General features: G+C 39.9%; 5 protein-coding genes across 9 annotated transcripts; 1 reads left to right on the top strand and 4 right to left on the bottom strand.

The window, feature by feature from the left end:
- Window positions 1–17,814: 17,814 nt before the first annotated feature.
- Window positions 17,815–18,192, top strand: LOC133791552 (uncharacterized mitochondrial protein AtMg00310-like). The gene has a single exon (XM_062229474.1). It carries the CDS (start codon window positions 17,815–17,817, stop codon window positions 18,190–18,192), a length of 378 nt encoding a protein of 125 aa, XP_062085458.1.
- Window positions 18,193–37,698: 19,506 nt separating this feature from the next.
- Window positions 37,699–40,559, bottom strand: LOC133791079 (probable GTP-binding protein OBGM, mitochondrial). Of its 2 annotated transcripts, XM_062228968.1 has the most exons (6): window positions 40,379–40,559; window positions 39,744–39,925; window positions 39,542–39,650; window positions 39,287–39,369; window positions 39,132–39,194; window positions 37,699–39,016 (listed from the first exon to the last, which is right to left on the bottom strand). In XM_062228968.1, exons 2-6 carry the CDS (start codon window positions 39,876–39,878, stop codon window positions 37,895–37,897), a joined length of 1,512 nt encoding a protein of 503 aa, XP_062084952.1. In that variant the 5' UTR covers window positions 39,879–39,925; window positions 40,379–40,559; the 3' UTR covers window positions 37,699–37,894. The 2 variants fall into 2 exon arrangements, with proteins under 2 accessions (XP_062084952.1, XP_062084953.1); XM_062228969.1 differs by lacking the exon at window positions 40,379–40,559 and having other exon boundaries at window positions 39,722–40,357.
- A 380-nt stretch (window positions 40,560–40,939) lies between these two features.
- Window positions 40,940–46,699, bottom strand: LOC133791078 (pentatricopeptide repeat-containing protein At1g05670, mitochondrial). Of its 4 annotated transcripts, none has more exons than XR_009874121.1 (3): window positions 46,547–46,699; window positions 43,174–45,645; window positions 40,940–42,623 (listed from the first exon to the last, which is right to left on the bottom strand). XR_009874121.1 is itself a non-coding variant. In XM_062228967.1 (2 exons), the coding sequence occupies exon 2, from the start codon at window positions 45,548–45,550 to the stop codon at window positions 43,286–43,288; it is 2,265 nt and encodes a 754-aa protein (XP_062084951.1). In that variant the 5' UTR covers window positions 45,551–45,645; window positions 46,547–46,699; the 3' UTR covers window positions 43,051–43,285. The 4 variants fall into 4 exon arrangements, 1 of the variants encoding a protein (XP_062084951.1); XR_009874122.1 differs by having other exon boundaries at window positions 43,179–45,645; XR_009874120.1 differs by having other exon boundaries at window positions 40,940–42,628; window positions 46,547–46,698.
- A 7,003-nt stretch (window positions 46,700–53,702) lies between these two features.
- LOC133791551 (uncharacterized) lies at window positions 53,703–56,714 on the bottom strand. Its single transcript, XM_062229473.1, has 3 exons — window positions 56,616–56,714; window positions 54,396–56,027; window positions 53,703–54,308 (listed from the first exon to the last, which is right to left on the bottom strand). Exons 1-3 carry the CDS (start codon window positions 56,712–56,714, stop codon window positions 53,703–53,705), a joined length of 2,337 nt encoding a protein of 778 aa, XP_062085457.1.
- A 1,075-nt stretch (window positions 56,715–57,789) lies between these two features.
- Window positions 57,790–61,682, bottom strand: LOC133791077 (protein TRM32). Its single transcript, XM_062228965.1, has 6 exons — window positions 61,664–61,682; window positions 61,425–61,559; window positions 60,550–60,771; window positions 60,255–60,340; window positions 58,644–60,117; window positions 57,790–58,515 (listed from the first exon to the last, which is right to left on the bottom strand). The coding sequence occupies exons 3-6, from the start codon at window positions 60,701–60,703 to the stop codon at window positions 57,893–57,895; spliced, it is 2,337 nt and encodes a 778-aa protein (XP_062084949.1). The 5' UTR covers window positions 60,704–60,771; window positions 61,425–61,559; window positions 61,664–61,682; the 3' UTR covers window positions 57,790–57,892.
- Window positions 61,683–71,434: the final 9,752 nt, after the last annotated feature.

Raw genomic sequence — 71,434 nt, 5'->3', positions numbered from 1 at the left:
AAATCCACTTTGGTCACTTTTCCTCTTTTGAGCCGCGGCCCCAATCATTAGAGTCGCAGCCCCACTCAAGTCAGGCCCAAAAGCTCTTCTCTGACAGCAATTAGAGCCATAGCTCTACCCAATAGAGCCGCAGCTCAAATAGCCCATCAGCCCCAAACCACCAGCTTCTTCAAGCTTGAGTCGCGGCGCCCAAGAACAGAGCCGCGGCTCAACCTCGAACCCAGCCAAAAAAAACCTCCATTTCTTCATTTTAAAACCTTCCAAAAACCTACCCAAACATCTCCAAACTCAAAATCAAAGTTCCCAAACATCCCCATGATCAAAAACCAACAAAACCCAAGCCTCAATCAAATAAAAAACTCATCAAAACACAAAATCTAATTCAAGCTTAAAAACTTTAAAAACTTAGAATTTAAAACTTGGATTACCTCCGATTGAGTTGTTTCCAACTAAATCCTTCGGATAATAAGCTTCTAATCTTCCCTAGGATTGCTATGCCTCGATCCTCGCTTGAATCTGAGTCCTAGAACTTTTTTCCTTCGAAAATGCGATCGGGAGACGAAAATGGAACTTTGAGGGAGAGAGAATGTACAGAACATTCTTTTTATTTCTTAAAAGGTTACTTCAATCTTAAGTAACCTCAAACAAATCCTAACGCTCGGGGTCCCGAAAACATCCCCGGGGGCTAAATAGTCAAAACCTCCATAATTTCTCCCTGATTTTACTAACTCCCAATTTATCATCAAATTCTTATTCCCATTACCCAATAACCCGGTAATGCTCTAAATACCCCTTAACTCACTCCGAGTTAAGAATAAATCTCGTTGTGACTTTCCCACTAGCTTACCTCCTAGGATCATCTCGTGCTGAGTAACCCTAGCGTAACCAAACAATAATAAAGCACCACACACATATCACATATATGCCAAATATGCCTGAAATGGCCAAAATATGAAAATCACTCAATTAATAAAAAATGGGTTCACATGCATATTTAATACACCTAAACATGCATATTATCATTTAATAACATAATAAAGCAATTATGGCCCTCCCGACCTCCTAATCAAGGTCCTAAATCTTATTAGGAAATTTGGGGCATTACAAAAACTACTATTAAAATATAAAGTTATAGGATAATTAAAATAGCTCAAAATTGAGTTGTAAATTGTCTTTGCCACAAGGGCACAAAAAATATAATTACAAGTGATAATGGGTCGCAACTTAGATGCCTCTTCAACTGCAGTCTTAGAAACTTATGTCGTCTCCTCAACCTCGATTTTGGCCTCTTCCTCCTTAAGATCAGCTTGCCATTTAGCAATGAATTCGGTCTCCAGGCTGGCAAGGAAGCTGGTGTCGAGGTGGGGTTGTTAGCCCAAATTCGATACTTCGCAATCTCTACAGTGCAATCCTTTTTGGTCTTAAACTCTTCAAGAAGACGAGTCTTCTCACCCTCAATAACTTCAAAGGTCATCTTCTTCTCCTCTTCCAGCTTGGCATTAAGTCCTCGAATTTGCTTGATCTCGGAGTCCCTGGCCTTGACCTCCTTCAAGGTCGCTTCCAGCTTCGATTCAAGTTTGAAAATCCTTTGGACCTCTTTCAAGGATGCTTCCAGCCTCGACTCAAGCTCAGGAATCTTCTTGATCACTGCATCCCTTGCTGCAATTTCCATTCGAGCTTCTCTGAGGTCATACTCGAGCTTTAACTGGGCATCTTGAGCCTCCTACGCAAGCGCTTTGCTCACCGCAACCTCGTTATTCAGCAAGAAATTGTGCTGAACAAAGGATATGAATGCCTACACACAAAAATAAACAAAAAGGTCAGCATAGTACAAGTAAAAGTTAGTAAAAAAATAAGGGGGCTAAAGTAAAAATGACTAACCGAGGAAAATAGCTCGCCACTCTTGTCGAAAAGAGTATTGGCGTCTCGACAGGATGTCGGAAATTCCCACTGAGGGGCCCCGAGCTGCTGAAACTTTGACCCATGCTAGTCAAAGCAACAGAACCAATGTTGACTTCGGGGGTTCCAGCAGCGCTGTCGATGGCAAACTTGGGCACATAGGTCGAGATCGACAGGAAAAAGTCTCGTATGGGAGCTTGGATTCGTTCTGCTTCGGCAACAGGGGGAGGCATGACCTCGGAAGGCGTTGTGAGCTCGGTGGCCTGGCTCAGCCCGACCTCAGAAGGTGTTGCGGGCTCAACGGCATGACTTAGGTTTAGGGGCACCTGGGTCGGGGGGACTACCTCGGTCTTCTTGGACAGTTTGGAGGGACGACCTCCCTTCTTGGACATTCTTTGGCATTTGTTCGCCCTTGAGGCCATAAGCTTGTTAAGCACATTATCCAGATCTGAGTCCCTGTCACTTGAAAAACAAAAGGTTGTATGTAAGTAATCAGAAAAAAGTTAATATAAGAAAAAAGTCTCCAAGATAAAAGAAACCTAACTGGTACTTTCGTCCGAGCTTGAGCTCGGAGACCAAGAAATTCCCCTATCTTCTGATGACTCTAAGGGAGTTCCCTCTTTATAAGTGGGGGATAGTCTCGAAAGGACCTATACACATTGGTCCCATACTGTACAGCTACCCCATCCCAGACCTCATTTAAGCTATACATGGTCTGGTATTGTCCTAACTAGCTATCGAACCTACAGACTCTAAGGTCAACTCTTGACCATGCTAAGAAGTTATCCCTAGGGTCCTCGAATAGGATCATCACATCAGGCTCGTGCTTAAGCAATGATGGAGACCGCATGGAGTGGTTCAACACTACTTCACCTCCATCCGGCGAGCTCGTTGAGGCCTCATCATGGGCTTCATTGCCTGAGACTGGTCGTTCATGAAGGCGGGAGGCCGTGGCACAAAATTGCGAGCCTGAGGTCCTCCTCCTAGGGGAAGTTTAGCAGTAGGGAGTGGCACATCTTCCCACCTTCGGTATTTTTGAATCCCCGAATCATCCGTGGACTCACCTTCGCCTAAAAGGCCACAAGCTCGGAGCTTGTCTTCATGAAGGAGATAAGTGAGAGACCTTCGACCATAAGGGAGCTGGAGAATTGCTGCCCTATGCTCCTTCATGGCCTTTGTCGGAGTAGGTCGATGGTAGTTGGCTGCAGGCAAGAATAGAGTGAATATACTGAGCTCAATTGTTCAAATAAAAATAGAAAATATGTGTTGAAATACTTACGGATGCGTTGGAAGGAGTAGAATTGTGAAGGAGCGAGCACATCCATCCAGAAGAACGTCATATTGAAATTTGGAGGATGGTTTGGGATGTCCTCTAATAATCGCCTCTCCTTAGGATAACTCGACAAGTAGTAAAACCCATCTCCTCCGTGAGCTCGAGAAGGGTTGCTCTTAAGGCAAAAGAGATACAATATCTCTCTTGTGCTAAGGGCCCATCCCACTTCATTTTCGTGGTACAACAACCTTAGAACCGACAAGACCCTGAAAGAATTGGTCTGAAGTTGGAAGGGAGCGAGGCCAGCATAATCCAACAAAAATTTGAAGTAGCTCTTCACTGGAAGCAGGGCCCCAGCCCTCATATGTTCTCGGATTCAGGTGGTGAGCTTAACTTTACGATCAAGATTGCCATCTCCCAGGGCATGGCAACTCCTTTCGTTGGAGGTTGCAGGACAGCACATCAGTATACCAGAAAGCTTGAGACCATGGTAGGCTAGTAGCTCGGAGATATGACTTGTGGAATTAACCGAGCTCCGGTAATTCTTAGCCTCAAAAACTCCTCCTTCGAGGTCGGAACTGAGAGAGCTTTGGAGGTGGTTGGACGTGTTGAAGAATATTCCATTAGGGTGAATGAAAGTGCACCAGGTGGAAAGGTGACGGTGACTTTAAGTTTGGGATCTAAAGGAATAGGCCTGATCTCGGGGTCTAGGTCAGGATGAGCTTCCACTCAGAGTCTTTTCCTTTTACCCTCTTCAACCTCATTGATCTGGTGTTTAAAACGGCCTCGTATGTCTTCTTGTTCACACCGATCTTTGTGCTCATGGATCAGTCTCTGGTTTTGGGTGAAAGGAGATTCAGGACTGGGAGTTTATGGGTGGTAAGGGATAGCAAACTCGAGCCCCCCACCGATTCTCAGAGTACTACGACATCTAACAAGGAAGAAAAAGGTGAGGGCCCATCATGAAGATAATAATAAGAGGGGATTAAAATTTTGATAACTCAAGCTTGAAAGCTCGAGATAACAAAATTGCCTCAATCGAGGCTAAAGGCTCGAAAGGGCTAGATTGACTCGAATGTTTGTCCCGAACTATTGTGAAGTTCGGGCATCGAGAGTGCACCCACATGAGAGTGGGATGAATACTATCAATTTAAAACAAAAGAATCCCGAATTTCCAGGGAAAAAGTTGGCGGTTACCCGAAAAGGCTATATTTTCGGGATTCGTGCAATAAAACCCTAATCCAAAACCCTATTTCTAAAGCCACACGAAACCTACAACTGAAAATACCCTATAACCAGAAAAACTTCATTTTTACATGATTCTATCCAAAAAATTTGTGGTCTAAACCGTGATAAAAATCTACACAAATCGAAAATTTTCTTATACAAAGAAAGGCTTTAGAAATCTGGTAAAAACCAGAGAACTATTCTCACAAACAGATGAAACATGTTAAAATATATATATATATATGTCTATGTATATCAGAGGGAGATCATAGAACTTACACAAATCAGATTGTGGATATGAAGAGATTGCTGACTAGAGTAGTGGAAGCAGGAATGATTTCACGGAGCCGAATGTACTGGAATGGTTCTACTTCTTTGGTTTAGAAAACATGCAAATAAAGCTCTGGTTCTTTCTTGATTTTTATCTCTGGTTCGTGTTTGTTTTGAAAGGAAAGGGTGAGAATGGAAAAGACGGAGAAGGGGTATATATATATATATATATCTCAGTTGTCAAACCAAATGTCGAATTAAACTGGACCATTGGTTTGAATTAGAAGAAGATCCAAGGGATCATGTTTGATTCCTGAGATATGGCGGCAAAAAGAATTAGAAGGGACATGCACAGAAAAAGGGTACTTGAGTACTCTGAGTATTCAATCCCCAAGTGACATGTGTCCGTACTCAAGTGTGGGAGGTGACACGATCTCCAAAAGTGAAGTTCAAATGTTTTCTTCTCATAGAATCTCTTTCTTAAAACCAACATTCATCGAAATAACATATCTGATCTTCATATCTCAACAAATCCATATAAAAAATAGTAAAGTCCTTAGCCACTCCTATTAAGACTTTCTATCTATGTTTCACCATTTGTGGATCATTCTTTTACGCTTCTTTAATTCTTTCTAGAAGAGTAGGCTGGAGAGTTATATTCGCCAATTGGTAGATAAGAAATTTTTAGCATCAAATTGAAAAAAGAATAAGGAATAGTAGGTGTAATTTTTTTAATTACGCGTACACTACATGCATAGAAAGCGAAATTCCCTATGCAATTGAGTTACATATAGAAGCCTTAGGCTTATGAGTTATGTCCACTTAATTATATAAATATATATATGATAACTCTAGAAATTAGAGTTATTTTACCACATTTTTTAAGCTAAAAATGATTTAGTTCTTAAGTTTTTAATTAAATTATTAAGTTTTAATTACTTTTTTAATTTATTAGCTTCATTTTAATTTTTATAGATTTTTATATTTTTATAATTATTTTGTTGTAAAATTTTATATATTTTTTTTTATATAAATAAATAAATGGGTATTGTTGAACTTAAATGTTAAATTAAGTCATAATTAATATTTTCAAAGAATTTATATGAATTATTTATAATTGAAAATATTTTATCATGACTTAATTTATATTTATTTTGTAGGGAAGTTATTGCAATTTTGGGCTTTGAAAAGTAAGGAAAAGAATGAAGAAAAGTGGCGTTTTTGAGAAGAAAAAAAAAAGAAATGAAAACTGGCATTTTTGAAGACCATCACACCCAGCCTCAGCCAAGGCCCAACGCCAGCTTCCCTCCAGGCCCGTTCCCTGCCAGCCCGCCACTTCAGGTTCGGCCCAGCCATCAGATGCCCAGCCTTTCGGCCCATCTCCAAATGCCAGCCGAAGCCTTCATCTCCTCCAAGCACCTGGGGTCGCGCCACCTGTCCAAGCCATCACACACCCCTGCACCATCGAAGCTTCTTCCGCCTGCATGCCCATCACGCCTCCAGCAACTTGCCACTAAACAGGCCTGCCTTTCCTTCAAGCCAATTGCTCCAGGCCCAATAGCAATCCAAAGCAGCCCACGGCCAAGCTTCTCTCCCAGGCCCGCCTGGCCCAATCACACTCCAATGCCCAACCGAACCCACCCTGCCACAGCCACAAAAAGACCAAAAAATCATGTTTTTATTCCCAATGTTTTTCACTCAAATATCAATTCACTCTTCCCTATTTTTCTTACCTAAAAAAACATTCCTAATTTATTTTTTTTACCCTAGTTTTTCACTAATCTTCTATCCAACCAAACATTTCATCTTTCCAATATCCTTACACTTACTCTATTTATCCTACCACTTCCCAACACAATTAAATTAATCAATTTATTTATTTTAATTTGATTAATTTAATCTCCATATTTTGCCTATAAATAGAGTCTTGTAAGACAATTTGGGGAGCTCTTCTCCATCTTTTCAACCTCTTCTACACTTCATATTTTTCTCTCTTCTTTTCACTATTTTCTCTACCATTTTCATCTTTTGAAGAGCATGTCAAGTATGTTATTTTGTAATTTTTATTTCAATCTAGTTATGAGCTTCTAATCTTTTTCAAGATTATTAAGATGATGATGAAGCAAAATGTAACTAGATAGTATTTTTTATTGTATGTTGATTTCCCATTTGTGCAACATTGTTTATGGATTTTTCTATCAAAGATATGCATTTTTCATCTATTATTGAGTGTTAAAGCATATTACACTTAGTTCTTCATTATGCAAAAATATGGTATTCTTTGATTAAATATTTTTCATTAAATTGTTCACATCTAATTCTTAGAGCATAAGTATCATATTTTGCCTAAACATAATCTCTTTGATTTTTTGTAGTTTCATTAGGTTGTAACACAACTAATGCTTAGAAATTATATCTTATATAAGTGAAGAAAAATCCTACATTTTTTAAAGTAATTTGTGCTTGAATAAAAAATGTATTTTGAAAAAAAAATATAGTGTGATTTATTTCAACTATATATAAACTTGGGAATCAATATACTTATAAATACTATTGAACTTGCATTTTGTGGATTCTAATATCTTAATAATATTATTTTACATATCTCATTTGAAAACTATTTTTCTATTTAATCTTAAATCTTTTTATTACTTGTCTTTTATTTTTCTAAAACAAAATCTCATCAAATATTTGGAACTATGTTAGAATCTTCTTGCTTTGTTTGAAATAATTTTTTTTTATGTTAATCAATTCACATGGGTTCGACCTCGTACTTACATGAACATTATATTCCGAAACGATTCGTGCACTTGCGAGTATAATTATTAAAACACCATCTTTTAGGCTCAACAATATACTAGTGAAAAATTATTGATGTTACTTTTTTTCCCTTTTTTTTTCAATGATAATAATATTTTTATAACGTAAATTTTACGCCAAGCAAAGAATTCGTTGGCAATTATGTAAGGTTAATTTTTCATTTTTATTATGGGAAAAGAGTGGTGCATATCACTGTCAAATATTTGAATTTGATGCTACCTTGCATAGAAAATTGTCATTTTTTTTTTAAGAAACATGGACAAATATCTCCGTAGAACACTCCTTTTCATTTTCTTTCTTTTTTATAATCATGTTTGTTTGTGACTAATAATATAATAGTGTGTAGATAACTGAAATTTTTAGTTTTAACGGTTATAATATTCATATATTTAGCGGTAGATTGTAAATATGATTTAAACTTAAATATAATTAAATGAATAATTAATTAAACAAATTAAAATAATATGATAATTATTTTTAAAAAATAAAAATTATATATTTTATAACTTAAATAAAATTTAATTAAACTTAATCTTCAAGTATTGGAATAATATCGTATTAAACATATAACATAATATAATGTACTGTCAACTAGAAACAAATTTCTTTTTTTTTTTTAAAATAGCAACAAACTTAAATTTAAAATCCATGTATAATATTAATATTATATTAAACATATAATATATAGTCTTTTGTTGTCACTGTCAAATTCAAAAACTAGAACAAATATAAACTTAAATAAAAATTAATTAATTAATTAAAATATGATATTTTATGATAATTTAAATAATTAAATCATATTTATTTAAAAATAATAATGTCATACATATCAATTTTTTTATCTTATAAATTTGTGTGATAGTTTATTTTTTATCAAGTGATTAGAGTTTTTTTTCTTTATCAAATTCACCAAAAGACATTACGAGATATATTAGAAACTAAAAATAGTTTATACATGTATTGTATACTACTCTACACTATGACTTTTTCTATTCTTATTTTATTCTATTATTAGTTTCTTTTTAAAATTATTGTAATTTATATATATGTCATGTAGACATGTAAATATATATTTATGTCAATATTGTGTTTAGATGTCATATATGTAGAAATTATTGATATAAATATTTATATGTACTATAAAACTGTAATTCATTTTATTATATATCGAAGAAAAAAATGAATCGATACAGACAATATTTTGCCATAATTTTTTAATACATTTATGTCATACATTATATTAAACATATTTTATTTATTTTTATGATATTATTTATTTAAAATTTATATAATAATTAAAAATAATAAAAATGAATACATAGATATAACTTTAAAATTAAATAATTTTGCATTGCACCTTATTTTTACATAGTATAATAAAAAGTGTAATTCTTTTCTTTCTTCCATTGATTTTTTTTAATTATTAATTCATTTTTCTTTGTATGTCTTTATTAACGATAATGAAAGAAATAAGAAAGTAGAAATCAAGTCCTCTCTCTAGTTATTCTTTCCAGAAACAAAAATAGTTTGAATCTGTTCATCCTGCTTTGATGTGTCTTATTCTGATTGATGGGTAGTTTAATTCTTTTTTCTTTTACCGAAATTAATTTAACCGTGTTGCTGCTTGTCCTCGGAATCATTGCTAAAAAAACTAAAAACTAACTCGAACACTCAAAAGAAGAAGATTTGACAATATATTTATGAATTTGATCAAGTACGCATTAGAAATGAAATATTAATTCTTACTTCGTAACAAATGAGTAAACACTAGAACAATATCATATATTTGTTTCGAAAATCTTTCTAAATGTCATTTTATTCTATATAGTTTAGTGACGCAACATTAATACATACATATATAAGCATTTTATACGATGTGATTGGAAGGAAAAAAAGAAAAGAAACTTAGCTATCACACATTATTTCCAATATCAAGATTAGTGTGGGTGTGGTTGCCTACTGTCTCATATGGTGGGGCTTCAATGGTTTGTAACCCCTGGTTGTGGAGTTGGGCTTTTTCAAAAGCCTTTATTCTCCTCCAATTCCTCAACTTCATCCACTCTTTTTCACAAAACTAAGAATTATTATATATAATATTTAGAAAGAGAACAACTTGTATACGCAATAAAATATTTTTCTCTTTGTATTCACTTAGATTCCTTTTATAAACAATTTTCGGAAAGCGACACAATATAAGCTTCTTTTCTTTTCTTTTTTGTTTTCAATAAAGTGCATAAACATGACATAGAGTGATAAATGATAATATTTCAACACTTTTATCTGATGCTTAACGATGCACTAAGTAGCGACCCCGGGATTGACGAGGTACCAAGTCCACTGGCAACCTCCAGTCGTCAATGTGGAGAGTGGCGAGGATCAATTGCCAATGGGTAGTGTTGTTCATGTTTTCACCATGTGAAATGTGACATGCATTAAAGAGTAATTAAATCTTCACAGAAGCTAATTAAGTAGCTCGCTTGGAGCTCCACGAAAGGAAAACCTTGCATTTAATCACCGTTCACCACCACCGGATGAGTATGTTCTCGTGGAAAAGCTACTTCTCGAGGACTACGTTCCAGGATGTTACTCCAAGTCATTAGCAAGACCGCCTCTTCAACTCATGTCCTCCAAGTCTGGGAGATTCCTCCTTCGGCCTTGGAGTAGAGCTGCCACATGTCAAGCATAGTGACCTTGGACCACAAGCATCTGTCTCACATTCAGTGTTGCACAAATCGTGGTGTCAATTCCGTACAAGAGACAAGTAGAATGTCTCACAACTTAGCTTGACATGGGAAAACGTGCCGCTACCCTCCTGACACTATCAAGAATGTGTTAATTTTATAAAGTAGTGGACTAAAACCTTGTAATTCAGCCCACTAATATACGCAGGGGGCCACTAGCATATTAAATGATGGAATTTACCATTTATTACTCATTCAAAACATCACTAAGGGAGAATAATTATAATAAACCCTCATTAGGTAATTAATTGCCCTCAGCCATTTATAAATAGAGTTAGGGCACACTTTGTAAAGGATCCCAAATTTGATCTTGTACTCAAAGCATTGTCAAAACGCTACTTGAGAACCTCCATAAAAGCTTGATATCTCCAAGATTTTATCATCGTAATACAAGTGACTCATGCACTAGGGTTTATTCATAACCTGAACCATGTAAATCTCAGTGTCTTATAACTTTCATTTCTTTAAGTTTTATCATAATTATTGTTAGAGAAAACGCTAGTCAACAAGTAGCATGGTGAGGTTCAGTCGCCAGTCGGTAGTATGAAGAGACTCAGTCGCTGATGGGGAGAGTGGCAAGGTCCACCCACCAACGGAGAATTGCGAGACATGCTCGCCAGTGTGGAATGGCGAGGGTACCTTGCTAATGGAGAGAGTCGCTAATGTAGAACGGCGAGCGTACCTTGCTAATGGGAATGGCGAGCGCACCTCGCTAATATGGAATGGTGATTGTTAGTGCATCATTGGGGCATCGCTAATGCATCATTAAGCATTGTTTTTTGCCTGAAAATCATGTGTTTCAAGGTACCATTATGAGTGCATTGTTAAACATCATTTTTTGCCTAAAAATTATATTTTCAAGGCACTATCGTTAAGCATCATTTTTGGCCTAAAAATCATGTTTTCAAGCCACCTTCGTCAAAGAGCATCATTGGTGCATCATTAGGTATTATTTTGTCCTAAAATCATGTTTTCAAGGCACCACTGTATGGGAATCATTAAACATCATTTTTCTGCAATTTTTAAAGTTTTAGATTTGGAAGAAAGAAAAAAACACCGACATAACCAAAAAATCTTGTACATAAGTATTTAAAATCCATAAATTATTAGGTCAATCTTATTTGGATTGCATTTTGAATCATTAAAATGTAAAAAAAATGAAGATATATGGAGATTCAATGGTGATGGATGGTTGCGGCATAGGACGATGCTAATGGCAGTGGCAGTGTGGGAGGTGGTTGTGGTGGTACCAACTTGGAAGAGAATGAGAGAGGGATTGAGAGATAGTTTTAGAGAGGTGATGGACTAGAGACTAATATTGACAATAAATGGACTTAAAGCAAGCTTCTCGTTCCTGGAACATTACTTATGATAATGAGAAGGCAATTGGGTTCAATAATTACAAAATAAAATTAGAGTATATAAGAATGCATAATATATGATATTTTCCATATATGTGGGCCTAATTGTGACACTGATCATATTTGTTAATTAAATGGTTAAAAGGAAAATATAAATGTAGGTGTTTGATTAATAGATTATAAGACCAAGAAGATAGTTTTATTAGTATCATGCTGCTGATTGATCATATCATAATTTCAAATAGTTAATTAAACAATTTAAATATTAATAGTTCATTTTTAATTTATAATATAATTAAAAATAAATTACATTTAGACTCAATAAACTAAATAGGTTGGATTGGACGACTTTTCAGTGGAGTTGGAAATGGAAAGTGGCACATGGGCTTTGGAAATCAATTTTGCTTTTGATTTCTTTCTGAAGCTGCAGGAGACAACTTGCAAGTGGGTCTAGAAAAACGGTCTGGGCTAGACGGACCGGAGCGGGTCACAAGCCATACGGGCCGTGGGCTTCTACTGAGAGGCTGACAGCTGGACCGGGCCCAAGTTGCTGCCTGGGCCTGTGACAATTTTCTTCCTATTTTTCTCAAAACTACTACTTTCTCTTATTTCCTTTTAAGCTTTGTTTGTTTCATTTTTATATTATTTTATTTTAGCCAAAAATGCATCATATCTTCTGAAAAATCATCATAAATTAAATTAAGTTTAATATTTCCAGAATAAATCACATTAATTTCACGAAAATATTAATCAAAACTTACATTATTTTGTTTGGACCAATAATTGGGCCTTTGCTCGAGCAAAGTGCAATTTAGCAAACTGAGCATACAGATTTTTCAGAAACAATGCTCTTAGGGGGAAGGGTGAGGAGAATTTAAACAAGCATGCGGTTTGAAAGATCAATTTAGGAAGAACCTGAAATTCGAATCAACTTAACTAGCCTACTCTTCTCGGTCTCACAAGCCAGTGGTATCCGTTTTTTTCACTGCCATTCTTTTACAAATTAAAGATTCATGTATATAAATATAGGGCAATTCTTCTATATGGGCTTCACTTTAAGCCTTATCGGTAGGGCTTTCAGTGTTTCTCGACCCGTGAACAGTTTTCGGCACGACTTTTTTTTATGACCGTGTATATTGTAGCTATTTAGAACATCCTGCAAATTTTCAGAAAATTCCAAATAATTTACAGTACCGAAAACTAGGTTTAAACATGTTGTTTTCTATGCGTATAAAAAAAATTAGTCACGCATGCAACAACATGTTTGAACCTAGTTTTCGGTACTGTAAAATATTCGGAATTTTCTGAATGACATGAGGGACCGAAGTTATAGGGAGGTTCAAATATATATGGTGTTACCACATCCTGTATTTGTTGTGGAGTGGAAAGATGATGACACGACTGCAAGACATATCCCCGAAGCAGGTCATAAAAAATTGAATTTTTGTTGTTGCCTCGAGGAAGTGGAATCTAATCTCCCTGTTGATGTTGTTGTCAATCCACCTAGACAAATGAACCAAGATGATTACTTTTACAACTTGTTTGTAAAATGGGGTGATTTGCTTGCTCAAGTGGATGATGAAGAAGTTCATTCTTCTGATGGCAATGAGGAAAGTTTGGGGCAAGATGATGATGAAACTGAGATGTTTGTAATGAATATCCCAGATGACTTTGAGGGCATGGAGTATGATGGGGGAAGACTATATGGATTACTCTGAAGAAAAAATAATTGGAATTAGTGATGATGAGCCAGAAATAGCCAATGAAGGCCTAACAAATGTCCCACAAAGCACAGAATTTGAGGGTTCAATGGTTGAGGTAATTTATCGACCAATTTAGATATTTCTTAACCTACCTAGCTTATTCATTTTGGTTTTAATCTCATGCTATTTTTTATTGCAGGAAGTCTCAGTTGAACCTCAATCTCCCGAGGTAGTTGTAGGTGGAGATGAACCAACAATTGTTGAGGAAACTCTAATGAGTAGAAGAATGAGACTAAGAAGGATGAAGAAGGCATCTGTTGCTGCAGAAGTTCAGCCAGAAACTCCTCCTCAAGGTGAAGAAATTCAGCCAGATCTCGGAGCAGAAACTTAAGCATTTTCTCAACCAGAAAATGCTAGTCAACCACAATCTCAGACTGTGACACAAAATGACACTGAACCTGATCCACAAGGTATCACACAAACTCAAAAGTCCCAAATGTTTAGTTTGACTTGCATGAGGAGTATGATGTGCAACCTGAAGTGGAAAGACATGAATATGTCCCAAAAAAATCCAAGCACTTGGTAGGGGAGTGTTACAGAGCTATGTGTTGAGACTGATGCTGGTCTGGAAAGTGTACATAGTGATGATGATCAAGGTACTCCAAAGACCTCTAAAAAATAATATAATCCAAATAAAGGTATCTGATTTCAAGTTCACTCTGTGGATGGAATTTGGGAATGTGCAATTGCTTAGACTTACTTTAAAGGAACATTTTATACACACAGATAGATAGTACATGTTCACAGCCAATGATGCACAAAAACTAAGAGCTAAATGAAAACTTGCTGATTGTCCTTAGGTGATTTATGCTCATGTGAAGGCAGATGGTATAACTTTCAGAGTTAATACCTTATTGGACACACACAACTGTGGAATAGTATTGAATAATAGGCACATTGATGCACAATGGCTTGCAAAGCACTTTATCGGCCAACTAAGATTGCATCCCAACATGGATTACTCTGCTTTTAGGGAAATGAATCATAACACAAAATACTCCATGGTTTCAGCTTCTCAGTTCTACAGAGCTCGCAGCACTGCTAAAGTACAACTTTAGGGTTCAGTGGTACAACAATTTGCAACACTAGAGGATTACTGCTAACAAATTTTAAATACCAACTCTTGAAGCACAACTAAGATACAAACTGAGTTGAGGGATGTGAAAATGATATTTAAGAGGGTCTACATATGTCTAAATGCCTTTAAGGATGACTTCTTACAAGGTTACAGGCCATTGGTAGGTTTAGGTGCCTTTTTTTTAATGGGTATTGCAAAGGAATATTGTTGGCTGTAATTGGGATAGATGGGACCAATTCAATCTTCTCAATAGCATGTGCAGTAGTTGAGAAGGATACTACTAACAACTGGACTTGGTTTTTGGAGTAGTTGAGAGATGATTTAATCCCCACAGATCAAGCATATTCATTATGATTAGTGACAGACAGAAGGTTCTACAAAATGCAGTGGAGGCTATTTTCCAAGGAGCCACTAGTCGATTCTGTGCCAGACACATGCATGGTAATTTCAAAAAGGACTTCCCTGGTCTTCTCCTTAAACAATTGCTTTTGGCAGTAGCAAGGGCAACCATACCTGCTGAATTTGATCAATTGACACTTAACATAATTCATTTTGTTTTTTTTAGGTGCAGAAGAAAAAATGAGGTTGTCCACCAAGCAAGAACCCTACTCAAGAAACATTGAAGAAGGGGAAAAGCAAGGAGAAACAATAAGCAAAGGAAGTTGCAAATGCACCAAGTGCTGCAGGGGTAAGTGCACCATGTGATGCAGGGGAAACTGCACCAAGTGTTGTAAGGCCTAGTGTTTAGGAATACTACTGACTTTTGCAAGCTTTTATATTTTGATGTAAATGCTTAGACATTTTTTTTTTGGAAAAAAGGGCACCTGTGTATATGTTGGACATATAGGCAAATACTTTTTTTTTGGGAACAAAGGGAAAATAGGTATGTGTTAGAATTGTTCCTTTTTTTTATGTGTTATGAACGAATGAAAATTATCATGTATTTATCATTTCACTGATTCCAGAAATGAAACTTACTCAAATGAAAGATGCTAATTTGATTCACTACTTTATACACACAAATTAATTTAATGTTAAACTATTTCATTCAAAATAATTGCTACTTTTCATTCATAACTGAATTTGATACATAATCCAACAACTACAACCTAAATATCATTTCAATACTTCAACCACAACAACACAAAGAAAAAGACAACACAAAACATAAAAGGCTTTTGCAAGCTTTGTTTGAATTTGTTCTTGGAAACTGTAATTTTTGGGTTGCATTCACCGTAGCTCTTCATATCTGATTGTTTTCTTTCCATAGAATTTGGCTTGCTATACATCAATGATTGTTTTCTGTCCATTAAATATGGGGGTTCATCAACTTCGGATAAGGAAGAAACTTCACTCTCTAGTTCTTGAATCTTTCGAAGCAACTTACAACTGTCGAACGTTGGCACATTCCTGGGTCCAACCACCGCCAATAATTACAACATCACAGCACCTTCATAGATCGACCATCATTAAACATCACAAATATATAGTGCAAAAAAAAATAAATAAATAAACTCGCGCGATGCTTGCAGCAGGTTAGGAACCTTCTTTCTGAGTTTGCATTCATCCAAGACGTCGTCGTAACTACTGGTTTTGGTGGCCGACAACGACATTTCACTTGTCGCGGTGCTTCCATCTTCGTCAAATCAGGGCTTGGACAAGTGAAGCTTCGACAGTTATGATGAGGATAGTTTCCCCCCCCCCCCCCTTTGTACTAATTTAATTTATTTTCTTTTTCATTTCTAGGTTTTATTTCCTTTTCTAATTTAATTATCTACGTGGGCACCTATGGGTGAGTTGATAAGTTTCAACGGGCCATGTAGGAGGGTTTGGGGCGATAACGGGGGGAATCAACGTAAACAATAAATATGGTAACAAAATGTGGGTTTGGGAGGTTTAACCGAAAAAAATATAGAAGTGGGGGTTAAGTGTATAAGAAGGTAAAGATAGGGGGTTTTGCCGCTAATTACTCTTAAGATAATAAAAATCTCCACAAAGAACATAATAATTGAAGAAGACAAAAGATAAAGTATATCTTTTCAAAAAAGAACGAAAGAAAAAAAAGATTGGAGTATTGTTGGGTCCAAAATATTCAGCCCAAGCAACTTTCTAAAAATACAATAAATAAAACACATTGTTTTGTTAATAGAAATGGCAGAGGTGGGTTAAGAAGGCGAAATTCAGAAGGCGGACTTCTAAATGGCTTCTTCCAAGACGTAATGTATGACGAAAAACAAGTGGGAAATTCGGTTGGTTCATGACCAATCACGGGGAGAATTTTCCCACCATTTATCACTCTTCGATTTTGTCTATAAATAAGTATTTCTTTATTCATTATATACACATTGAACTGACTTAGACATCGAAGTGTTCTTCTTGCAAGAAACCCCAAATATCTTAACAGTCATCAGAAATCCAAGAACTTGATCGAAGAAGAATGTTAAGTGGTGGACTTGAGAAGAATAACTTCCATAAATAGAAAAACAAACTTTTTACCTTAACATGTATATAATGAGAAATCTAAATTACATTTTAAAATTTTACTTTAGATGGTATAAATGTTGCATCATATTTTTTTTTAGTTATTATTATTTATTGGATATAACTTTTTTTTCCAAAGAAAATACAATAAATAAATTTACTAATGTAGTAAAAAAAAATGCAACCATAATCATTATACTAAAATAATATAATTAAAAAATTCATAAATAACTATAAGTGTCATATATCCATTGTTTTTACTGAACAAGCTTCAATAAGTCTCAGGTGATTTATTTAATGGGGAATGGGTCTAAAGCCCATGAATGAATAAAGTCAATACAGTAGACACCCCAGCTAGTTGACTAGAGATTCCAAGATCTAGGTTCAAAGGGACAACTAAATCTGTAAAGATTATGTTGGATCACTGTGGGGGTTATCCTCATTGTCCATTCCTATGATGAAACAATGATAACCGTAAGGAAAAGGTTAAGCTATGCTTTTAATGATTTCTTATTCTCATTTTATATGCTTGTCATATAAATTTTAAATAAAAAAACAATATTATGTATTAAAGAATAACATAAACATATTAAAAAAATTAAATCAAAATATTTTTTATGTGGTTATTCTAATTTCTTATGTAGTAACGCAATCATACTATATATACCCATAATACATATATATAATGTATTTATAATGTTTATTGTTATTTAATATGAATATGTATTTATATAAGTTAGGTAAAGTAATAAAAAATAAATACATATTTTTTGTTCATTTTTCAATAAAAATTAATATTACGTATTATATATTATTATAAACATGATATTTTATTATTCAGAACCTTCACAACATGGCTCCAAGGTTTTGGTGGGGTTCTTTAGATAAAAATAAATAAAAAATGCATTGGGGTTCTTGGAAATCTTTACGTAGACCGAAAGAGGAGGGTGGGCTCGGTTTTAAAGATCTCGAGCTTTTCAACAAGGCTCTTCTTGGGAAACAAGTGTGGAGATTATATAGGAATCTAACATCTCTTGTTGGGAAGGTTCTAAAGAGTAGTTACTTTCCTAACTCTAATGTGATGGAAGCTAAAACAGGGTCTAACGCTTCTTTTGTGTGGGGAAAGGAAGTCGTGGAGTTGGGGTCTAAATGGAGGATTGGCTCAGGCAATGCTATTAATGTGCTGGAAGATAGGTGGATTCTGAGACCCTATAAGTTTAAGAGTTTTTATAAGCCTTTCATTCCTAGAGGGTTGAAAGTGATTGATCTTATAGGTTGACAAATGGAGATTGAGATGAGGGGTTCATCCGTGCGGTGTTTGATAAGGAAGATGCAGATTTGATTTTGGGCATTCCTATTGGGTTCTTGGAGCATGAAGATACACTAATTTGGCACTACACTAAGGATGGAGAATACAGTGTTCATAGTGGGTACAAAATAGACTCTTAATGAGAGAATTTTCGCAAAGGCTTCTAACATGGACAACACTAAGTGTTGGTGGAAACACCTCTGGAAATTGAGAGTACCACCCAAGATTAAACAGTTTTTATGGAAAGTGAGCCACACTTGGCTCCCTACTAACAATGCTTTGTTTTGCAGGGGTGTTAATGTTGACAAGAATTGTTGGAGGTGCAGAAAGCATAAAATGGATGAGAATATCACTCATGTGTTATGGGAATGCAAGGCTACTTAGGAGGCTTGGAAAAAAAGTGGGTTGTTTGGTGCTCTAAAGGAAGCGGCTAACCCAGACATCATCATGTTTCTCTCCAATCTTTATAAAAAGCTCTCAATACATGAATTTTGAGTTGTTTGTAACAATAACATGGCAACTTTGCTACTGCCAAAATAGTCAGCTGCATAATAACTTCTCTCCAAAAAGCTCAGAGGTGGTGGAATGGACCCAAAAGTTGCTAAGTGATAACTCTAGGATTTAGAGTTATTTTCACATCTTTAAACTTAATTTTTGAACCAAACAAAAGAGTAATGAGTTTTTATTTCTTGTAATTGTGTTCAATTTAGTGTGTCTGTGTAGCTAGGGACCTTGTGTTTGCATTGTCATATATTTTGAGTGATTTATGTAGTTTAGTGTATGTGTTAAACAGGAAAGGAAGCTGAAATAAGTGATCGGGGACTTTGGAATCAAAAAAAGGAAACAACAAGTCTGGAAAATGCATGTTGCTGCTTCAATGTTGTAGCATCACCGTAGCAATTGGCAGAGCCCAGGAAGGAAACGTGACAAATGCGAGCTGGACTTAATGAGGCATAAGTGGCGCTGAGGTGGCGAGAGTATTGTACAATTAAGTCAGCTGGGTGGTGTGGCAAAGGACAGGGGGCAAGATTGACTTTGACTTGCTAATTAGGGTAAACCAAGTACCCTAAACGGGAGGTACCAGCCGAAATATTGGGGGAGACCCATTATCATTCAAGTTTGCTGCATATTTTACAGAGAGAAGTACAGAGAAAAAAAAAAGAGAAGAAAAAAAGTACCAAACAGAGGAGAAGGAAGCAGACGCTCTAAAGGGGAACTTGAGCTCATCACTCATCTATCTCTCTAATCTTCACCTCTCATTTTGTATTAATTTCCTATCTAGTTTTTCTGCTCATACTCTATGGAACTTCTAAGTTCTAGTTATGTTTTTATAATTTCAGTTATGAACTAAGCTTTTGAGGATTTGGGTGGTTATGAACCCTTTGTATGAATTAATATTTTGAATGCATGGTGAAGTTGTTTATGTCATAGTTCAATTGAATGTGCTGTAATGTTAATTGAATGTTAATTACTGGCCATATTTAGCATTTATTAAGTTAAATCTAACTTGGAAAAGGGAAGTCTAGCTTAACCCATTCAATTGATGCAAGAAACTTACCTAGTTTTAGGTGATTTTTAGTAGTGGAATAGGACTATTTTGCTGCCTTGCATAACCTAAAGATTTGGTGCTTGATGGATTGTTTATCGTCTGTTTTAATACAGGAATGTATTGAGGGAGGTTATAAACAATAGATAGTAAGTTTTGGGAAAAACTCACTGGGTTTTACGAAATCTGTTAACTGTGACATAAATTGCTGACCCATTGCTGAGCCATTGCTGTAGCAACTGGAACGAAACAGAGGGGAATTAACCACCCAGATCTATTTTCTCACATCTGAAATTTACACAGAATTACTTCATTTGGTCTCTGATTTTTAGCTTAATTAAATTTGCTTATTTACATTTAATTCCAGAATTAATCACTCAATCTCTCTCTTGATTTGGTTACTGAATTGTAAATTGTTATTAGTTGATATTGCATTTATTTAGTTTAAAAGTCCCTGTGGAGACGAACTTTGATATTGTATCACTGTATTACTTGTTGTCGACTGTGTATACTTGCGCATATTTTAATCGTTAGAAAATTCACAACACTAAGCAACCACAAGATTCACAATAACTTGGAAGATAACAGGAAAAAAAAAGGAACCAGTACTCGACAACATCAAATGGAAGCCACCAAGGGTGGGCCACACAGTGGTAATTGTGGATGTTGCGGTTGATCATCTTAAGAGTTGTTGTAGCTCAGGTGGAACCATTAGAGACTGACAGGGAGAGGTAAGACGTTCTTTTTGTTCTTTCATGAATAGACCTTTATCACCTCTTGCTGCTGAGTTACATGCTATTTGGGAAGGAATAAAAGCTGCTAAAAGATATATGATCAGTAATGTTTCCATCTTTTAGGACTGCTTGGTGGCTGTGAGATTTCTAAATGGTTCAAAAAAGACAAATGATGGCCTAGGTAATTTAGTTCAGGATATTAAAAAAGATTTGGAAGAAAGCTCTTGCTTGGGTCTGTCACTCACGCCTAGATCAAGTAATATAGTTGCTCTTTGTATTGAAAAACATGCTTTAAGTTTAAAAGTATCTGTTATTTGCTATTTGGGATAGAGGTTTTCTCTTGTTGCTTCTTCAGCGATCGATTTGTGTTGATCAAGTCTTCCTGTGATTGATTCTCTTTGTGTTAAGTAATGAATTTCCCCTCAAAAAATAATATATATAGTTGTGTTAAATATTATTATAATAATTATATTTATGATATTTTAATTTATATTTGTTGACGCGGTTCTTCGCCAACAGGTAATTAAGAAAATAAGAGAAAGAGATCAGTGCTTAATAATGAACCAAAATAGATAAATGATCTTAAAATGGACTGATGACACAACTACGTTTTTAGGTGGTTTAAAGGTTAAAATCCTTCTACTCCACCAGCCAATATTATTGCTATATGTCTGGTATTCTTTACAGGGTATTTCCTTACACAATAGAATCCAACCCTTTGCAACTCCTAGGGTCTCCATATTTATAGGAGATGGCACCTGGGAGTTGGCAAGGGGGGTCATCCCGTGACCCTCTTACCCATCATGTCACTTTTGTGACATTCATGATTAATTCCTAAAACCTGACAAATGAAGTGTGGTCTAATCAACAGGTAAGGGGGATAATGGGCAGCACGACCCAACCCAGTCGTGGGTGCCTGAATACGCACGTTCATGTTGCGTGTCCGAGAATTCAGGGATATATCAGACACGTGATGTCTGATATATGCACGTTTACATTGCGTGGTTGACTTTATAAGGGATCACGGCTTCCACCTCCAGCCCGTGCCCCGAGATGGACGCCTTCTTGACCTGTGGTCTTTATCTTCCTGTTTTGGCCCTTAAATAATCTTGGCGAACCTTTGGCTACCTCGAGCTAAAGAGGTAGGACCTGACGACAGTAGCTTCGGTCATGTGGTATCCACGTGGCTGATATAATTAGGCCATATCTCAGCTGGCTAATAGCCCATGGAAAATCAGGGCGTACATTTGCCCCCCAAGCCCCTGCTCGTGGTACACGACGTCGTTTAGGGTCACAGTAGGGGCTTTTAGGCTTCTCTATGGAATCTCCATATTCCACCTTTTACGCATGCGTAGAATACGTGGAACATCATGGTTGGTGACGGTACGTCTTCCTAGAACCGCATTAAATGGCCTAGTCTATACTCAGCCGTCGTTTCGCCTTTCGAGGGGAGAGCCTCGGATCCCACATCAGGGCGATCCAACGGCCCTCCTCTCATGACCTTTCACGTATATAAAAGGGGTGGCCACCTTACGCATGGGCCACCCGTTTATTTGAACATTTTATGAATTTCCCTTCTTCTTCTCTCTTCTCATCCTCAAAAAACCCTTTTTTTCTCCCGGTTACCGTTCCCAGCATTCCAGAAGATCAGGCGCAAGGGTTCCTTTGAGGTTTTGGAACCAATCACTCCGTGGAGGCCCCAACCTAGACGACCCCTTCATCCCTCCCACAGCAAAATACCTTGTAAGTTTTTTGACTGTGCACGCTTTAAATTTCTTTTCACTGTAGCTTAGGTAAATAGTTCTTGTAGCTGCATGCAAGGTTTTGTTGGTTTTTTGTGAGCGTGAAGGGTGTAGGCTTTTAAGATAGGGTATCGCTTGTAGAAGAAAACCATTTAGGAGCATGGCTCATAGGGTGAATTTTCTGGGGAAACCTTCTGGGTAGATTTTTGGGTATGCTTGTTCAAAATATCCAGCATTTTGGGTGCAAAACCGAGTAGCTTAGGGGACACTCTTCACAGGAGGTTTTGCACCTCTTGCCTACTGAAACTTTCCTTCCAAGGCAAACTTTTATCTTGACCCTCTTGACACACGAATTCCGAGTAATCGGGGATCTGTTGGGAGCACAGGCGCGTGTTCATAGAACCACGTGGTCTCACTCTCCACGGGCTGAGCTTACCTTAGCCCGTGCAAATGAAACACTCCTTCAGATTCTTTCTTATGCTTAGGTCGCCTTTTCTGAAATTTCTTCTTTTGTTCGCTAGGCGACTAGATGGGACCCAAGAAGAACGCTCCCAAGAAGACCGCAGGCAGCTCGTCCTCCCAACAATCCAAAGGAAAGGAGGTGATGACAGACTCCCCAATCCCTGCCTTTGGGCCGGCCGTGGAGCGGGAGCTCGAGGTAGCGCCCAGCGCTTTTTTTGAGGCCGAGAGGATCGTCTCGAAGATCACCGACCAGAGGAGAGTGAATAAAATATTCCTCTCCCACAACATCGAGCTGGGGAGGGGCGTCCTGATCGCCCAACCTCCCCTAGAAGGTGAGCGGAGCTGCGCGCCACTCGACGAGGAATATGCGGCTTGGAGTGACGAGCACTTCAAGGCTGGGACCTTCCTCCCGCTGGACCAATATTTCGCCGACTTCCTCAACTATGTGAAGTTGGCTCCTTTCCAGCTCCCCCCCCAACTCCTACCGTTTGTTGGCGGGGTTGAGATAACTGTTCTTGAAATAGGAGTGTGAGGTCCCTACTCCGACATATATCTTATATTTTTTCTGCCTCAAGGCCAGCTCGGAGCAACGGGGTCGAGCCGACGGGTTCTACTACCTGACCCGTTTCCCAAACACGGTTGCGGTCATCGAGCTGCCCAGCCACCCCAAAGACTTCAAAGACCAGTTCTTTATGTCCAAGGGGTTTCACAACTGCGAACTGCACTACTTCAACCGTCCTCGTAAGTGCCTTTTACTCTTAGCTCGTAAGTTAAGTATTGGTTAGCTCCCCTTTATCAGTTTCTGACTTGGAACAATTCTGCAGCCATTTTCGCGAGGACAGACAAGTCTGTGATCCTTGGGAGTCAATACGAGACACTGGCGGGTTTGCCCCTAGTGAAAAGGACTATCGTCAGCTCGTGACAGATGAGATGATGTTGGCGTGCAAACTGATCTCTCCGGGCCAGACTTTGGCCCTGAGGAGACCCCGGGGGCTTCCCCCAGCTCGCGAGATGAGGCCCATCCCCGAGGAGGAGGCCGCGGGGGAAGGAGAGGATGAGAACGAGGAGGACGAGGTGCCCCTCATAAGGACGAGGAGGAAGCGGGCGCTAGAGGTTGCCCAAAGAACGGACGAGGAGAGGATCCGGTCCGGAGCAGCCGCAGGTCCCTCTGGGCAAGGTAATCCTTACATGTTCAGGGGCATAGATAGAGCCACCGCCGATCCTCAGTTAGCTAGGTTTAATCCCAACCAGCCCGTCCAACGCCATCGAAACAACCCCGACCTCGACGTAACCCTACTCCAGTGTGTCGACCGACTCATGCTGGATTACGAGAGCAGTCGCCCTAGGGGTACTGTAGTCATAGACAACACCTTAGCCTTTAGGTCAGCCCTCTTTGAGGAGTATGGGACTAATCTTCGGTCGTGGCCCTCTCTTTAGGAGGGTACTGTAGCTCCAGGTCTTAGGCAGTATGTAGAAGAGTCTAATCCTGAGCCAGTCTCGGACCCAGAACCCTTGCCAGCCCGCGAAGTCATTGTCTTAGATTCCCCCACAGAAGCTCCGGGTCCGGTGGTCGTGACCATAGATTCCTCTTCTAGCTCGGGGGGTAGGATCCCTCATGATATATGTTTTCTAATTTTATTTTCTCTTTATTCTTGTTGTTCTTGCATAAATGCTAACTTGAATACTAATGTTGCCTTTGTTTTGCCAGAAGAGATGTCTCAGCCCGGGAACAAGGATTTGCGAGCTAGGTTCACCGGAGGGAACTCCTACGCCGGGACCTCCGGGCCCGTGGTGAAGAAGCTCCGGGTGGCAAAGAAGGTCGCTGGGACACCAACCAAGTCCCCTGCAAAGGGAAAAGACCAGACCCCAGTTGCCCTGGCCAAGGTACCTCCACCTCCTACAGCAATGGAGAAGATGCCCCCGCCCCCTCCACGAGCTCCCACCTTCGTTCGGGATATGGAGATGGAGCCCGGGACTTTGGCAGCTACCGCCACCGAGGTGCACATTCCAGTGGACCCCCAGGCCCTGGAGAAGATTCCTGACGTCTTTCGAGGGACGGTGTACGAGACAGCAACCTACACCATCAACCACTACTACGGGGCCACCGAAAGGGACCTGCGGGCAATCGAGACAAAGAGCCCGGAGAGCGTGATGGAGTCTGCACTGGGAATGGCTCTAACGGTAAGCTGGCTTTGCTCTTTTATATTTTGGTTACCATGCTCTGTCTTGTCTCTCTTTTTTTTCTAAGGCAGTTGCCTCTTTCTTTTGTAAGGCGCTCTGGCTCTTCACCGGAGCATATCCAGGTCTACAGCTCGAGGACATGAGGGGCGAGCACCAGGCGGTTTTGGCCACCCATCAAACGACCTTGGCCACCCTGCAGGCAGCCCAACAGTAGGAAAAAGAGGCCAAGGGTGCCTTGGCAGCCGCGCGGGCTGAGCTGGACGCAGCCCGTCCTAAGCTTCAAGAGGCCAAGGCTACCAAGGCCGCCCTTGCTGTCGCGGTGGCCGAGTTGGACTCTGCGAAGACTGGAGCCGAGGAGGCCAAGGCCGCCTTGGAAGCGGAGAAGGCAGCTTCCAGCTCCGCCATGGAGGACATGCTCTACCATTGTTGGGTCTTCAACTCAGACGGCGACTTCTCCTTTTTAGGAGCGGACTGGGAGGACTTCCGAGAAGGGTTCAAAGCTCGCCTCCAGCAAGAGGCGCCTTCTGAGACTAGGGAGGCCTCCACAGTGGCCGAGCAGGAGGGCGAGACGGAGACCTCCACGGAGCAGCCCGGTGGAGCCTAGGGCCTTCATTTTTTCTTTTTACATATATATATATATTTTTTTTTGTAACTTTGTATGAGGTTTTTCACCTCGAGACATTTGGTTTTAGTCAATTTTTGATTCTATGCACCTTAGTTTGCTTTTCTTTTTCGTGGTGCCAATCTCGATCCAATTTTTAAGACAAATCCTGGTTGAATCCCGGACCTTGCTTTAAAAACTTAGTTCGCGTTAATTCTTTGACTAATATCTTGTACTTTTTAAGAAAAACACTGATTAATCAATTTGAATCAACTTCTAAGTTTAGGACCTGGTTATGTCCAGGACGTTAATTTGAAAACTTAGTTCGCGTTAATTCTTTGACTAATGTCTTGTGCTTTTTAAGAAAAACATTGATTAATCAATTTGAATCAACTTCTAAGTTTTAGGACCTGGTTATGTCCAGGACGTTATTTTGAAAACTTAGTTCGCGTTAATTCTTTGACTAATGTCTTCTGCTTTTTTAGAAAAACACTAATTAATCAATTTGAATCAACTTCTAAGTTTTAGGACCTGGTTATGTCCAGGACGTTATTTTGAAAACTTAGTTCGCGTTAATTCTTTGACTAATGTCTTGTGCTTTTTAATAAAAACATTGATTAATCAATTTGAATCAACTTCTAAGTTTTAGGACCTGGTTATATCCAGGATAGGACTTAGTTTGTGTTAATCCTTCTTCAATATGTCGTGTTTTTTTAAGAAAAACATCGACCAATCGATTTGAATCAACTTCTAAGTTTTAAGGCGACCTGGTTATATTAGCCAGGTACCATATGCCCCCTAAGTAATTAGGAAAGGGTCTTTCGTGGTTACTTGAGATTACATTTGCAAACATACACAATAATGAAAGAAGATTTAATTCTCATTGCTTAATACATAAGAAATGGCATTTCTGAGTAAGCCTTACAAGGGTGTCATTGATAATACTTCTTCAAGTGGATGGTGTTCCAAGCTCGTGGGACCGCTTCTCCATTAAGCCGGGTGTGGATGCCAAAAATCCACCAAGAAAAAAATCCCCAGTGCATGGTTAAAGTACACGGCTAAAGGACACTTAGTTACATTATCAGGCTCAGGCCTATAAGTCTTGTGAAACAGGGAGATGGTCCCAAGGGAAGCAACACCTTGTGAGCCGTGACGTATGGCCTTTGTGGATGCTCAATATTCCAGGCTTGTAAAAGATCCAAAGCACGCGCTTGGGCCCTGTGAATGCTAAAAATCTGGTACTTGTAGGAGACCCAAAACAAGTGCCAAGAGCCCCTCACGTGCCACCAAGGACCCACACGCAGCGCGACACCCCTGCTCCGCGCGCGTGCACCTCGCGACGCCCCTGTTCCGCGCGCGCGCACCTCGCAACACCCCTGCTCCGCGCATGCGCAACGCGCGACGCCCCTGCTCCGCGCGCGTGCGCACCGCGCGACACCACCTGATCCGCGCGCAGGGTAGCCTCGACCCAAGGGCCACGTGTGCCTAGTGGCCTCGCCCCAAAGGACCTCACCCAAGGACTAAGCACGCCCAGTGGCCTCGCCCCAAAGGACCTCGTCCCAAGGGCCACGCGTGCATGATGCCAGTGTTCAAGGTGGCTCACAAGAGACAAAAAGAGTACGAACAAGGTACCTCTAAAGGGGTACGTACATGCCTGCAAGGATCAAGGGACAGGCCTGGCACCTGTACCCGAAAAATAGAGGCGGTTGGGAATAGTACAAGGAGTGGTTACACCACCACCATGTCTCTGACACCCGTACAAGACAAGTAGTGGAGTCATGACCGGGTACAAAAGCTGAGGTGCCCCCACGAACTCTGACCATGTACCAGAGCCGACACCACTACCCCTGGAACCACTCTCATGTTAGTATACTCGTGTACCATCTGGTCCCCTGGACCACCATGTACCCAAGGCCATTAGAACCTACTATAAAATGGACTCTAACTCCACCTAAAAGGGGGTTGGAAAATTCATTGTAGGCAGAGGCTATTGAGAAATATACCAAAGCTTGCTCCATTGTTGATCTGTGTTTACTTTTCCTTAAATTTTATTCTCAGTTCTTATATAAATATCACCTGACTTACCTTTGAGTTTTTCGATCTAATTTCGTTGACGAGATTTCACCGTCAACACCGGGCTAACTTGTAGGTTCCTTCCTTAATGACCTCGGTGATTTGATATGGCCCTTCCCAGTTCGGTCCCAATACTCCATCTTTGGGATCCTTACCGGCTAAGAAGATTCTCCTGAGGACTAGGTCGCCATTGCTAAAGGCGCATTTTTTTACCTTTGAGTTGAAGTAACGAGTGATTTTTTGCTGGTAATGTGCGAGCTGAAGCTGCGAATCTTCTCGCCTTTCATTAATCAGGTCGAGGGATGAGCAAAGTAGTTCATTATTGCGATCCTGGTCATATGCCTGGACTCTATGAGAATATACCTTTAACTCAACAGGAAGGACCGCCTCGCTCCCAAAAGCCAGGGAGAGAGGAGTATGCCCCGTAGAGGTCCGATGCGAGGTCCGGTATGCCCACAGTACGGAGCTGTTCTGGCCAGACCCCTTTGGCTTCGTCCAACCTCTTCTTAAGGCTCGCCTTTAGCGTCTTATTGACAACCTCGACCTGGCCGTTCGCCTGAGGATAGGCCACGGAGGAGAAACTTTTCATGATGCCGTACCTTTCACAAAATTCGGTGAAGAGGTCGCTATCGAACTGAGTCCCATTGTCGGATACGATTTTCTTGGGCAGCCTGAATCGGCAAATAATGCTCTTGACCACGAAGTCGAGGACTTTCTTGGAAGTTATTGTTGACAAAGGCTCTGCCTCAGCCCACTTTGTGAAGTAGTCGATAGCCACCACGGCGTAGCGGACCCCGCCCTTTCAAGTAGAGAGGGCGCCAACCAAGTCGATTCCCCAGACTGCAAATGGCCATGGCGAGGAGATCATCTTCAGCTCGACTGGGGGAGCTCGGGCAACTGTGGCGAATCGCTGGCACTTGTCGCATTTCTTGACATACGAGATCGAGTCCTTTGATAGAGTGGGCCAGTAATACCCTTGCCTTAAGACTTTTAGGGCCAAGCTTTGCCCCCCACTGTGATCCCCGCAGAAACCCTCGTGCACTTCCTGCAAGATGGCCTTCGCCTCGCTTGGCATAACACATCGTAGGAGAGGTAGGGAATGCTCACGTCGGTACAACACCCCATCTATTATCGTATACCTTGGAGCCTAATACAATACCCGTCGTGCGTCATTATGCCCCTCAGGTAACTTTCCTTTGGTGAGGTACTCGAGGATGGGAGTCATTCAGGTCGGTCTGGCGTCAATCATCTCGACCTCCGCCCCGACCTCTTCTATACTTGGTTTTTCCAGGAATTCCACCGATACTAACCCCAAAGCCTCCGTCTCCCCGGAGGTAGCGAGCTTGGCGAAGGCGTCTGCGTCAGCGTTCTGCTCTCAAGGTATCTGCTCGATTAAGCCTCGTTCAAATGCGGACAGTTTGACTTTTACCTTGGCCAGGTAAGCAGCCATCTTGGCTCCCCGTGCTTGATACTCACCTAGCACCTGGTTTACCACGAGCTGGGAATCGCTGAAGCACTGAACAGAGCTGGCCTTCAGCTCCTAGGCTATCCTTAGCCCAGCCAGCAAAGCTTCGTATTCGGCCTCGTTGTTGGAGGCCTTGAATCCGAATCTCAAAGTCGAGTGGGATCTATGCCCTTCTGAAGATATCAAAATGATTCCAGCCCCGGAGCCGTTCTCATTGGATGAGCCATCCACGAAGATCTTCCATGATGCCTAGGTCGAGGTGACCTGGGGTGACCCTTCCACAAGATCCTCCCTGAATCCTGCGCATTCTACCACAAAATCGGCCAGGGCCTGACTCTTTATAGCAGTTCGTGGGGTGTACAAAATTTCGAACTGACTGAGTTTGATAGCCCACTTTAACAGGCGTCCCGATGCTTCAGGTTTTTGCAAAACCTGCCTTAAAGGCTGATCGGTCATGAAGTGTATTGAGTGGGACTGGAAATACAGCTTGAGCTTTCAGGAGGCTGTGATAAGACAAAACGCCAACTTTTCCATCAACGGGTATCGAGATTCAGCCTCGAGAAGTCTCTTGCTGATGTAGTAGACCGGTTTCTGAACCCGGTCTTCTTCTCGGACCAATACGGCACTGGCTGCATCCTTTGTGACAGCTAGGTAGAGGGAAAGGGGCTCTCCTGCCTTTGGTTTGGACAATACGGGCGGCTCGGCCAGATGTGCCTTCAGGTCGAGGAAAGCACCCTCGCACTCCTTGGTCCACTCGAACTTCTTATTTCCTAGGAGCAGGTTGTAGAATGGTAGGCACTTGTCGATGGATTTTGAAATAAATCGATTTAGGGCTGGCACCCTTCCTGTCAAGCCTTGGACGTCTTTACGCGACCTGGGTGAGGGAAGCTCGAGCAATGACCTGATCTTATCGGGGTTAGCCTCGATTCCTCTAGTGTTGACAATGAAACCCAGGAATTTTCCAGACGCGACCCTGAAAGTGCACTTCTGAGGGTTAAGCCTCATGTCGTATTCTCTTAGTATCTTGAAGCATTCTTCCAGGTCGGAAGCATGGTTATCGGTAGTCTTTGACTTGACCAGCATGTCATCAACGTACACTTCCATGTTCTTCCCGATCTGGTTGGCGAACATTCTATTCACTAATCTCTGGTATGTAGCACCGGCGTTCTTCAGCCCGAATGGCATGACCTTGTAATAATAGACGTTAGTTGGGGTCATGAAGCTGGTGTGCTCCTGATCCGCCGGGTTCATGGCGATCTGATTATAGCCTGAGTACGCGTCCATAAAGGACATGAGCTCGTGCCCCGCCGTGGCATCCACCAATTGGTCAATCCTTGGCAAGGGAAAACAATCTTTGGGGCAGGCTTTATTCAGGTCGGAGAAGTCGATGCAGGTCCGCCATTTCCCGTTGGGCTTCAGGACCAGCACGGGGTTGGCGACCCAAACCGGAAACTTGGCTTCACGGATAAAGCCGCATTTCTTGAGCCGGGCTACTTCTTCTTCTAAGGCCTCAGCCCGAGTAGTTCCCAGGCGCCTCTGCTTCTGGGACTTTGCAGGAACGCTCTTATCCAAATGAAGGGTGTGCATGATGGCATTTGGACTGATTCCCACCATGTCCTCGTGTGACCATGCAAACACATCCAGGTTATCCTGCAGAAATTTGATCAGCTCCGCCTTCCTCTTGCCACAGAGGTTTTTCCCGAGCTTAAACATCCGTGAAGGATTTTGTGGATCAATGTTTACTTCCTCGAGCTCTTCAATAGCTTGGAGCTCGGACTTGTCCTCGCCTATTCGGGGGTCAATATCCTCACTTAGGATGATACTTTCCCCCTTGGCGCTCTGAGGTTTTTCAATCTCAGGATTAGGCAAAGGTTCCTGAGATTCCTCTTCTCCACCTTGGATGGCCATGGTTAGCTGCCCGGATTTCGATTTTCCCTTCATGGAAATGTTGTAGCATTCCCTGGTAGCAAGCTGATCACCACGGACCATGCATATCCCCATGGAAGAAGGGAATTTCAGTGCAAGGTGGCAAACGGAGGTGATGGCCTCAAAAGCTATAAGTGTAGGTCGGCCCAAAATGGCATTGTATGCAGCGGGGCAGTCGATGACCACGAACTCGAGGAGTTTTGAGACTGTCCGAGGTCCCTCTCCTAAGGTGATCACCAGCTCGATCGTCCCTATAGCCGCTGATCCTTCTCCCGAGAAACCATACAACATCATGGAGGTCGCCTTCAGCTCGGCGATAGTCAAACCCATCTTCTCCAGCGTGGACCGGAATAGAAGGTTTACCGAGCTCCCATTATCGATCAACACTCTCCTAACCCTCTGATTAGCGAGCTGCACTGTTACAACCAGAGAATCGTTGTGAGGGAACTGAACGTGGCTAGCATCTTCTTCAGTAAAAATGATTGGTTGCCTTTCCAATCGCTGCTGCTTTGGCAGATGTTGCTTAGGGACGAACTCTACTCCATTACGAGCCTTGAGTTCGTTGACGTACCTCTTTTGGGCACCCCTGCTCGTGCCAGCCAAATGCAGACCTCCCAAGATTGTGGATATCTCTCTTATCACTGGAGGAGGGACGTCTTGATCTACTCGAGACCCGGGCTAACTGACTGGAACTTTCGGAGCAGGTCGGATTGTTGGAACCCTGTTCCGCGCATACTGAGCCAAGGGGCCGGCTCTGATGAGAGTTTCGATCTCATCTTTCAAATGTCTACAATCATCGATATTGTGGCCAACGTCGTTGTGGAAACGGCAAAACTTGGAGGTGTCTCTCTTCCCCTTTTGGTGCTTTAACGGCTCCGGCTTCTTCCAGGGGAGGCGAGCAGAGTTTGCTAGGAAGATGTTCTCCCTAGAGTGGGTGAGCTCCGTATAAGTCGCGTAGACCGGCTTAAATTTTTCTATGGACTTATTCTTCTTTGGGCCGTGCTGGTTGCCCTCGCCGTTCCCCTTTCTCTTGCCTCCACCGAACTGGTTATTCTGTGTAACGTTCTGGGTAGCTATCACGACCTCCGCTCCCACTCCAGCAGGCTGCTCAGGGACCTGGCTGGTTCCTGCAGCTGAGGCTTGGGCCTCCTCCAAGTTTATCCACCCTGGGCCTTATTTAGGAATTTGTTTACTGAGCTGACTCCCTTCCTTTATATTTCGTTCCAGAGTCCCCCTTCGACGAGGATTCCAGTCCTCAAAGCCATGAGCTTGGAGCTGTCATCTGCGTCTCTGGCCCGAGTAGCGACGTTCGCGAACCTGCTCAGGTAAGCCTTCAAAGGCTCGTCGAGTTGTTGCCTCACGTTAGCCAGGGAGTCGGCCTTGACGCGAGCAGCCTGGGAGGCTCGGAAAGCTCTTTTGAAGTCAGCAGAGAAAGTTTTCCAAGAGCTGATTGACTGCTTCTTGTTCTGTTTGAACCACTGTCTGGCTGGCCCAGTCAATGTGGAGGGAAATATCAGACACCTCAGCTCGGGGCCAATGTTGTGGGCCATCATTAGGGTATTGAACATCCCTAGATGATCTGACGGATCTCCGTCTCCGTTGAATTTGGACAGGTGCGGCATACGGAAACCGGGCGGGTATGCCGTTGCTGCTATGCTGGGGGCGAAGAGCTCAAGCTCATCCCCCGAATCATATTCGCCTTTCTCTTTCTTCGACAGGAGCTTCCTCATTAGCTCCTCCATCTGAGCTAGGCGCTCAAGGGTTTTGTCCTGATTTCCTTGGTTACTCCGGGGCTGTTCAACAACTCTGGATCCATTGTATACGTTTGGTGGGTTATTGCCCCTCCTATCTTGAGATAGGTTATTTGGGACATTCCCGCCGTTACGTACCTCGGACAGGTCTCCCCCTGAGCAGGCACGGCTGCCACCTCCTACTGGGTCTCCCCTATGAGAGTTAAGGCGATCTCGTAGGTCGTCCATCGGGGTGACTCGAGGACTTTGCGCCGAGCTCAAGTGTTGACGCAGGTCTCCGCCAGAAAGGTCACTCCAGCGACTTCCAGTCCAGTAGCTCCCGTTAGAGAAGCTCGGAGTCTGCCTCTGGGGGTGAGGATCCGGGCTTCCTCTGGGTGCCCTGCTACGATGGTAAGGTCCTACGGATGGCGGGTTTCTCCTGCTGCTTCCATAAGCTAGAATATCTCGGATAGGTTGAGGAGGAGACGGATATCTTATCGGTGAAGGAGGATGCCTGACCGGGGATGCAATCCTGGTTCCGTCAGGGCGGATCAGGTTTGGTGGGGGCCTTTCGGCCCTGCCAACTTGCGAGCCTGGCACCTGGCAATCTGGACGAGGCGCAGGACGGCTGGCCGGGACGGGCTGGTGCTGTGAGCCCTCCCCGGATCTCCTTCTAGAATTCCCTCAAGCCCTCCTGGGCGCGCTCGAGGCTGGCAGTGAGCTAGGAGTTGAAGTTCGGACCGAGCAGCTATACTGTTGTTCGGCTCTGGGTATTTCTTCGAAGTTTGCTTCTCGGCGGTGCGATGAGGGAGTAGATTTGGACGTCGGAGGTCTGACCGAGCGACTAGGCCTGGACCGATTACCCCGGTGGGACTTACGAGTCTCACCTTGCCTCTTTCCGACGTTAGCGTCGGTTGTAAGAGGGGGTAGTCGGGCCAACACCTCCTGAATCTGCTGACTAGCTTTCGCCAGTTGACTCCTCAGCTGAGCATTCTCCATCTCTACCGCCGTGTAAAAGTTCGGGCTTGGATTAGGTCGCCGGGGTGCCAAACTTCTAGTGTCATCCTGGCCTATTGGCTGCTTGCCCGGCCGCTGCTGAACTTCAAGGTTTTGCTCACCGGAGATGGCGACATGATTAGCCTCCTGCCCATCATGTTGTTCCGCCTCGTTACCGTGTCTTGATCGAGTGGTCACTATAGTTGGATGTTTGCGATAGCACCAATCTAACTAGCTCTCAATGAAAGCACCAAACTGTTGACGCGGTTCTTCGCCAACAGGTAATTAAGAAAATAAGAGTAAGAGATCAGTGCTTAATAATGAACCGAAATAGATAAATGATCTTAAAATGGACTGATGACACAACTACGGTTTTAGGTGATTCAAAGGTTAAAATCATTCTACTCCACCAGCCAATATTATTGTTATATGTCTGGTATTCTTTACAAGGTATTTCCTTACACAATAGAATCCAACCCTTTGCAACTCCCAGGGTCTCCATATTTATAGGAGAGGGCACCTGGGAGTTGGCAAGGGGGTCATCCCGTGACCCTCTTACCCATCATGTCACTTCTGTGACATTCATGATTAATTCCTAAAACCTGATAAATGAAGTGTGGTCTAATCAACAGGTAAGGGGGATAATGGGCCGCACGGCCCAACCCAGTCGTGGGTGCCTGAATACACACGTTCATGCTGCGTGTCCGAGAATTCAGGGATATATCAGACACGTGATGTTTGATATATGCACGTTTACATTGCGTGGTTGACTTTATAAGGGGTCACGGCTTCCACCTCCAGCCCGTGCCCCGAGCTGGACGCCTTCCTGACCTGCGATCTTTATCTTCCTGTCTTGGCCCTTAAATAATCTTGGCGAACCTTTGGCTACCTCGAGCTAAAGAGGTAGGACCTGACGACAGCAGTTCCGGTCATGTGGTATCCACGTGGCTGGTATAATTAGACCATATCTCAGCTCGCTAATAGCCCGTGGAAAATCAGGGCGTACAATATTAATATAATTACTATATACTTAATATACTAAATTTTTATAAAAATTAAGGTTATAAATTATATATTATAGGAAAGACTAAGGTGTATGTCAACAAAAGTTAGTTTCAGTTTATAAATTCCAATTTTGCACAAAAATTTTAAATAATTTACTGTATCAAAAATAATGTTGAAACCTTAAATTTTTCAGTGGTGCCTCTTTTTTAGTGCAAGCATACAACAAATTGTTTAAAATAGAAAGAAAAAAAATTGCAGACAAAAATAGATCAAACCCCTCATTTAAAAAAATGATGCATGTACATATAGCTTGGCTAAATTTTAGATTCAGTTTCTTCAAAAATTCCCATAGAAAAAGTATCGACAAAGCCAACATAAAATATAGTCATATAGAAATGAAATAACCATATACAGTTCACTCAATGCCCAAATCAACCAAAACTCAAACTTTTTATTCAAATTTTTTCTACCTATCCATCTTCTAACTTATCATTATTCAAGGGTACCCTTGCGAACGTTGCAAAATAAACTAGCAACCATCTTCCTTAGACGTTGCAAAACTTCGGTGCCATCTCCGAGCCTCATCAAAGACCAACAACCACAAACTCAGACGACGTTCACTCAGTTCTTTTGAGCCCAGGTCTCTCAAACTCAAATCTCTACCAAGAAATCTTGAGTGCTCCTCACCCAACGTCGAATACCTTGTTCCTCACCCAACATCAGCCACTACGAAACCCAGATCTGCGCAGCCCACTTAACGTTGTCGAGTCTCTCAAGACCTTCGTCCTCCAGTGAATAAAGAAGCAGATGAAGAAGAAGGTGAAGAATCGGGGACGGAGAAGGGAAATGACGGAGAAAGAGTAAAAAAATTGAATTAATTCCGATTTTAATAATTTTTTCTGAATATATATTATGATTTTAATTTTTTAAAATTAATTTATATTAATTTTCTTTTTATCATTTTAAAATATATTTTTTATATAAATTTTCTATTTAACAATCAATTAAAATTTATTTTTAAAAATATTTATTAATTGAACTAATGACGCGTGTTGGTCAAGTCAACACTTAACGAAATGTAATGAACGAAGACTGACGAAATTACTATTTTATTGATTTTGGGTACTTTACCTAATAAAAAAATATTGGGTTTATACCGGTTACAAATTCTAAAATTTGGTACTTTTAACACAAATATCTCAAACAATAATTTCGCCCATCTATTTCACTTTTACTCTGTTAGTTGCTGACTAGAGCAACACATGTCATTTCGTGATTGGTCCAGCTCATATATATTTTTAAAACATCATTTAATTAATTTTAAAATAAAAAAATTATTAAAATATAATAAAAAATATTAAAATGAAAAAAATACAAAAATATATAAATTAAATTAAAAAATCAAAATCACAACAATATTTCTTCCCAAATCAAAAATTTCATCAAAAATCAAAAGCAAAAAAATCACCCATATTGCTCAAAAAATATTTTTTATTTTAAAATTAATTAAATAATTTTTTAGAAATATTTATGAGTTAGACCAATCATAAAGTGGAAGTGACACGTGTTGGTCCAGTCAACTAACAGAATATAGCTCACGAAGATGAACATAATTACTGTTTTACTAAATTTTGATATTTTCCTTACGAAAAATTTAGGTCCATATCGTGTATAAATGCCAATGATTTAGTACTTTTGGCGCATTTACTCCAGCAGCTAATGGAGTGAAACTAACGGAAATCGATAGAATTACTATTTTACTAAATATGAGTATTTTCCCTGCAAAAAAAAATAGGTACATACCACATACAAACATCAAACATTTGGTACTTTTGTTCTATTTACCCATTTTTAACTTTATCATGCTTTGAAACTTGTTCATTAATGTTTTTCTCTTGATTTTTAAGTCTAATTTTGTTTAGTTATAGAAGAGTTTTGTTTTGGTTTAGTAACATATTACTGATGTTGCTGAGTTTTGTTGATTTTTAACTTTATTACACATTATTTGGGTTTGTTTAGTATCTAATTATTGATCAAAGAAGCATCACAAAGAAAGAAAAAAAGACCTCCAATCGTGAGTTGAAAAAAGAGAAGAAAAACTTAAAACTAATAAAATTAAATAAACAATGAGATATGACTTACAATATTAAAAAAAATTACTATAAAACTACAAATTTAAACTTAAAAATAATTATAATTACATCTTAAAACAAATCACACTAAAAAATAAAATAAAATATACAAATCTCATATATTTAATTGTTTAAAAAATTCTTACCATACAAAATAAATTATTTCTATGAGGTCCAACACTTTTTATGGCAAGATCCCATGAATGAATAAAATCATCAAATTTAATTCTTTATACCCCATATAAATATGATCATATTGCTTAAAAATCACGTATAATCAAAACTAGAACTTAGAAGTGTTAGAGAAAATATCTCAAACGACAAGTGCGTAGATACATTTAACAATACATAAAAGCATAGATTACTTCGCTCATCATTAATTGATTTTGAGATAAAACTTCATACTTCTTATAATGCACCTAATTCTATTTCTAAATCACTTTCCACATTACTCTAAAGAGCCACTTCCAATCGTAGTATCAAGAGCCAAAAGAAAACTCTAAAAAGTCACTTCCGATTGAGCTATCCCAAATTAGTGAGCAAAATTTGCCAATATCTTGAAAAGCATGTTAGAGAAAATCCATGTAGGTACATTTAAGAATATGAGTCCACTCATCACTATTTTTTTTTTTCTTACCATGTATACAATTTTACCAAGAAGGAAAAAAAATGCCATGTATAAATTCCTGATTTCATAATGCGGGTCACGTTCATCGATTGTTGGACCATTTACTATGATGTCGTTTACACGTTCATTATCGTTTTCAATTCCTGTCGTACTTTTAAGATTGTGGTTGGTTTGTATTCTCTTCGTTTTCACGTTTGATGTCGCTCAAGTCGGAAAAGATGTTCTTCATTATGGACAAAGCAGAAGCATGGTGGCTACTCTAACGAAGAATGATAATCCACTTAAGACTTGGACAGTTTCCCAAGCAATTAAGAATCAGATAGCGTAAATCGGTCAAATATGACGCGAAAGAGAAGAAAAACACAGCTGACAAGTACCATTTAGAAATCAGTTATGTTGATTTTGAGAAACTATACCTTCCAAATGGCAATAAGGACATATCCTAGAAAAGCTAGTCAGCTATGATATTATCTATTCTGAGTTTGCATGACATATGACCATCCACAAGCTGCTTAAGACCTACTTTTAGTTCTGGGATTCCCTCCTCCAAAACCGCACAAACAGGATAGATAGGAGCACCTTGCACCCTTCTTTTCAGTTCTTCTAATACTCCATTTGTCCCTTCTTCATCAATTTTGTTTGCCACTATCAAACACGGTCGATCAGATAAGCCTTCTTGATGGTGCTCAAGCTCTAAAACTAGGTCTCTCAGTTGTTCCCATGGGGGAATTCCCTTTCTCCCATCCAATCCAGAGGCCAAGTCCACCACATAAGCTATGACCCTGGTGCGTTCTATGTGGCGAAGGAATGCATGTCCCAGTCCCCGGTTTTCATGAGCACCCTTAATGAGTCCTGGAATATCAGCTACTTTGATTGATATGTCATCATAATTCAGATTCCCCAAATTTGGTCTCAGAGTAGTGAAAGCATAGTGCCCTACAGAAGGCTTTGCCCTTGATATAGCACCTAGTAGTGTGCTTTTACCAGCATTTGGCATCCCAACAAGGCTCACATCAGCAATGCTTTTGAGTTCTAATACAAGAACTGCCTCTGAACCAGGCGTGCCAATGTTGAGAGGCTGACTCTCATCAGAGACTTCAAGTTCAGGGACATTATCCCCATGGATCACAGGATCTTTAGTTTTTGGCTTCTTTGAAACTTTGAATGTGGACACATTACCCAAACCGCCCTCTCCTCCACTTGCAACAATTACTCTTTGACCTTGTTCTGTTAGTTCTGCGACATTCCATTTTATTTCTTGTTCTTCCTCATCCTCTTCTTCTGAGCAAGATTCTGAAGCAGAAACAGAATTCAATTTAGGTGATACAACATGAGTGATCTGCTCCACTTTTGGCAATTCCTTGATGCTTCTTTCATTATGAAATGAACAACTAGTATTCTCTGCCAAATTTGAGCCACTAAGGGCAATACTCTGTTCAGATTCAGATACATCTTTAGAAAGTGTGCCAGGAATCTCCCAAGGATCCAAATCTCTTGAAGATTCTTTTTCAACTGCATAAGGAATTTCACCCTGTACAAGATGAATTACAGTGCCAACAGGTACTCGGACAACCTACCAGGGACAACATTTTCATAAGGAACTGCCGCATTCTAGTTTAAGTTGTGTTACCAAACAACAAAATATTAGAAATTCTCACAAGCAAACAGAACAATATAGAAATAATAACCTTATCAGCTCCTCTGGTTCCAATCTTATTCTTGGAGGATCCATGGCCTCCTCTATTCGCATTCTGCAAGACAAATTAACTATAACTGAGATTTGTAAGTTTGGACTATTAGCTATATATTGCATGGAATTCTTGGAAACAAAGATGCCACGTACAACGTGATGTTGCAAACCGCTAAAGTCCCAAACTGCAGGGGAACATTCTAATATCACATCACCACCTCTTCCACCATTCCCACCTGCAATTGTTCCAGAGTTATTTGAAAAGATCAACAATGCTAGGTGCTTCACATTTTTGTAGAAGAAACCAATCATGAAGATATTGTGATTAATGACTAACTTGAATTGACTAGAAACAAATAGCACTACAGTAAATTATATTATGATTATACAAAGACAATTATAACCCACCATCAGGTTTGCCACGAGACTCATGTCGGCTACGGCGAAAACTAGAGCAACCATTGCCACCTTCACCTCCTTTAGCATACAAGTTAAACCTGTCTATCATCCTCCTCTCCTGCAATAGATGAAATACAAGTAAATAATATACGCAGTTGCCTATCAATCTGATTTCAAGTTGCAACACACCTTAAAAAGGGAGAGTATCAACCTGCAGAGGAGCAAGTTTTGACTTCTTGATGGGTGTATCTGCATAAGAAGAATGAAGCAGAAAGTTCCATGGAGTTTCTGAGGACTTCCTTAAGACTTTTAAGTGCCGAAGGGATTTGACACAGTGGGTTAGCATTCGTTTAGATAATCTTTATGTCAATCTATGCTCTACTTCTCCTCAACCTACCAAAACCCAAGACTATCAAAAACGCACATGAAAAGAGAAAAATATGTATTTTTTTTCTAGTGTCACAAAACAGAAGTAGCAGAATGAAAGCTGGAAAGGAAATACACCATTTTGAGTTTTGACCCACCTTTTCCTATTTTCCCTAGAATTAAACTTTTTATCCAAATTTTAAAACAAGTACAACAAATGAGACTCTAAAACCAAACTAAACTACATGTGGAAGACTGTCTCAATAGCTCGATACACAACAAATCAAATTATAGCAACCAAAAGAGTTAAACATACTTAACCACAACATATACTCACGCACTCTGGTAAGACCCCATTTTTCCTTTGCCAAACGATCAGGGAAAAGAAAAGAAAAAAAAAACTTCATTTTTAAGAGTATCTTAAATTATATACCGGTGCCATAAACACCCAAAAAAAAATATTAAAGATACAAACACAACCTTAATTTACTAATGCGAGCGACTGAGCGAGGCCGAGGGTACTATGAGTTCAGCGGTTGAGAGGCTGAACGGCGGTGGCTGGCGGGGACGACTGGGAACTCGACGGCTGAGCTAGGAAGAGTTTAGAGAGGGCCAAAGGCAAGTTATTAATTAGAAGAAAGTAGAAAGCTATTGGGCTTCAGTAGTTGGGCCGACTGAAATCACTATTGGGCTGAAAACATGTGTAAAAATCTAAACTATTATAAAATATTGATATATCTGCAAGTATGCAGGCGTTTCGATTTTAATTGAAACTTCAACCAGAGCAGTGTAGTTTGGTGAAACTTCAAACGATGCCTAGCCATATTGTATTTAAAATTGTCTTACGGTGCAATTTGGTACGGTTAGGAAAACAACAGGTACAATATGTCTCTCTTAGGACTATGCCTTGTTAAATTCAAGTGATGATATGTACACACAAAATTTGCACAATTAAATCAAAAACGTGTGTGGAAATTGGAATTGAAGAAACGTTTTTAATATATTAAAGATTTAATTATTTTATGAATAGATAGTTACTGCTGCTGTCTAACTTTTTATTTTCTTTTCGTGTTAAACTTTACTGATGAATACAAAAATGCTATCAATTCTCCGGTGAGCTTTTTAAACTATAAACATAAGTTATTGCCTCAGCAAGTTCCTACTTCCTATTCTTTGCAATACTAGCGGAGCATTGATCAACTCAGCTCAATCCAACTTATTGAATTACAGCTTTGGACTGATGAGCATGGCTTTTCATCCAAACTTTGCTCAAAATGGTCGTTTCTTGGCTTCATTCACCTGTGACAAGGAAAGCGTTCATGTAATGAAGAAGTTGTTTGTCTCGGCAGCTAACTTCTTCTGGTAGCCGGTTTCACACTGGGACTGCCATTTCCATTCTTCTGCCTAGTTGGAAATCGAATTCTGTTTGGACCCAGAGATGGATCTTTGTATGTCATGACTGGCATTGGCAGACTAGAAAATGACCCTCCTTTAGATTTCTCTTATACAATCCATATTCAGAAGAATTACTGCCTGAAATCTGGGCTCTATGATGAAGAAATCCATGGCGTCGTAGCTTTGTTTCACAAAGACCTCTCTACTTCACCTGAGAAAGTTGATTTTCAACTTTGCTCCTAACTTTCTTACTTGTAACAAAAGATAATGTAATTAAATTACACAGAATCAATATGAAGAGATGGATATAATCACCAAGGGTGAAAAGTGAAAACTGTGGCTAGCCTATTTATAAAGGCACATTTGACTTTAGGCCTCTAAAGCAAGGAATAATGTTTCTTTTAACTAAACTTAATATGATCTTTCCTGTACTAGGATACACCCATTTTCATACTGTTAAAAGCAAAACTTCATCTGGGTCTGTTGCAACATCTGGTGGCTATTTCTAGATAAATATAAAATACCATTTGATCAAAGCATTAGTGATACCTATCTGCTCTTGCTCTAAAATTTTCCGTCAATGGTTGTGTTGCCTTTTAGGCTTTGACCACTGCACACTTTCCATACATCTGCTTTCTTCAGCTTATTTTTATGCTTTATTACTTTTCTTTCCAATATTCCCACTGTTAATTGGATGATCTTCCCCAATTTGACTCACAAGTCCTCCAACCTCACCAGATTTCCTGCATCCACTCTGAAAAGTTAATTCTAAGAATGCTGACAGAAATATTTTGCATGCCTACAAACAACTTTATGGGCATGAAAACAATAGATGGTTGATCCTCAATATACCTTCCATCTTAATGTCATATTGATAGTGTGATGATTTCCCTGTCAAAACCAGATCACACAATAGCCAAACACAGAAAAATGAAAGAAATATCTGTATGTATTCAACCTCCTGTAATTCGAGAGCCAGGGTCTCTCCCAAAACTGGTTACAGCACTAAAACACTTCACACCCCCTACACATTTCTCACTTACAACTTATTCTATTACTCTAGACCTCACTCTAAACCGTGCACCCACACCCATACAATACCAGCCCCAATAACTAACTCCTAGCCACTTTTTGTGCTTACCTCACCTTTCCCTCTCCTACTGTACACGTAGGTAATAGGAGGCCTATCATAGTGATGCAGATCGATAATTTATTTTCCTCAGAAAACAGTTTTTGAGATTTCCAGGGTACTCCTTGTGCACTGAACATGTAGAAGTTCACAGCTCAGCCTTACATACTCTTCTATGAAAGATGGCAAATGGTGATCTTCCTGGGCTATAACAAAAAAGTAGAAGTCATAATCTGGTTAGTATATATAAAAAATCCATCCAACAAGATTAGCTGAATTCGATAATGAAAAAAAAAAAAAAAGAATGCCGAAAGATACTTTAATCCCAACATCTATAGCCACTTTATTACACAAATCAAATATCAGTATAAAATGGATCGGCATCCCATTGTACTCAACGAATGGGAAATCCAATTAATATGACTTAGCTTAAAATTACAGTGAACCAGTTAAACATCTACATAAATGAACAATCATGTCATTTAATATGTGAATTCACGTGCTCAATTAACTGACAATTATGGCTAAGTCAAGTTGCACAACACAAACGAAAATAACTTGAAGATTTTCATGTCTTGAAATATGACAAACCCACAATGATCCCGAAAATGCTTTATACTGTCACAAATGGTAAAAAATTAATAATTTTCACGATTATGATTATTCATACAACATCACATCATTGAATTATTACTGAAGAATGACAATATAGGCACCATACAAACAAATAATGAAATGAAACAAAAATTACCATGCCTTTTCAATAGATTTTGATCAGAGCCATAGGCCTAGTTGCAAGCTAATTCGTACCAAAAGACAGTAACAGAGCAGGACAACTCAAACATCACAACAGACAAATCAATCTAGGTCCTGCTGTTCTTGGTCCTATCCACAATACAATTCTCTATCACTTCATCACAAAGCTCAAGGGTTATATCCATGTTCCCTTCTTTATAGTTCATATCAACAAAAATTTCATATATTTCCCTATCTGCAACCAAACCTTGCTTCCTCATTTCTTCAAACAGTTTCCTTGCCTCTTCAATTTTCTTTCTCTTGTAAAAACCCTTTATTAATGCATTGTATGAACTTGCTGTAAGAAAAAAACCCTTCTCAGTCATTTCTCTCTGCAAAAACTCTGCCTCTTTCATATTCCTTGCTTTACAATGCCCCTTTATTAAAATATTATAGGTATTGCTATCAGGCATCACTCCTTGTGCACACATGTTCCTATAAATCTCAGTTGTGTAACGCATGTTATTTCTGCTGGAGTACTGCTTCATAAGAGAATTATAGGTCGTGGCATTGGGCATTATACCCTTATCCAACATCCATTTAATTAGTTTATTACCATCTTCCAACATTCCGGACATGCAAAAACCATTCATCAGCACATTGAATGTAACAACAGTGGGTTGAATCCCACTATCCAGCATCTCTTGCAGGAGCATGTGAGCTTTAGACATCTTTCCTGTCTTGCAATATGCATCCATGAGAGTAGTATAAGTAAATGCATCAGGGCGTGGCCCAGCCACCTTCAATTCTTCCATTAATTTCTCTGCATCTACCATGTTTCCTGATTTACAAAGTCCGTTAAGAATTGAGTTGTAAGTGCAGACATTCAGTTGAAGACCTTTCGTGGACATTTCTTGGAGAAGTTCGTTTGCTGTGTCTACCTCTCCTTGTTTACAAAGGCCATCAGCCAGTGCAGTGTAAGTGACGATGTTTGGCTTAAGTCCCATTTTAACCATCTCATTGTGAAGACCAAAAGCCCTTTTCATCTCACCTGCTTTGCAATAACCATGGATAAGTGCTGTATAAGAAAATTCATCTGGTTCCAACCCTCTACTAATCATTTCATTAAAAAGCTTATCAGCTTCCATCATCTTTTCAGCTTGACAAAACCCATCTATGATAGCTGTATATGCTACAGAATCAGGATAAATTTTCCTGATCTGCATTTCCTCGAACAACCTGCATGCAGCTGGAACATTGCCTGACTTGCAGAAACCATCTATTAAGGTAGTGTATATCACATTATCAGGAATGATTCCCTGGGTAGCCATTTCCCTCAAGACCTTCTCAGCTTCAGACAGTTTTCCACACTTGCACAAAAGAAGTATAATGCTGTTGCAGGTATACAGGTTTGGCTGGACTTTTTTTATTTTCATTTCTTCTACGAGCTTCAACACCTTCTGTAGGTCACCAACGGAACAGTATCTGCTAATTATAGTACTATAACTTACAACATCAGGTAAGCAGCCTCTCAACTCCATCTGCAAAAGTAGATGGTGGGCTTCTTTGATTTTTCCTAATTCACAAAGTGAATTAATAATTATATTATATGATGCAGTATTCCAGCAAATACCCACTTGAGGATATTCATTGAAAACTTTTATTGCCATCTCAATTCCATCAAGATTGTTTGATAGACGAGTGAGGAACAAATTACAAGAATCAACAGATATAACCAATCCATAATTCAACAATTTCATGAAAAGTTTTCTTGCTTCATTGAGCATCCCAGCTTCAACAAGCACTTGGAAAAAAATATCAAATACATGGGGATCTGAACCCCAGTCCTTGTATGTGTATATTAATCTCTCGGAAAAATGAGTGAATGCAAGACTTATATCCAAATTGGGTTTTCTCCAAAAATCAATAATAAGCCAATGCGCCATTTTAAGATCCTTTGATGCTGTGGCAATTTGAGCAACAATGCAACGAGCCTCTAGTGTTGGTTCTCTACGAACACATGCCCAATCAAATAAATCCAAAACTAAATTATAATCATTCCTAATGTTCATGAGAATCCAAATTAGATGATCAGACCTGAACTTAGATTCGTAAGACTTCAAGATGCGACGCAAAGGCTCAGAGCGACGCAACTTTATTGTGGTAGTGACATGATGAACAAGTTCAGCATCTTTGATAGTAGGTTTCTTAGGTGAATAATCAGGAAAAGGTCTGGTATTTGTTGAGATTACTGAGAGTACTTGGCTCAAGTTTCTTCTCAATGAGAATAAAGGAGAGAAATATGATCCAAAACTTAAGTTGGGCTGAAGAGAGAAGATACGCAAACAGTGTACCGAAAAGATAGTGTGCCTCTTCATGTCTGTGAGAGGCATCCATCAAGGGAAATTTTAAGATTGCCTGTCTCCCAATGTAGCTGCTCTCCATTGATAAGAACAAAAACAAAGAAGTTTTCTCATTATTCCATCACCTGTCGAAATATAACCAGTATAACAGTAAGCAAATGTCCAACTTTATTTCATTCTAAAATAAGTTCACATAATTTTCATTCATTCTAATGTATGCTTCGAACAGTTTGCAAAAACAACTAGTTTGTTAAGATAAGTAATAATAACACCATTCCAATAACACAAAAATCAATCTAGCAACATATATCAGAGCCAATAGGAATAATAACTATAAAAAAACATGTCACAGTGACATACACTGTTCTGGTATCTCATTTCAGCGCTCATTGCACCCTCAGTGTTCCTAAAGGATTTGGGTTAAAGCAGAAATCACGTTTGCATTGAACTAGCAAACCCAAAATCCAAATTTAAAAATAAAATAAAGGGAAACAAAGCCGAGAATGATATCAATGGGAAAACAGCATAGGCGTCAGTGTAGTGCCTTGAAAGCCATTGATGATCAAACAAATAGAGAAGCTTCAGAATTCGATTGACGGGGGCCGAATTGAGAAATTGACAATTACCAATCTTTTTAATATGAAAAGAGAGAGAGAATTCAAATGTTGCAGAAATGCATTATTTCGGTTAACGAAACAAAGTATATTGATCGTGTTCTTTGTTTAAATTTGTTCTGTATTGTTTACTGGTCTATGCTTGCTTCGATATTAGAGTTTATATTCCAAACTAACCTGTATCCATACATACAAGACTTTCTCAAACGCAGTACAAATCAAATTATAGCAACCAAAAGAGTTACAATATACTTAACCACAACAAGCACTCGCACAGTCAGGTAAGACCCCATTTTCCCTTTACAAAACAATATGGAGGATGAAAAAAGACAGCTTCATTTTGAAGAGTATATCTTAATATATATATATATACGATGCCATAAGCACCAAAAAGAATAGATGCAAACAAAACCTTGGATGATTTACTGATGCGAGCGACTGGGGGAGGCCGAGGCGTGGGTACGAGTGCGCGCGCGGGTGAAGCTGAACAGCGGTGGCAGTGACGACTTGAGAACTCGACGGCTGAGCGGGGAAGAGTTTTGAGAGGGTGAAAGGGGAACTTAGAATGTAGAAACTTTTAATAACTTATTGGGCTTCGTAAGTGGGCCGACTGAAATAATGGCTTGAGACATGTGTAAAAGTCTATAACGTAAGAGAGCACTCACAACGCATGAGAATGGTAGAAATGAACTTCGAATGGAAAAGTTAAATGTGAGTTATTTAACATATTTTTTACCTTAATAATATTACTCTACGAGATAACGGTAAAAATATTTTATTCTTTATTAGTTATATTTTATTTTATTTTGTATCTTTCTCTCTTCTATGTTAGTATTTTAATAAATCATAATAATATTAAAATAATGAAGAAAATTTAGGGAAGTTGATGTATTGTTTAATGTAAATGTTTGATATAAAATATAAAAAGTAAAGTTTTGGTGATGTATTTGAAAAAATAGAGCTGAGCATCCATTAGGAGTGCTCTTATCGATGTTGATATATTTATTTGTAAGTATGCGTAATGTGTTGCCCTTGCCAATCGAAATTTCAAATTTGTACCATGTAATGTGTTGATATATTTATTGTTGAAGCATGTTGATTGCTCTACATTTAGATATTTATTGCATTATGAATGCATTGTTTATTTGAGCAACGCACTGACTTATTAGTCTGAAATGACAATGGTGTTAAGTGCTGGTCGTAAAGCTCTAACTTATCAGTTAGGATCGGCAATAGTACTGAGCGATGGTCATATAAAATTGACTTATGAGTCAAGACCGGTAATAGCGCATTGAACGTTGGTCGATATGATTAGATCTAATCAATAAGAGCATTATATGCTTGTTCGACCTATTGGTCGAAGAAAACTAAAGCGCTTGTCTAGTCTATGGCTAGTTACTCAGAGCCAAGGCTAAAAGGCTCAGGTGACTTGATGATCACATGGCTTAGGGCGCAAGACCCCAGGTTTTCGTATTAGTCATCTATTCAGAGCACAGGATCCCAGGATGTCTTATTAGTCATCTATCCAGGGCGCAAGACCCCATAATGACTTAACAGTCATCATCTGATTAGGGCTGCAAGCCCCAGAATGATCATTTATTAATACTTATGTACATGCAGTTAGGGTTGTGCATAAATTTTTACAACCCACCCAACCCGAATAATCCACTCAAATCAACCCGAAAAAACTGCCAAAAATCGCAACCCAAATAAACCGACAAAAAATTAAACCGCACAATTGTTACATTGGGCGGGTTGAAAGTCATTATCAACCCGCCCAACATAACCCGACCCACCCAATTTAGAGTTTACTATTTTTTTAATACATTTAAATATATTAATATATTATCTACATAATTAAATTTATATTTTTTTTAATTGTATTTGGACTTTGGTTTGTAATTGGACTTTAGACTATATTAATTTTCCTTTTCATTTTAAGGATATATGTTTGTTACTTTGTTTAATACTTTTAATGTTGATGTAATTATTAATATATTGCCAATTAATCCAAATAAATATATAAATTAATTAAGTTTTGTTTTATTTTTTTTACTATAAATTCAAAATATTATTTTAAGCCTAAAAAGATAAATATTATTCTCAAGGCCAGAATGAGAACTTTTGCCTGGACTCCACATGACATGCCCGGAATAGACCCTTCTGTCATGAGTCACAGCTTGAATATCTCCAACAACTTCCCACCTGTCAAGCAGAAGCAGAGGAGGTTTGCTCCAGAGGTGAATCAAGTCATACAAGAGGAGGTCCAACGGCTCATGAGCATAGGGGCAATCGAAGAATGCTTATACCCCAGTTGGCTCGCCAACCCCGTCGTGGTGCCAAAGAATAATGGGAAAAAGAGAGTGTGCATAGACTACACAAATTTAAACAAAGTGTGTCCCAAGGATAGCTACCCTCTACCAAAGATCGATCAGATGATAGACGCCACGACAGGATATGAAAGGATGAGCTTCCTTGACGCTTACTCCGGATACAATCAGATCCCCATGAAATCAGAGGATCGAATTCATACGGCTTTCATAACAGAGGGTGGTTTATATTGCTACAAAGTTATGCCCTTCGGACTAAAGAATGCAGGCGCAACGTACCAGAGGCTCATGCACAAGCTGTTTTCCCCATTACTCGGGAGAAATATGGAGGTTTATATTGACGATATATGGTCATGAAGTCCAAACAAGGCTCTTCACATATAGACGACTTGACTGAGTGTTTCGACATCCTTGATGCTTATAAAATGAAATTAAACCCCTCGAAATGTGTCTTTGGGGTGTCCTCTGGACAGTTCTTGGGATACGTCGTCAGTCAGAGGGGCATCGAGGCGAACCCAACACAAATTGCATCCCTCTCACAAGTCAAAGAGCCCCGAACCGTCCAAGACATACAAGCTCTGACAGGCAAAATAGTAGCATTAAGTCGATTCATATCACGAATGTCTGACCGTTGCCAACCCTTCTTGCAATGCATAAAGAAATCTACCAACACCACCTGGGGACCAGAGCAGAAAAAAGCATTGGAAGAACTGAAAACTTATTTGAGCTCTCCTCCTATATTAAGCTCCCCCATTGCTAATGAAGATTTATTCTTATATTTTTCTATCTCACAATTCGCTGTAAGCTCTGTCCTCTTCCGAGAAGAAGCCAATCGTCAGAGGCCGGTGTTCTACTGCAACAAGATGCTTTTGGATGCTAAAAGCCGGTACAGTATGATGGAAAAGTTGGCACTCACACTCCTTACGACAAAGAAGAAGTTACGACAATATTTTGAAAGCCACACCATCGTTGTATATACGGACTATCCATTGAAGCAGGTATTGAGTAAGCCCGACCTCTCTGGAAGGCTATCTAAATGGGCCATTGAGCTAGGGACATACGATATTCAGTATTCGCCACGAAAAGCTAAAAAAGGACAGGTACTCGTCGACTTCCTGGTTGAAATTTAGTCGTTCACCCCCGACGCTCTGCCAGAGTTGTTAGAATCAAAAGATCAATGGGTGTGGACGATGTACACTGACGGGGCATCCAATTCCCAGGGGGCTGGTATTGGCGTCATATTAGAAGCTCCCTCGGGCCTCAAAATCGAAGAAGCCATTCGTTTAGAGCAATCCACAACGAATAATGAAGCAGAATATGAGGCACTAATCTATAGTTTGGAACTCGCACGAGAAATGGGAATCCAATGTCTGAATGTCAGAGGCGACTCGCAGCTTATGATAGAGCAAGTGGCTGGAAATTTTGATACCAAAGCACCCCATCTGGCTAGCCTTCTACAGAAGATAACTGACTTACGATCGCATTTTCGCCAGTTCGAACTCATACAAGTACCCAGGGAGAAAAATCAGAAGGCCGACGCCCTTGCCAAATTAGCTTCTGCGGGAGGATGCACACACCAGTCCTCCATATCTATAAGCCGATCAAGCAGAGACAGGGAAGTCTATTCAACCTCATCAGAACCTGAATGCTGGATAAATCCGATCATAAAATACTTAACCACCTCCGAGCTCCCACCTAATCCGAAAGATGTAAAGCTTCTGCGCCTTCGGGCACAACGCTATTCCATGATTAATGGGACGTTGTACCGAAAATCCTTCAACGGCCCATACCTACGGTGTTTGCGCCCATCAGAAGCTAAAAAATTATTAGAGGAAATACATGAGGGGACATGTGGAAATCACACAGGGGGACGAAGCTTGGCACACAAGGCACTTACAGCAGGGTATTACTGGCCATACATGATGACAGAAGTGCGAGATTATGCCAAAAAATGCGACAAATGCCAACGGTTTGCACCCACCATCCATCAACCTGCTCAAACCTTACACTCCATCGTTGCACCTTGGCTTTTTGCAAAATGGGGTATGGATGTAGTAGGTGAACTACCTAAGGCTGCTGGTGGAAGACGGTATGCTCTTGTAGCCACTGATTACTTCACAAAATGGGTTGTGGCAGAGGCATACGTCACGGTCAGCAAAACAGACACTATGTCCTTCATCTGGAAGCATATTATATGTCAATTTGGAATACCCTGGGAGATAGTCGTGGACAATGGAACTCCATTCCAAAATGCGAAGGTACAAGAACTATGCGACACGTACAAGATCAAGCTAAGCTTTGCCTCTGTCACCTACCCACAGGGCAATGGACAAGCAGAGGCTTCCAACAAAGTTATCTTCGCCAACATCAAGAAGAATTTGGAAGACAAAAAAGGAGCGTGGGTAGAAGAATTACCAAAAGTATTATGGGCTTATAGGACAACAAAAAGATCCTCCACGGGGAAATCGCCCTACACCATGGTATATGGAACAGAGGTCGTCATCCCAACAGAAGTCGGTCTACCTACACTTCGGACAGAGATCGCATCTGACCCAACAACAAACAACATTCAACTGCTGCACAACCTGGACCTTCTAGAAGAAGCACGTACAATGGCACAATTGCGACTAGAGAATTATCAAAAGGTCACAGAACGCTACTACAACAAAAGGGTCCACTCATGCACATTTCGAGAAGGTGATTGGGTTCTGCGTAAGATCACAGGCAACAAGAAGAAGCTAGAGCCTAACTGGGAAGGGCCTTTCCAAATCATTAAAGTACTAGGCAGAGGGTCTTACACTCTAAAGAATGTACGTAGTGGGAAAATCGTACCCCGTACTTGGAATTCAATGTCTTTAAAGAAATATTATTGCTAATAGTTGTACTGTGTAATTCAAAAGTAATACAACAACTTTCCATTTTTTCATATTCTTTTAAATTTCTCTTGTATATTCAATTCCTTGGCATTATTATCAACCATATTTCGCCAAATCAGACACGTGACAATTAACTTTTCACTCAAAAGGGTTCCTCAATTATATCCTCACCTAACTTTGTAACATTATTCACGTGTACTCAAAAACCACCTACCACAATGGCTATATATAAACAATTATCTGACGCTTGAAGTTGCCAACATCCCCCAGCAATGCACCGTATGTCCTTAATCTCAATACATACACCTACACTTCAATAAACAAAGAGCAATGATAAAACATAGCAAGGCTCACACCCCACACGTTGGCACCAGGCTGAATCTCAATAGTTCGTGGCAACAAGGCCACTACACACAATCTGCGTACACGATCCTACCACCTCTGCGTACACGTTACACTGGATTTTGTACCACATTCTAATCTGACTTGACTAAGCTCACAAGGAGCTACGGCCAGCCATTTCGCAGTCTAATCTGCCCTGACTACACTGATCTGGCCGTCCAACGGAGGTGCACTGCAAACCCTACCCTCTTACCCGCATAAGAGGAGCACCTCCTGCTGTCTAATCTGCCCTGACTATCACAGTAGAACCATCTGCTGTCATGCTTCGGATTCCTCTCCAATATACACTAGCTGGTTTGGCAATCCAAGGCTGGGAGGAACTTTTCCCGCAGTCGCACCCATATCCTGCACAATGGGTGCCTCTGACAGGATACGCGGCAGCCCAAACGACCCCTCACCACACTACACGGTATGGGTGCATTGGAAAGATACCTGCCTCGTAATTTTTCACCTCTTTGCATCTGCCTTGACGTTCGGTCTGGATCACATTAACCCCTCTGATCCCATGGGAAAATTTCCGTCTCTAAAGGCCGAGCCCGTTCCGATCAAGACCACTACAACTACTCCCTACGAGTAAGAAGGTCTGCCACCCCACAATAATGGCAACGTCGCAGAAATGCAACACAATTATCACTATAGTTTACATTGGCAGATGCTAAGTAGGGGCACACATATTTGCTCAATTCCTTTCTCAATAAACAAAAATGCATATTTGTACTATACCTTAAATAAGCAGATGCTAAGCATCCGATCAGAAGACGATGTATACTCAAAAATAACAATAAATCAGAAGTTGTTATTTATAAGTTATGTTACATTAACAATAATATTAACTCCTCATTTCATAATTGATCTATTCTCTACGAACAACTATTTTCTTGCCCATAATTAATCCCACTCAATACGACGCATATACTCTGCCATCGCACTCTCTAGCTTCGGATGGCCTAACCCATAACGTTCACATGATATGTAGTACGAGATGCCACTTCTGATAAGCTCTTCCATAGCCCATGTTGAGTAAAGCCACTGTGGGTTGTCAAAGATTCTCCTCAAAAAGGGAACCTTCGTCCACTCACGATGCTCACCTGCAACAACAATGCTGTCAGCTCCAACCCTTCATCAAAACACCAAGACGGATCAATCACACAAACACTTAACTGGGCATCCTCTCCCACCATCTGTATAACCTTTTGCTGTATTTCGCACGGAATGGCCTAAAGGGCCTACGAAGCCTCTGATCCGAGTAAACCATACGACTCACACCTGTCATCACGCCTTCGATTAAGTCCTAAACAACAACAACCACATACACTACACACACCAAGACAACCAATAGGAAACAAGGTTCTATTTGCATTGATAATTTGCTCTATTACAATCAACTACATATGAACGGCCTAAAGAGCCCAAAGAATGTATATACAGAAATTAATTCACAACAAAACATGACAAGAGTTAACAAAACGATAGTGTGTCGTTCATTCTACGACACCTCTTTCACCATCTGGCTTGCCCTTTGCAACAGACACGGATCCTAATGCCTTCTGATCAGACGCCACAATGGCAACACTATCTTCAACAGCTTCCCCATTGGCATTATACATTGACCCCAGCGCGTCGCCCCTCAGCTTCAACTTCTCCAGATGGCACGGTGGATAGGAAATCTGCAAATCCCCAAGTTCATTCAAGTACTTGTCGACGTCATACTCTCTTATTTTTACATCAACGCTCTTACAATACATCTTCAGTTTTGCCCATTAATCCTCTGGGGTCTGCCTCTTATTACGCAATGCCAGATCCAGGTACTTCGCAGTATCTACTTCAGCCACCCTCGCAAGCTTGCGTTCGGTGATCTCCCGATCTTGAATACGCTGCCTAGTGGTTTCAATCGCTACCTTTGCTGCCCTTTGCAAAAGTAAAAACATTACGGAATCAACACACGTGTTTTATGGGCCAATTAATTTTCTAATGCATCAGTAACAAAAGAAGAGTCGCATACCTCTGCCATCTCCTCCAACTGCTTCTTGGCTTCGGTTACCGCCTCTTCTGCTTCCTTCAACTTCTTCCCTAAAAGAAGTTCAGCTTCCAGCTTCTGTTTCTTGGCCTCCGCTGCGCTGGCCTCAAGACTGTTTGCCTTTTGCTCCAGCTCTTTTTTCTCTTTCTCTAAGGTCTCCTTATCAGTCTGCAACGACACAACATCTTCTTTAAGGTCGTTCATCATACTGCTAAGCTTCTCCATGCGGGCTTCATGCTGAACGCATAATTGACTTTTCTCCATCCACTTATTGGTCATATCCACCAAATCGGCTTTTAGTTTATCTCGCTCTACTTCGAACCCGACAGTGCTTATCAGCTTCTCCTCTGTGGCAGTCACCCTCTTTTTTGCCTTTACCAGCTCTGTTTCTAACCTCTTGATGGCCTCCACAAGCACGTCTCGATTCGCCTCGGGCATCTTTCTCCCTAACCGCTCCTCTTCTAATTTCGCCATCTGCTCCGCCAGTTTGGAACCATTCTGCATAGCCGCCGCATATTCCCGCCTTGCAGCAGATGCGCATACACAGCTCTGTGAAAAATAACTTACACCCATTAAAGATAACATCTTATACATATCAAGAGATATAAACAAGCCCAGATTTTTGAATCAACTTACCATCCAGATGTGATCTGATACTTGTTGTAGCAAATCACCCTGCCCACTCAAGGATCCAATCGCTTCTGCCGGCAGATGGGGCCTACTTATACGTAGCATTTCATCCATAACTTCTGCAGACGCAGAAGGCCCATATTCTGACACAACTTCGGCTCTGTCACTTGCTTCTCCACCTGCAAGCGCAGCTGCAGAAGCAACGGGGGCAGCTGGCTTCCCACCTTCTGCTAACGTCGACACCATAATGCTATCAGACGCCAACGCAACCGTCCCCGCGCCAAAAGAATACGTCTTCGAAGGGCGTATAAATATGCTATCATCTTCACCCAAATCACTGGGGAGGTACATCGGCGTATGCACGGCAGAAGATGTTAGCTGCTCCAAGAAAGCGCTAGGAGATTCAAAAGTGTTAGTATCCTTCGGGGACACCGCAATAAATTCTCCTGGATGAGACTCAGAAGTGGTAGGCGATAATAAGGAAACGTCAGCACTGAGAATGTCAACATCTGTCGCTTCGACAACCCCTGATTCCTGACACCCAGAGATGGTTTCAGGCACAACGGCTTTACTTGCCTCAACTGGCAGAGGAGTGGTATCCGTAGCCTCAAAACCATCTCCAAAGGCATCCTCTAGAAGCTTATTTTTACGAGAGGCAGAGGAAGGGCGTCTCCCCTCTGAGCCACGTTTATGACCAATGACAGACCCCTCAGCCAGATCTGAAGCAGAGGGCAATGCCTCTGACGGCTTCGCACAGACAGCAGGCGACTTCACCTCCAACGGTAAGCCACCCTGCACTCCATCTCCAGTCGTCACTCCTGATAATTTGGACGGAGAAGAGGAAATGCCCTCTACATGAGCCACCCCTTCTGAGCCTGCTGCCAAGGTAGACCCAATTGCAGGTGAAGTAGAAGACGCCCCAGGTAAATGCCCAACGAGGGTAGATCCCCGCGGTTTCTTGCACAACGAGAGAGCCTGGCCCGTTGGTAATTTCCCTGGGGTAAGTTTGGGGATTGCGAAAGCAGATCCTTGAGTAGTGGGGGCAGAACCTTTTGGGATCCGAAGCTTCGACGAAATGCATTTCCCGTCGTCCGAATCTTCGGAAGAGGACTCCTCACGCTCCTTTCTTATTCCTAAGGCGTCTGTAGGCAAAGGCACTTGCTGAAGAGGCTGAATTTGCAGAGCGTCAGAAGGCGTGGACGATCGCCCTTGGATGCGAGAAGACCTGCGCGATAAGTCGGACTTGTCAGGGGAAGACTCTGCAGCCAGCCCAGAACCCTCCTTCTTTTTACCCTTTGGGACCCCTTGACGCTTGGCACACGCAGCGTAGGCTTCAGAACACGCCCTTTCGAACTCAGCCTTCGTCAATGACAGAGTTGAAGGAGTAGGAGGGGATTTCTTCAGGAAAGCTCCCAGCTGCTTCGCGCATGCTGCTGTAATCTTGCCTAGGGTCATGTCACCCTTCTGCGATCTAACCCGCACAGCTCCAGGGTCGACTCGATCCACAAAACAAAGCCGAGTCATAATCTGCATACAGTAGGGGTTCAATACACCCCTGATACTAATGGCATTCTCCTTTGATTCATGTAGAAGCCCCTTCTCTGTTAGCTTGCTCTGTCGCTCAAAGCTCATGCTAACCTGGGGCCAAGAAAAATCTGATACAAAGAATCGAAGCAGCAGTACAGAAAGTTAAAACTAGTAGAAAATCATCCAGATATGATTAATTCACATTAAAATTAATGAGAAACAGAATGAAAAACCTGACTCACCTTTTATAAACACCCTGGCCAGAGGAAAAATTTCCTGAGGCACGAACTCAGGATACCACGCTCCTCCAACAGCGAAGAAGTATTTATCCTAATTTCGATGGGAGCTATCGAAATCGGTGAAGATTGTCCGATCCTTTTTGGGAGAGAGGTAGAAAGTTTTCCAAGGCTTTCCCTCTATCACCTTGTTCGTAGACTTGGTGAAGCACGCGTAAATGTCGTCCCATTGAATATTGACATTCCTGAGGCTCCCTATCATCTGAGCCCCGATTATAGACTGAATAGCATTTGGGAGAAATTGCGAAATGTGAGCCCCGGAGTTTGAAATTATCTGAACAAGCAGAGCCGGGAGAGGGAAGCGGAGCCATTCGATGTGTCTCAAACTCATGACTATCTCAGTAGGCTTCACTACGTCCTTAAATTACCATTCTCGAAGCTCGGCCTCCGAGAGCATCCTCACCGTGACATTGTCTGGAATGTCGAGCGATTTACGCATGCGTTCGAATGCACTTTTGTATCCATCACGATCCATAGGGTCGGGAGATGAGCGAGAAGACATTATCACACCGAATGAGATGATTGTCGAAGGTTTGAGCTGAAGGAAATCTCTAGGGTTTTCTTCAAAGCTTCTCTTTGGAAGTTGGAACAAAGTTTGGGAATTTGAATGAAAATTATTTTGAAACAAAAACTACTTAAATGAAAGGCAAAATTTTGAGCCAAACGTTTTACTCGATAACCGTGTTCGCATTAAGTGTAACTTGTCAGGTAATCAAATAATCATGTACCTACGGATTGCCTCGGTTTACGGAGAATGACGGCTTTAGGCGAACCTTTTGGTGTTGAAGAGTCGGCCCAAGATTCTAACAGATCAACACACCACGCCTGTCCGAAGCTTGGGCCAGGGGGCATCTGTTGGGCCCAAAATATTCGGCCCGAAAACACTTGCCTCATTTATCAAATATTCAAAACGGAGCGTTTTAACAAAGAGAGGTTCCGAAGGCAGAAGCTGCGAGTCAGAGGCAATCCGCGCCTCTGACCCCTGAGCAAGACATATTAAAAGTCAGTATTTTTGGAGGGAAATTAAGTTATTCTCTTTCCCCCTTTCCAGGGTTCGCTTGAACCAATTAACTGCTTTGTATTTTTCATCCTATAAATAATGAGATTTTGAGAGGAGAAAGGGATCGAACTTTGAACTGACTTAAGCATCGGAGTGTCTTTCTTGCAGGTGATCCCGACGAGTCAAAGGCAGATTTCATCACCAGAGTAGAAGCAAGTTTTCATTCATTGTTGGGTTTTTACTTCCAGATATAGAAAGACAAATTGTTGTCCCAACACTAACACATTATATTTATACAAATTGTCACGATACAAATTGTTAGCATTAGAGAAAGAAAAAGTGAAGGATAGTGAAAGAATGAGTGAGAAGTGAGAGAGGGAACAGAGAGATGATAAATATTTTTAAACATTTCAATTATATATATTATGATCTTATTTGAAAATATTTTGAAAAAACTCATGTTAACTATTTTTCAAAATAATGGTTCAAAAATTATTTTTGAAAATAAAGAGTCTCCAAATTATAATTTATTTGAAAAGGAGAGCATGAAAATAGTTTAATAAATACTCAAAAAAAAAAAAAAAATTCATATAATTATCCTAGCTAGTTTCATCAAGAAATATATATTTACATATGTATACGTATACTGTATTACAAAATTTGATGGTGAAAATGAAGAATCAAAATATGATTTCATCCAATAGTTGATCAAAGATCAAATCCTCAAGTTCCAGCGCCACTGTTTCCGACTCCCACTGCACGTGCATCCAACCTTGTCCCTTGGCCAAGTCTCGAGCCACCACATCGTCCAGTGTCTGGTCCAACTCCGGCCTCAGCGTCAAACTTTTGTTCGTTCTTTCCCACACCTCTTCCACTAGATGTTGCCCCTTATGTGTTCGACGAATGGTCGACCCGAACGAAAATTCTCTGGGGAAGTATGTGTAAGATTTCTCAATCATCTTCCCAAGTGTCTCGTTCACCAAGTCAAACAGAATATGGCGGCTGATGAAGCTAGCAGTGTCTGCAACTTCTTCTTCTTCACTGATGATGAGATCATGGCCAAAGCAGTTCTCCTCTTCTTCCATCTCCTTGAAAAGGGAAGGACTTAGTGGTTGGTCTAGCGAGTGCCATGCCCAATCCTGCTCGTCGTTGACCGTGAAGCCAGACACGTGGAGTAGAAATTGAACGTAGTTGAACTCAGCGTTTTCGGTCATTTCGGACTCAAAGCGACAAGAAAGGTTGCTGCCTCCGGTTGTGATTTTGATTTCGGTAATGTCTTCTTGGAGGAGTGAAAATTCCGGGTCTGAAAGAGTTTAGCCATGAGAATAATACAAATTAGCATAAGCTAACCTTGAAAGAGTCAATTTAGCTCTTGGTTTATAAGTTTGAATTTTGATTATTTATGAACTATTAACATCAATTTGTGATTACCTTCTGATGTAAGGAACTCTGTAGAGCTGGTTAAGTCATTCGATTGACGATTTTCAATAACTGATTCATAATTTGCTTGTAAAAGCTCTTCTTTTGGATCCATTGTCACACTAATCTCTTCCTCTTGATGATCACGGCTTTCTCTAGCTGTAGCTGTAGCTGACTCATCTTCATCCTTAACATTGGCATCTGTAATAGAGATTCTCTTTTCACTTCCATTCACAGTTAAGCTGTCTGAGTATTCAAAATTTTCACTGCTTTCACTTCTCTGCAATTCAATCTCTAGAACAGCTTCTAAGGGTTCAGAGTGATATGGACCACTCTGATTGTCTCTATCTTTACTTGTTCTATGATCCACTAGAGTCTTAATTGGCATTCCTAAACGAAAAGGCGCATCATGGGATGTGCCATTCAGAAAGGAAGAAAAGGCGAGATCAGGAAGAGACAGATTCCTTCTGCAGGATTTTCGAGTATTAGAAGTAACTTTTTCTTCAACTGTCACTCTTAGGCTCCTAGAATGGCTGTACTTGGGCACCACCCTACTACCTAAAGTGTTTTCAAACAACTGAGTATATCTATCTAATGATTCATTTAGAGAAGATGTTCTTCTCACACGGTGGAGTCTTCGCCTTCTGAGATCATCATTCTTGTTATCATCTTGGCCAATAGTTATCTCCAGTCTTTCAGACATCTCTCTCCCATCAATGGAGTTCCTACCTCCAAAAATGTCACCTTGGTAACTGGCTTCAGGTGTGTGGCCATTTTCTGTTTTGCTCTCCTTGAGTGCTTGCTTTATTTTCTGCTTGATAATTCTGAAACGGTTCAAAACCAATTGATTCCATCCATGGCTATTGACACTGTCTATTGTATCACCATCTGCTGTTGTGGACTTTGTATAATGATCCTTTTGAAACTCTGAACCTTCCAACTTGAGCGCTTGAGTGCCCGCGACTGCTTTTTCTCCATTCAGGAAGAACCAAACTTCATTTTGCTTGTGCTTAAGTGTACTAGGCCTGATATTTCTAGTTTGTGAAGAATTGGGTACAGGAAATGATCTTGATTTGGTTAATCGAACCTTGATATTGGAATTCTTGAGGCCATGGAATTGGTTTTTGCGAACATCCGGACCTTGCAGTAACTTCAAGAAAAATTCTTTGTTTACCTTGAAGATCTCCAGTATGTCAACACAATCATTGAGATGGTTTTGATTGGAAATATTTGTACTCAGCTGGCTATCTTTCATTATATCCTGGCTTATATTGGAGTCGTTTACTATATCACTGACAGTATCTGGTTTTCCCTTACCAGTACCTGTATGGCCCAAATAATTTTCTGAAGACTCTGAATGATGAACTGGATTAGCTCTTTGCAACCATGACCGCATTGGGAAGCTCAGAATCCAGCCTCTATGCGGTTTAACGCGAGATCTTCCAGACCTGCTTGCAGGAACTGAATCTGTACTCTGTTGCCTGACCTGAAATATTCAAATTAAGACATGCTATTAGAGAGCACTTTCAACCTCATGATAAAGATTAAAAAACCAACCAATATGAACAACTTCTAATTATCACTACTTCTATAAAAGATCAAAGATATGCTATATGAACTTACCAGAAAGGGTTCTGCATCAGCTGTATCAATAATAAACACTTCATCAGAGCCACTGTTCTTTGAAATTCTTTTCTTATTTCCATTGTCTACAAACAATACAACTTATAAGTTCATAATTCAAGTCTCAAGAGAAGCATAGATGTGCAGCACAAACAGATGAAACTGCCAAGTCACAAGTTCACAAAAGCTTTCATTCTCAGAGCTTTTACAGATATAATTTACATAAGAAAGTGTGCTAAATTCACATGGTTGAAAGAAATGAGAAAACGGAACAAAAAAAATTGAGAGAATTTACGTTTGATGCGTCTTTTTCCACCGTTCTTTTTGTGAGGCATCAATTTTTTGACACTTTGCCAGTGATGGTGGTCAAGAAAATGCATTATGCCGCACAAGCAGCCTGGATAGTTCCCGTCAACAATGGAGTCATTCCGCTGTAAATGTTTTCCCATTGTTTCTTCCTGGTGTCCTATGAAGCTTCAGAACCACAATCCACTTTGAGGAGATTAAATTGAAATACCTGAAAATTTAAATAAACAGCACATGTAATGCACTCATTTAAAATTGTGGACCAGCCACTAAAGGAGAATAAGCACGCACAAAAAGACCAAGAGCAATAGAGCAGACCACACCAACCAAACAAAACACAAAACACAAAACACAAAACACGAAAAGATCCCTCCACATATCCAGGTTTCCATATACCAATTATATCATTTTTTTGTCTTTGGTCAATCTTCTAGGCTGGAAGAAATTAATATTGTACTCATCCATAACAGGAAATAATAACAAATACCTTTCTGTTAATTTTGCTTTTCTATTTTAGATATTCTTTTCTTTTTTTCGGGGGGTTAGTAGTAACTGTAAAGATAAATTCTTCAAAAGACAATCAAAGCATTCAGATTGTAAACAGCAACATAATAAATGTTTTTTGTAAGTCATAATCTGAGAAAAAAATTATTAAAATCAATAAAGACCCTTGTAGACAAACGCTATTAATTAAAAAGAGATAAAAGCATATAAGATTAGATTTTCATCAAAAACTTAATACCAACAAAAAACAAAGATTTGCAAATCAATCAAAAAAAAAATTATGGGTGCTAAGACAAGCAACAAGAAGAAAACCAAAAAAAAGCTAATATATATTTATATATATAAATTCCAAGCTCCAACCTTGAGACTGGGAGAAGGGAATGAAAGCTTTTGTCAACTCTTCTTAAGTCATTCTAGAAAAGATGCAAACAATTTCCAGAGCCATATATGGTTGAGGTTTGATAAAAAGGTGGGAAAGGTGATCAAGAGTGAGATCTGTACAAACAAGTATAGACTAATTAAAAGAAAGCAACATATATATATATACATATATATACAAAGATAAGTTTGAATTGAATAAATCAAAATGAAAATAATACTTATTATGGTGGTGACGTAGAGGACCAAGTAGAAGAAGAAGAAGACGAAAAAGAAGAAAGGTAGTTAGTCTTCCTTATACATAGGACCCGGGAAAGTAATGTATAGGCGCCAAAAACTCTATGCTGAGTGATGATGATGATTTAACTGCCAATAATATGTATGCATAATATGGTCCAATTTTTTCTCTGACTAAGCCTTTGGTCCAAACTCCAACGCTAGACGCCAAGTCTTTAAAGCAATTCTAGCTAAAGGGACCACGCTTTTGAGATTAGAATTAGATGACCAGCCACATTGAAGAAAACAAGACTTGGAAAGCTTTTCATTAATTAATCTAAGTCTATTATTTTAATTAGTTTTCAAACTTTGATTGATTGATTATTTATATATTTCTCATTGGTTAGTTTTATAATAATTGGAAATATTATCTCCTTGTGTTGAAAATTAAATAAACTTAAAAAGCTTTTTCCCCCATAATTTGAGCATCTCATGCTTAAAATTACCTTATTATTAAAAAAATATGCTCAAGTTAAAAAACATTAGAAATCTTAAAGGAAAAACATAAGATTTTGCACTAAATTTTCATCGAAATTACATTAGAAAGAAATTCTAATCGAATTTGTATTGCATTTTCATCTAAATTTCATTATAAAGACATTTTAAAACCAAAGAAAGAAAGATAGGGAAAATTGTGTGAGAAGTATTTTGCTTCAAGTTTCATTTACAAGTATAATTTTCGAATGTTGTTTTTTTAACTTTGAGCATATTTTTTTTAAAGTAGATTGCTTTTAAGCATGAATACTCTAACTTTCGTTTGTAAATGGAACGAAAGGTAATTGAAGACATTAAAAAGTAGGAGATTGAAACATGAAATTCGATCATTTTTTTTATCTATATATAATTGAGATTAGACTATCAATATAGTTTACTAAAATTTTATTGTATTTAGTATTTCTTAATTATAATATATCTTTAAAAAATATTGTCATATATGATATTTATTCTAAATAAAGTTGTCAGACTTTAAGTAAGAGAACTTTCAAATTATACAAATTAAACATTTTATAATTTGATTTTTCTTTTCTAAATAAACTATCCATTATCAAATCCATGATTAAAAAAAATTGACTTTTGTTTCACGTTTTGTGGTATCTAAAAATAATAAACGAAATAGAATGTCAAATAAGTCCTAATAACATATTTCGACTTTTAAATTTCTGTTATGATGTGAGATCCACAATAATGATTCTTTTTTTGTGGTGAGAGTAGACATATTAAATTATAATGCTTTCATTATTCACGTTTTCAATTATCGCCCATTAAGCATTAGTGTAAATGTGGCAAAGTCACATATCATTATTTCTCTCTCTCTCTTTTTTTTCATTGTGTTTTTTTTTCTTTATTAGCCACTTCAATAATCAACAGTTCATTATTTCTGTTTTCAAACTCAAAGGTATTACGCTACTTCTAATTCCCCAAAAAAAAAACACAAATAATTATGACAGATCTACTAAGAATTTTATTTGAAATTAAGTAGTGTATATTTTTTAAGGTTATACTTGAATTTCTTCTTGTCCCCTAAGAATACATTAGAAGCAAAGTAATAAGAGGTTAGGTGTGGTTAAACAAGTGTATGCAATTAATTACTATTTTGTTGTTGTTGTTAATCTGAGCTCTTTTAACGCGTCGGAGGAGTTGGTGTGGTTGATGTTGTTGGTTGAAATATTGCTCAACCAAGATCAAATAAATAGTCAACTAACAATGTTCCCAGCTATAACTTATTTTTGTCTTGGTCCTTCTCTGTTTAGTTTCCTTAAAAAGACGTGTGTTTTGTTTGAAACCTACCTACTACTCTTTGAAAATAAGGCAACCAAACTGCCTATCTTCTAAATAAAATAAATTATTCATGTATAAAAAAAATCATTCTTTTCTCTTGATTTTTCTAACCAAATTAACTAATAAAAGTAAAATTCAATTACAAGGTTAAATCTTCTTGCGTATAAACAAATTAGGCTTGCACCTAGTGGTGCTTGGACTACCTTGAGGACTCTACAGATTGTTCTCTACCCAAAGGTGACTTCCTCAAGTTCGATGTGATACTTGAGGTAACTTGTTGATCTATTGTGCAACTCTAAAGGTAGAGGTACATTATCTTGTCATGAGGTCAATCCTCGTGCTAAACACATTGGTAATGATGTTTGCAGCTAGGGCTGTGCAAAAAATTTTACAACCCGCCCAACACGAATAAACCGCCCAAACCAACCCGAAAAAACCGCCAAAAAATACAACCCGAATAAACCGACCAAAATTTAAACCGCCCAATTGTTACATTGGGCGGGTTGAAAATAATTATCAACCCGCCCAATATAACCCAACCCGCCCAATTAAGAATTTATTATTTTTAATATATTCAAATAAATATATAAATTAATTAAGTTTTGTTTTAATTTTTTTACTATAAATTTAAAATATTGTTTTAAGTTTAAAAATATAAACTTCACACTATTAGTACTAGTATTTAAAAGAAAAAAATTACAAAAATGTTAAAAAAAAAATATCACTTTTGTTTGAGCGGGTTGACCCGACCAACCCACAAAAAAAACATACCATTTCGGTTTGGGCAGGTTAACCCAACCAACCCGCCCAAATTATTGGACGAGTTAAAAATAAATTTCTTAATTGGGCAAGCTACGGGTCACTTTTGCTAACCCGATTATGACATTGGACGGGTAAAAATGTCTTGTAACCCGACCAACCCGCCCAATGCTCAGCCCTATTTGCAGCTGCCTTCAGGCCACCAAAACGAGAAGACGACTTGCAAACCCGATAGTTATCGGTGCCATACCTTGGAATAGGCAAAGCCTCCCATTTTTATCGCGTTAGGGTTGGAATTATTGTAGGGCTATACTAGTAGTTAACACTACCTAGTCTAATCAACGACCTAAACTCAAACTTCAGTTGATTTTAATAATCTAACAATTGGGAGCATTCTAGGACTTTGTCTATAAAAAGGAGTTCAACCACCTCATTTACCTCAAGCTGAAGCTTAACATTTAAATTCTCTATCTACAATTAAAACACTTTCTCACTATTACTTACAAACATTTTTCTAGAAGAAAAAAAATTCCCTAGAGCATTTACTCTTATTTTTTGTCATTCATACTTCTCCACTAAAGATTATTTGGCAGGTAACAAACCGATCTTTCAGGACAAGTTCTAAGGGAGAATCTACTATATGACTTCGAGTTCGAACCTACTTTGATGATAGAATTTAAAACTCGAGCCTATTAGAGTATGATGTCCCACATTGAATAAGTGTAAGAATATTGAGCCAATAATAAGAACACGGGTAACTCCACTAATTACCAATTGGTTTTAAGATGGAGTCACATGATTCTTTTCATGGTATCATGAGTCAATTCCCTAGTGGGCATTCGATCCACACCAATCCAAAGAGTGAGTCAACTTAAAAAAACGCTTGAGATCCGCACAATGCAATAGAACACTTAAGATCCAAATAGTGAGCTAAGTCGTACGAGATCTGCATAGTGCAAAAAGACACTTGAGATCCAAAAAATAATAAGCGAGCTAAAAAAATGGTAAGAATATTGAGTCATTAATAAGAACATGAGTAACTCCACTAATTACCAATTGGGTTCAAGATGAAGCCTCATGATTTTTGTTAGAGTCAATTAACAATTACTTTCCACTACTACAAATATAGGTTTTCTCTGCCCTTTTTTTTCAACCTTAAAATAAAAAGCTCAAAGAAAAGGTTTGAACGAATATCACATCCAATACCCGCCTAAAAAAAATACTATGTTATTGCAGTTTTTAAAAAAGACGCTGTGTAAAGTTGTAAGCATGGGGAAGCTGTGACTTTTTACCGCGGTTTTTATGAAAAAACAGAAAAGTCCTCTTCCCTTATACTCGACCCCAACCCTTCACTCTCCCCATTTACCTCAGTCTCTCATTTCAATCGCGCACAAGAACGGAAAACCCATCTTCCCCAGCCACGGTAATCACCATCTTCACCTTTTTTATGTGTGTTTTTTTTTTTTTAAATTTCCACATTAATGATTTAAATCATGTATATATTCATAAAAATGATTTATTTTGAATTTTTAGGCCAAAAATGAAATTTTTTTGAGTGAGTTTAATGAGGTTTTAATGTATGTTTATAGGTTGGTGTTTTTGCATGTTTTGAACGTTTTTGAATGTTTATGGAGGATTAGAATACATTTTTATTCTTCAAAATAGGTATTGATCTCTTAAATTTGACTTTTTTTTTTAATATTTCAGATTTTGTGAACTTTTTATATTATTTACCTAATGTATTTGTTTTTATTTTAACTATGTTAATAATTTATAAAGAGTAATAATTTAGGATACGCTATAGAAAAAGAGGAAACCCTGCTCAATTTATAGGTAACTAGATCTCACACTTCTTGAACTTCGCATAGAGTCTGTGCTCTCTCAGCCTTTGTAAAACCCACTTGAGATGTTGCTCATGTTCTGCCTCTGACTGAGAATAAACTAGTATATCATCAATAAAGACAATCACAAACCAAACTAGATAATGCTTGAACACCATGTTCATCAAATCCATAAAAGTTGTTGGGGCATTAGTCAAACCAAATGACATGACCAGGAACTCATAATTCTCATATCTGGTGCGAAAAGTTGTCTTCGGTATTTTGTCCTCCTTGATCCTCAGCTAGTGATAACCAGATCGAAGATCAATATTTGAAAATACAGTCTTGCACTGTAACTAATCAAACATGTCATCTATCATTGGCAAAGCATACTTGTTCTTGATGGTTAGTTTGTTCAGTTCCCTGTAATCAATGCAAATCCTCAGAGAACCATCATTCTTCTTCACAAATAAGGTTGACGCATCCCATGGAGAGAAATTGGGTCTAATAAAACCCAAGTCTAACAACTCCTGTAATTGTACATTCATATCTTTCAACTCTGCTGAGGCCATTCTGTACGTTGCCCTAGACACTGGCTCTGTCCCTGGTGTCAGTTCAATAACAAACTCTTTCTCTCTATGTGGTGGCAACCCTGGAAAATCCTTTGGAAACACATCCAGAAACTCACAGACTAGTGTGGCCTTTTCTGGTACCACTGACCCGACCTAGGTGGTGTCCACCACACTACCTAGGAATCATATGCAACCACCTTGCAATAGGTTTCTCGCCCTTAATGGGGATATCATAGGTACACGGGGTCCATGCACAGTGCTAACAAAAACAAAGGGATCCTTACCCTCAGGCTCAAAGGTTACCATCTTCTTTTTGCAGTATATAGTTGCCCCATACTTAAGTAACCAGTCCATATCCAAAATCATATCGAAATCATCCATACCCATTCAATCAAGTCCACTGACAACTCCCTGCTATCAACTACTACTGGCAGTGATCTGGTCAATCTTCTAGAGACTACTAACTCCCTACTGAGCAATAAAGTCTCAAACCCCACAGTATAATAGTCACATGGTCTACACAGTCTATCAATTTTTCTACTAGAAACAAACGAATGTGTAACACAAGAACCAATCAAAACAGTATAAGCGGTTCCAGCACTAGAAAGCTAACTTGTCACTACTGAGGGACTAGCCTCAGCCTCTGCCTATGTCAACGCGAACACTCGAGCTGGAGTCAAGCTGTCTGCTTTATTTGGTTCCTCTTTCTTTGCTCTCGAGCATACTTTCTTCAAATGTCCCACTATCCCGCATAAAAAGCAGGCATTTGCCCGACATTCTCCCAGATGGCGTCTTATACATCTAGCACACTCTGGGTAGGTCCTCCAGACCTCATTGCCGCCCTGGCGGCCTATCTGTATACCCTTTGGCCTCCTGTCGGGGCCTGAAACTAACAAAGTATCTAGAGCCTTTCTTTTCTAGTCATTAGGGCCTCCGCCTCTACCAAAAGTTGTAAATGGAGGTCCTATCCTCCTAATATCTCTTCTAGCCATGTTCTCGCGCCAGATCTTATTCTCAGTGTCCTCTACATAAGGGCTTTCTCTACCACCTGTGCATATGTCGTCAGCCCAGGCACAGTGGTAATTCGAACGTCTTGAGCTATCATAGGCTGTAACCTCTGAAGGAACCTTTCCTTGTCCCATCTATGGGCACCAAGTCTGTAGCAAACTTGGCCAGTTTGTCAAACTTCAGTGCATATTCTATCACTGACATATTCCCCTGTAGCAGCCTATTCAATTCTTCCGCCTTTGCAGCCCTAACTTCATCATTGTAGTACTTTTCATTAAACAAAGTTCTGAACTTTTCCCAATCCATGGTATTCACGAACCTGGTCTGGGATATTACTTCCCACCAAATTCGGGCATTCTCCTAAAACATATATGTGGCACAAGTCACTCCTTCATTACCAACTACCTTTATGAAGTCCAAGATAGCGGTAATCATACTTATCCATTGTTTGGCCTTAACCGGATCTTCACTACCCTAAAAAATTGGAGGGTGTTGCTTTTTGAATATTTCATAAAGGGGTTCCCATCTGTTCTCAGCGTCTGGCGGTTGCACTACTATCGGTACTAATGCAAGTGGAACGTTCCCTGCTGGAACTTGTTATTGTCTCAATAGGCGGATCTCTTATTCTTGTCTCTGTAATCTAGCTTGCATACCAGCAAGCATTTGCTGCCAGTTCTCTGGAGCTGGCGGAGGGGCCTGGCCCTGATTATCTTCCTGGGCCTGTATTTCTTGGTTGGCTAATCTATCTGACTGGATTGAAATCATACTTCCAAGTTTATTTGCAGTTAACAACTCGACCTATCAGGTAGTGATAACAGTACCTGTAACACCCTGAATAGTCAGAATTGTTACACTGTGTGTTAAAAATAATGCTTAACTCATTAAGCGAGTTGTTTGGACATAAAAGTATAATTAGGGTTAAACGACAGTTTAAGTATCAAAAGTTTTGGTCAAAAGTTGGACTTTCCATTTAAAAGGTTAAGTAATTACAAGGGATCCCAAAAGTTTCAAATAAATACACGTTCATCAAAAATAAATACAGGCTTAGCCGACCTAAGCTGCAAATTTTCAACTAAAGACTCATATTCCCGAAAATATCTCGACTGTGGAGGGCGAGCAAGCTAAGTATGTACACACTGCCCCCATAGCTCTCCAAATCATGGCTAGTCAAACTTTCCTTAGCCCTTACCTCCACCACGAAGCACCCGTGAGCCGAGGCCCAGCAAGAAAACCCAACAATCATACATATAATCAGATAACATTATCCTATATTGTATACTCTGTAACCACATCTTACTCATATAGACTTTCCAACGATATATTTTCCAAATAATATATGAATCATGCCGAGTGGATGGATATCACATCCTTATGATGGCCTCGCCACTATGGCGGATATCACATCCGAGTTATGGCCCCGCCACTACGACATAAATTACACATGTAATGTCGTTAACGGTCTCCCGACCAAGCAATCAGTACCAACAAATATGACAGCATAAATTCAAACACAGTAGACATTCAACTATAATGGTATCATGGCACACTCCCTCCCGTGCCCTACAATTGGGGTGCACGCCCTACATTGGGTGCAATAAAAAAATTTCTTACCTCGAGTCATATGTGATAGGGTAAGGTGACAACGATCACGATCCTTTCCTTTTTGAGCCTTGCAGTACCCCCTAGTCACAGCATAATAATGGATATCCATCAAGAACTAAATCAATTACAAGCTTCAATATTGATTCCTAGCCTCTGGGCACTCAAATTCTACTAAATCGGGGTAGCAGAATCCTTCCCTAGCCTTTGGGTTTGAGTTCCCGTACTCAAAAACCCTATTTGGCCAATAACTCCAATTTGAGTTGCAGCGCCCCTCACAAGTGTCACAACCCTTCCTAAGTCAAAGAGCCCAGCCCTCATTTTTCCTAGAAACGAGCCACGATGCAGCCCACTAAGCGTCGTAGTGCCATGGCTGTAACACCCTAATTCCTTACAACAATTACCATGTGATTTATAAATGTGACATTAGCTCGCTAATCAAGGTTTTAAGTTAAAAAGTGAGATTAAACCAAAGTAAAGACTTGTTTAATGAACATTAGATAAAACGTTTTGGTCATTCATTAAAATTCGTAAAAATGTTACATTGGGATCCCAAAATACTGTTTTAAAATACATTTACAATCCAAAGATTTGGTACAGTCGACCAAGGCGACAAAAGCAAACATTCACCACGTGTTCTTTAAAGCAACCCCATGGTGGCGGCCAGGTAGACCAAACATGTAAACACTGCTCCATGCCCTCCAACTCATGGTTGTTCGAAATTTTTCCTTCCTCTTACCTGCACCACAGAGCATCCGTGACCTAAGGCCCATCAAGAGAACTTCAAGCATGGCATACAATAATTTACTTCAACAAATACATATTTAATCATAGACAACAAGTAATTAAACGTTTCCATTAGAATGCATAACATAACCACAGTAGAATAGCCTAATAACACAATGGCGTAACAGCCTAATAGTACCTCAATACAACAACACAATAGTATAATAACATGGCAACACAATAACACAACAGCTCAATACTACAACAGCAGAATACCACAGCAGCGGCCTCTGCCGATCAGGGTGCGTTACTTGGCAGCCAGTTTGCAGTCCTAGCGAACGGGTGTGTACAACACCCTTGAGGGTCTCGCTCTGGCGGCCTGCATTCAACATGCTTAATGTCGATCCTGGCCCCTTGCCGTACCCAGCTTCTTGCCATTCCTGGCCTTCGCCGTCCACTCACAAACTTGCATCACATAGCATAATATTCACATATATTTAAATGCATGTTAAACATAAGCATTAGGGTTGAGCCCTACAATACAAACAATAGGGCCACGCCCTGCTCTACGGGTACAAACAGTTCTCTTACCTAATGTCCCGAGCTGACAACCTAAAGCGATCCCAAGCACGATTCCTAATCCCGAGTCTCAGCGGTAAAACATAGTCACACCGTATTACTAAATATCCACCACGATCTAAATCAATTAACAACCTTTGAAATAACATACTAGCCACTGGGACCTCGAATTCTACTAAACCGGGTAGTAGAATCCTTCCCGAGCCTAAACATTTGGGTTCCTGAGCCTAAAACCTTCATTTGGCCAAAAATGCCTATTTGAGTCATGGCCCAGCCCTTAAGGGTGGCGCGCTCAAGTCAGAGAGCATTGCTCTCACGTTTGGGAAACAAGGGCCACAGCGCAAGCTAAGGCGTGCCGCGGTGCCTGGGTAAAATCAGAGGCTCCCAGCCTTTTTGTTCATGGGGGTCGCGGCGCCTGAAGAACAAGGCTGCAGCTCGGACATGCGAACCCAGAAATCCTTGCATCTTTCACAAGCTAAACTTCCTGATATTCAATCTAAACATACTCTAATGCCAGAATTGAGTCCCTTAATAACTCCACCACACTTAGACAGTGCCAGCACCCTAGAAAGCTAGCTAAATCACCCAATTCAAACCAAATTCAACTCAAGCCTAGAACTTAGCTAAGCTTCCTTCTCAACATAATTTACCAAAGGAAACATGGTAATAACCTTACCTCAATTAAGGAATTAGACTTTTAGCTATGCCCCAATTATTCCAAGCTTTAAGTCCTTCAAGCCTTTAGCCAATTTCCCCAAGAGTTCTCTGAAAGTTTCCACAGAATTTCCAACCCCTTAGAGAGAGAGAGAAGGAAGGTGAGTGTGTGTGTGTGTGTGTTGTGATTTCCCCTATTTTCTGGTTAGTTCTAGAGACT

Source organism: Humulus lupulus, chromosome 7 (assembly GCF_963169125.1).
Source record: "Humulus lupulus chromosome 7, drHumLupu1.1, whole genome shotgun sequence".
NCBI classification, from domain to species: Eukaryota; Viridiplantae; Streptophyta; class Magnoliopsida; order Rosales; family Cannabaceae; genus Humulus; species Humulus lupulus.
Note: the sequence above shows the minus strand (reverse complement) of the source record. Positions and strands in the feature narration are given on the sequence as shown.

What these genes read in the sequence shown, in the direction of transcription:
- LOC133791552 (XM_062229474.1), top strand. Translation starts at nt 17,815, where the DNA reads ATGCATTGGGGTTCTTGGAAATCTTTACGTAGACCGAAAGAGGAGGGT.
- LOC133791079 (XM_062228968.1), bottom strand. Translation starts at nt 39,878, where the DNA reads ATGCTAACCCACTGTGTCAAATCCCTTCGGCACTTAAAAGTCTTAAGG. An exon ending in GCGGTTTGCAACATCACGTT is followed by an intron (nt 39,195 to 39,286) that starts GTACGTGGCATC and finishes TTTGTCTTGCAG; the next exon opens with AATGCGAATAGAGGAGGCCA. An exon ending in GAACCAGAGGAGCTGATAAG is followed by an intron (nt 39,017 to 39,131) that starts GTTATTATTTCT and finishes TGTCCCTGGTAG; the next exon opens with GTTGTCCGAGTACCTGTTGG.
- LOC133791078 (XM_062228967.1), bottom strand. Translation starts at nt 45,550, where the DNA reads ATGCCTCTCACAGACATGAAGAGGCACACTATCTTTTCGGTACACTGT.
- LOC133791551 (XM_062229473.1), bottom strand. Translation starts at nt 56,714, where the DNA reads ATGTCTTCTCGCTCATCTCCCGACCCTATGGATCGTGATGGATACAAA. An exon ending in ACATTCCAGACAATGTCACG is followed by an intron (nt 56,028 to 56,615) that starts GTGAGGATGCTC and finishes TCTTGGCCCCAG; the next exon opens with GTTAGCATGAGCTTTGAGCG. An exon ending in TATCAGATCACATCTGGATG is followed by an intron (nt 54,309 to 54,395) that starts GTAAGTTGATTC and finishes TATTTTTCACAG; the next exon opens with AGCTGTGTATGCGCATCTGC.
- LOC133791077 (XM_062228965.1), bottom strand. Translation starts at nt 60,703, where the DNA reads ATGGGAAAACATTTACAGCGGAATGACTCCATTGTTGACGGGAACTAT. An exon ending in CTGATGCAGAACCCTTTCTG is followed by an intron (nt 60,118 to 60,254) that starts GTAAGTTCATAT and finishes TGAATATTTCAG; the next exon opens with GTCAGGCAACAGAGTACAGA. An exon ending in AGAGTTCCTTACATCAGAAG is followed by an intron (nt 58,516 to 58,643) that starts GTAATCACAAAT and finishes AAACTCTTTCAG; the next exon opens with ACCCGGAATTTTCACTCCTC.